The sequence below is a fragment of the Macrotis lagotis genome, chromosome 2 (assembly GCF_037893015.1).
Source record: "Macrotis lagotis isolate mMagLag1 chromosome 2, bilby.v1.9.chrom.fasta, whole genome shotgun sequence".
NCBI classification, from domain to species: domain Eukaryota; kingdom Metazoa; phylum Chordata; class Mammalia; order Peramelemorphia; family Peramelidae; genus Macrotis; species Macrotis lagotis.
Window position 1 is genome coordinate 75,637,513 of NC_133659.1, and position 56,185 is coordinate 75,693,697.

The following is a 56,185-nucleotide window of genomic DNA, read 5'->3' on the forward strand; positions in this document are numbered from 1 at the left end:
CCTATGGTGATAAGTAGCCCTGACTTGAGGGAAAGGGAAGCACTATGAATGGGGATCTCAAATCCATTGTATCAAATTGCCTGATCCTCCCCTTTACTCCAATACCCAAGATCTTCCATTGAGTTCTTTTTTCTATTGCTCAGATGAATCAGAAAAACAAGTCTGTGGAAACATACTGAGTGCTTTCTCTTCTAGAAATAATAATGTTTTCCCTCAATATTGTTCTAAAAACCCTTGTTCTCAATTGATTGAGAATTTAGTTTACCCTTGAATAAAAGATTTAATGTCAACTAAACAATATCTTGTTCTAAAGTTCCCTTGTGTCTGACTCTCAGTGACCTTGTTTGGGGTTTTCTTGGCAAAGATATTAGAGTGATTTGCTGTTTCCTTCTCCAACTAATATTACAGATGAGGAACTGAGGCAAACAGGATCAAGTGACTGGGGTCACAGAGTTAGTAAGGGTCTGAGGCCAGATGTGAACTTAGGAAGATGAGTCTTCCTGATTCTAGGCACAACACTCTATCTCCTGAACCACCTAGCTACCCCTAAAGTTCCCTAGTTTCATTCTTAACAAAGATTTAACCAGTTGCTAAAGGGAGAAACCTGTACAGCCTAAAAATGATTATAGTAGTAATCAGATTAAGACCATTACTAAGATCACTAAGGCTACCCTAACTTTGATTAATGCAAATTATGGAAGCATCTCTTGAATTCACTTTTGACCTTTTACACTTAGGTGTTTAGAGCTTTAATGGGGTTTGGGAAGAAAAGGGAGACACTTCATGGACTCGTGTGTACAGGATGCTAAAGGAATGGAATTTAAGCATCAGTCATAGTCCTCTAGCCAGAAGAAATCTCAAATCTCATCCACCAGTGAGGAAACTCAATGAGGGCATGACATAATGTCATTGCAAAATTGTGGATTAGGGGAGAGACTGATTTTTTATAAAAGATACTTTATAATTCTCTCTAGGATCAACCTTGTGTTCAAGAAAGGGGAACGGACTTTCCTCTTTTACCCTGAATGGACATGTACCTCTACCCCAAGACTAAAATTCAAACTATTGTTTTTTTCCATCCTGAATAAAATACATCTGAGTCAACAGTGATATTTGACAACTAAACCAAACCAAAAATAGGCTACATTGTAAAACTTTAAGGCCGATTTAGCTTCTAAGGAGAAGTCATCAGTCCCCAAAATCCCTTGTCTGAACAGACATCTGAAGAGTCTGAATACTATGATTCAAGAGGGATCTTGTTAATCTGGAGCATGTTCAGAGGCAGGCAACCTGGATAGTGAAGGGTCTTGATTTTGAATCATAGAAGGACTGGTTGAAGGAATTGAGGATAATTATCCTGGAGAAGATAAGATTGTAGAAATAGAGAGCTATAGCTGTCTTTAAGTATTAGAACGACCTTTCATATGGAATAAAAATAGATTGATATTCAGAGAGCAGATCAGGAACAATAGATAGGAGTTTTTAAAAGACAAATTTTAGGTTTGATATCAGGAAAAACTTCTACAATTAGAGCTGTGATTATGTGATACTTTAGTTCCTATTTGATCCAAGTGGGCAAGTGGGCAATGGATAGAGTGCTGGGCCTGAAGTCAGGAAGACTCATTTTTCTGAATTTGAATCCAGTCTCAGAGACCTACTAGTTGTGTGACTCCAGATAAGTCATTTGACCCTATTTGCCTTAGTTTCCTCATCTGTATAATGAGTTGGAGAAGGACATGGCAAACCACCCCAGTGTCTCTGCCAAAAAAAAAGTCAAATGATGTCACAAAGATTTGGACTTGATTGAAAATGACTGAACAAAAAAGTAAAAAAAAATTGATCAAGCAGTAGTTACATCTTGGAATCATTCCCTGCATTTTCTTTGACACTCATGCCTTAGGTTGTGAGTCTCTTGTGTTGTCTTTCTTAGTTCAGAATGTTGGGTGATTTGCAGGAGTTGGATCCTGTTGTTATGGGAAAAGAGAATGAGTACTATAACTCCTAGGCACAATTTAGGCAGGGCTCTCTAAAATATACTTTTAGATTCTAAGAATGATGAAAAAGGGGCTACATGTTGGAAAAAAACACATGGGATATAGAAAAAGGCAACTAAATAATGTTTAATTTGGCTTGGAACACAGAGGGTTTTCTTGGCTTCCTGTATATTCTAGTGGTAGCTACTACTTAGGTTTCATTTTTTATTTCTACAATCTACCAAGAAACAGATGACATTTGATATTTTTCTTCCTCCTTATTGGAGGAGTGTCATTTCTCAAGAGGTACAACCAGCTGAGAGTGGGTCGAGTGGATCTGGAGAGAGAAAGGGTCCCTTAAGCCCGTCAGATGATCTTCCTTCTTTATCTCCTCATGACATCAGCCACTCAAGAAAGTGATGCCAGTGAGTACCCCCAACCTGGCTCTCCTCCACCCTTACTCTTCTCTAGCTCAGAATGGGCAGTCCAGGAAGTACAAGTTTTCTTCTCAAAACACATGATGAAATTGTAGGCTGGCTAGCCAGCACCAAACAAGAATATTTTTGGTTTACCCAGTGTTTGAGGGAGGAATAGAACAGTTTTTCATTTCTTTTGGGGGAGGATTTAAATTTCATTTTGCTTCCGAGTGGGTGAAATCCACTCCAGAATGTCTTTCACAGCACCTTTCTCCCTCCCACTTTGCTTCCTTTTCTTCCCCTTAATTCTGCCTTTCCTTCCTGCCCTTGGCTCCTTCTCTTATCTTCCCTTCTGGCTTGCTTGGGGACCCTGGCATTTGGGGGAGGAAGGATTGTCACACTTCATGATTTTTCCCTCACCTCAAAGCAGAATTTGGCCAAAGGACAAAGGGAGAGCCTAGGAGCGTTGTGAGAGAAAGCAGAGAACATTTTAAGTGGATGAAGGACTGACTTCAGAGTTGAGAAACCCCAGGTCCAGCCCTGCCTCTGACCCAAATAGGCTAGGTGATCATGGGAAATGCATTTAGTCACTCCAAAACTCCAAGACTCCAAGATTCAGATGAATTAGGATATCAGAATGGGTGCAGGGAGTTTCTCAATTCCATATTGGAATGTCTTATGGAAATGAAATCACAGGTCTGTATCAAAGAAGGGAGAATATTTTGGAGACAGATTTGTTCTACTTTTTCTTTGGAAGAGATGAGGGGAAGGGAGCACATGCTAGGAAGCATAGATGTATTCATGATTTGCTCCAAAATATATGGGAGGTAGATTGATCTTGTCCCCCCAAAATTAAAACCCCACTTGGTCCTGTTTGACTAAAAATGAGTGTGTATAGCAATTGTTTCTGTTTTGATCAGAAAAGCTGATCTAGTTTAATTGATTTGGGGGAGAACCTAAGGTAATTCTTTGCCTCATTTCTGTCTTACCTAGCCTTAATCACAGAATGGGCATTGCTTCAGACAAACTGAGACCTTGAAAAGACACTAGCTTAAAAAGGTCAAGGTCTCCCTCTGCATCCAGGGCCATCTCTAGTCGACTTGATGCATATCTGGTCACTGGACCCAGATGCTCTGGAGGAGAAATTGAGGCTGGTGACTTAGCACAATGTCCCCCCACCCCCTCACTCAAATCCAACTCCTTGCATGTCATGGCACCACCTCCCTGATGACATGGTGCTCTTTGAAAAGAAGGTCAAAACAACAATAACTACTTCTCAAACTGGTTTTAGGGATCTCGGGAAGGAAGTCCTCCAAGTTTGCTGAGCCTTTCTGTTTTTAATGACCCAGGCCTGAGATTTCCAAGGGAAAGTCCCCTGCAGGGCATTCCAAGTTTGGAAACTGCCTCCATGGATATGGGTCTCAAATTACTCTGTGTAATCTTAGAGAGTTTTGAAGAAGTACCCGAGGAACTGTGACTTACCCAGGGTTACAGTTCCCTTGCTGGGATGTTTCAGGGGCTGGATTTGAACCCCTGATCTTCCTGACTCCAAGAACTTTGACTCCACTGTCATATTGCCTCTCATTTCTAAGATTCAGGATCATGAAATAGAATTTTAGAGAGTGAAGGAGGCTTAGAGGTCATTTGGTCTGTCCTGAATATTTTACAAATGAAGAAACTGAGGCCCGCAGGGAGTCAGTGGCTCTCTTAGATAGGTGAGTGGCAGAGTCATGCCTAGGAAGCCAGTCTCTTGAATTCATCTGTTGCCTTTTTCAATTGATTCTTTTAGCTTCAGAATTATGAAAAGCAGTTAGTGGTGAGGAAAGCTGACTCTGGCTGACTGGACAGGGATGGCCAAGGGCTCCTTCATCTCCTTGTATTTATTCATGTTTCTATAGCTCAAATATCCCAAGTGGGAAATTAGTTGTGGGCAGGGTAGGTAAAGGCAGGACTGAACTTGGAATCAGAAGTTTGAATCTCTATTCCCATGTTCCCTAACTGTGCAAATTGTTATTTATTCAGAGAAGTTGTGACTTGTCCATGTTCAAACCTATATCGAGTTTCCTCATGCCTTTAGGCAGCTCAGTGGTACAGTAGATACAGTGCTTGGCCTAGAGTCAGGAAGACCTGAGTTCAAATCCTGCCTTACTAGTCATGTGACCTTGGGCAAGTCACTTCATCCTGTTTGCCTCAGTTTCCTCAACTGTAAAAATGAGTTAGGGAAGGAAATGTCAAACTATTTCTGTATCTTGGTCAAGAAAACTCCAAATAGGAGTCAAACAAGACTGAAATGACCGACCAATAAGAGAAGGTAAAAGTTGCTTATCTTTGTTCCCTGTATTTGACCTCTTGTAGATTGCTCCCCCCTTAGTTTCTTGAATTATCTACTTTCTTTGGGAAGACCTGAGGAAAAAAACATTTATATGATGTCTAGTATGCGACAGCTTTGGGCTCATTTAATCCTCACAATCACCCTGAGAGGTTAGGGCTATTCCTATTCTCCTTTTACATTTGATGAAACTGAGGCAGAGTCTTGGGAGGCAAGGAGAGTCAACAAATATTTACTATTTGCCAGACTTTATCTTCCAAATACAAACAGAATAAAAAATATAGATACTATCCCTGCCCTCAAGGAGCTTAAGGACAGCACATAAAAAGCATTGGAAGGATAAAAAAGAAAAAAATCAGAAAGTAGGGGAGGGGGAATATAGGTTAGAGAAGGAAGGAGGAGTGAGCATGGATGGTGTAGCCCCTTCAGGAGAAATTGAACTAGTAGAGGAAGGGGCCTCAGGGGCAGAGGGCTCTTTGAAGGTTGGAGGCTTCCAGGAGGATAGTGAGGAAGCCAGGTGAAAGTGATACAGGTGGGAGCTCTCAAAAGGAACCTCATCTGCTTTAACAACTTTCTTTAGGGATGTTCTCATTGAGATATTTGGGTAACAGAAGTAATGGGGAAAAGAGGAATCACTGTGTGAACAAGCTTTGGGAGCAGAGGAATAAGCTATGGGAGAGCTAGGCAGCAAATTGGCACTTGCCTTTCCTTGTACCTGAAGAATTTCGTATGAAGAAAAGTGGGTCAAATTTTTCACAACTAACCTTGTTTCTTTATTTTAGACTGCATAGTTGGTACATATAGGTCAAGTTGAATGCACACATACAATTTTCTCCCATGGATATACAGCAGATTGGTGTCAAAGAAGCAGCCAGATGGTGTGGTGGATAAAGCTTCTGGCCTGGAGTCAGAAAGACCCAAATTCAAATCCAGCTTCAGACTCTTCCTAGTTGCATGGCCTTGGGCTAGTCACTCAATCTCCTAGGTGGCAGCTAGATGATTCAGTGGAGCGGATGCTGGATCTGGAGTCAGAAAGATTTGATTTCAAATCTAATCTTAGATGCTTAACTAGCTGTGTGATCTTGGGTAAATCTGCTTTCCTCAGTTTCCTCAAGTGTAAAATGAGGATAAAGTACCAACTTCCCAGTATTGTCAAGAGAATCAAATATCTGTAAAGCATTTAGCTCAGAGAAGGGGACTTATAATGCTAATTATTATGAAAACAATCTTTGGGGATGGAAAAATGAATTCACAATGGATCAATAAGCAATCAATTAACAAGCACCTATTATACACCTATTTTAAATTAGGGAGCATATCTGGGAATATAAATAGTGACATGTTTTCTACCTTAAAAGAGTTTACATTTCTCTTGGTGGGGTGGGGAGAGATGACATGAGCTGAATGATATTCTTCAATCATGGCTTCCACAGATGATGTCACAAACTACCTGCTAAAGGATGAGTTTTCCAACTGTCTATCTGTAATCATTCCTGAATTAGAAAGATTAACATTTTAAAAATGGGCCCTTGTTATGCTATTTATTATGTACTATATTATTGCATATATTATACATATTATATTATTTATTAGCCTTCATGACAGCCTTTATCTGTTTCCATGGAGCTAATCAGTGTTTGGAGGCCTATTTGGAAGAGAAATTCCCCCAGGATAGTATTTCTTACCCAGGTTCTTTCCTTAGACAGATGTGATTATGGTTTAGTATCTAAGGATCTGGCTTCAAAGCCAAGAAGGTCCCAGTTCAATGCATCCTGGACTAGGTTACCCTGGACAAAAGTCGCCTTTAGTGACTTTCCAAGACCAGACTACTGGATAGTTTGCTTATCTAAGAGTGATATCTCTTGGTGCAACATTATTCCATTTATTCAGATGCCATCACACACACACACACACACACACACACACACACACACACACACACACAGAGCCGGTAATCCCATGAATTTTTTTATCTATATGGGCTATTTTCTTCTATCTTTGCACTTATGGGGCCAATGTTCAGTAGAGGTAATAACACTGGGTCAAAGGATATGTACAATTTAACCCTCTTGTTTTAGGGCACAACTTTACTGAAGTATCCAAAAACCTGCATGGCAAGGTAGGGCTACAACTCAGGTCTCCTCTTTTCTGATCAGACCACTTTTTACTACATTTTTTAGTCTCTCAGAATCACAGAGGGAACACTTTTGGATAAAGGGCAGTGAACCCATCAGACACAAGAAGGGTTCCTCTAAGGTCCTAAGTTATCCTCTCACTCTTTCCTCTGAGAAATTTTAGAAGGCAAAGGGAGGTTAGACCAATAAAGGACTTCCAGGGACAGCTAGGTGGCACAATGGATAGAGTACTGGCCCTGGAGTCAAGAGGACCTGAGTTCAAAACCGACCTCAGACACTTAATAATTACCTATGGGTGATCTTGGACAAATCACTTAAATCCATTGCCTTGCAAAAACTAAAAAATAAAACAAAACAAAACCCAATAAGGACTCCTAGTCCACTTCTGAATATCTTTAGTAGAGAGCAAGAAGCAAAGTTTTGTTTTTAGATGAAAGATAAAGAAACAAGACTGTCATTTTTGGTTAGTACAATTAGCTACTCTAGAATATTGTGGCTATATATATATATATATATATATAGTTGCTGTATAGCAAAAACACTAGAGTTGGGGTTCTTTTTTTTAGTTTTTTTTTTTTTTTTTGGCAAGGCAATGGGGTTAAGTGGCTTGCCCAAGGCCACACAGCTAGGTAATTATTAAGTGTCTGAGGTCAGATTTGAACTCAGGTACTCCTGACTCCAGGACCAGTGCTCTATCCACTGCGTCACCTAGCCACCCTGTAGAATTGGAGTTCTTAATGTCAAAGACTTTCATTTTTTTACTTTTCATCTCTAACGCCTAGCATTATTGTCCAAGGCACTTAATAAATGCTTCATTGCTAAACCGATTGAACTGGTTGTGAGACCTGGAATTGATATCTTTAGATTAGATGGACTTGGAAGTGCCTTCTAGCAACAGAGCTATGATCTTTTTTAAAATTTAATTTTAATTTTTTTACCAATCACATGTAGACAAAAATTTATAATATTTGATTTTTAAAATTTTGAGTTCCAAATTCCCTCCTTCACTTCTCCCCACCTTGAGATGGCAATCAATTTGATATAGATTTTACATGTGTAGTTCTGCAAAGCATTTCCATATTGTGTGTTTAACATAGTTACACATATATAACTTATTTCAAGTTACTTGCCTTCAAGGGAAGGGGAGAGAGAGGAAGGAAGGAGAAAAATATGGAAATCCTACTAAATCAAAACCTTCTTCGTTTTTTTTTTTTTGCAAGGCAAATGGGGTTAAGTGGCTTGCCCAAGGCCACACAGCTAGGTAATTATTAAGTGTCTGAGACCGGATTTGAACCCAGGTACTCCTGACTCCAAGGCCAGTGCTTTATCCACTACTCCACCTAGCTGCCCACTTCATTTTTTTTTTAGGTTTTTGCAAGGCAGTGGGGTTAAGTGGCTTGCCCAAGGCCACATGGCTAGGTAATTATCAAGTGTCTGAGGCCAGATTTGAACTCAGGTATTCCTGACTCCAGGTCTGGTGCATTATTTACTGTGCCACCTAGCTGCCCCACTAAATCAAAATCTTACAAAGAATGAATGCTGAAAATTGTCTTTGCATATTGTTGGAATATTAAATAAATTTAATTTAATTAAAACAATTTCCATATTAGCTATGTTGCAAAAGAAAACATTAAAAAACCAAGAATAATAAAGTTTTTTAAAGTATACTTCAATATGCATTCATATGTCATTAGTTCTTTCTTTGGAGATAGCATTTTTCACCATAAATCCTTTGAGATTATCTTGGACCATTGTTTTGCTGAGAATACCTAACTCATTCCCAGTTGATAATCTTATAATAATGTTTTACTGTATACATCATTCTCCTGGTTCTGCTCATTTCACTTTGCATCTATTCATGTAAGCCTTCTCAGGTTTTTTTGAGAGCATCCTGGTCATCATTTCTTAAAGCACCACAATATTCCATCACATACATATACCATGATTTATTCAATTATTCCCCAATTGATGGTTATCTCCTCCACTTCTAGTTTTTTGTCACCACAAAAAAAAGCTGCCATCAATATTTTTGTACTCATAGACCTTTTTCCTTTTCCTTTAATCTCTTTGGGGTGGGTATAAGAACTAGTTGTGGTATTGCTGAACCAAAGTGTGTGTAGCCTTAATAAACCTATGGCCAGAGTTCCAAATTGTAGAGCTTTGTTTCATGGACCTTCCTCTTCTATTTTCTAGCTGAGTGACCTCAAGCAAGTCATTTTACTTTCTGTTTCCTATTTTATAAAATGGAGTTAATAAAACTTATTATAAATAAGAAACCAGATCTCAAAGGGCTATTGTGGGAATCAAATTCTGTAATCAGTAAAAGTGCTTTATAAAACGTATACAAATATAAGTCATTAGTCACCCTCCCTACCACCCACAACCCTTGCCTAACACTGCTGTCTTTGTTCTAGAATAAGGACTAAGTGAAGGTCATTGGATTTACATAACCTTTAAGAGAGCAGTGGAATATGTAATGCATTATAATAATTTTTCTTAAGAAAACAGGATCAATCTGAAACTTGTAAGATTTGGGGGTCAGAGGAAAAACCAATTACCTTCCAAAATAATTCCTTTCCAGGTCAGCAATAATATCTGAAATTCTCAGTTGTCTTTTGGAGTCAACTAGAATCATGGTGAACTTCACTAAATTAAAGCTTGCTTTTATGGGAAGGGATAACACATTCACTAGGATGCAATTTATTCTGATTAATGTCCATTATCTACTCTCAGAAAGCTGTAAGGGTGTGAAAAGAGACAGAGCACAGTCAGAGTACCTGAATAGTCAAAAGCTTTAGATACACCTTTGGTCCTCACCATGCTGATAATGATTACAGGTGAAATAATATTAGGATCAAAGGATTGGTCTGAAGGGTACCAAAGATCAAATCAACATACTTCATATTTCTGCCTAGGCCAGACTTGACTGTGTATAGTTTATTTAGGGGAACATGATTTGCTTCCCAGGATATCTAAATCAGTACAATAATGAATTGTGTAATCATGGACTTTTTCTGTTTGTCTGTGATGTGGAGGAGGAAGAAGCCTGGAGCGTTTGAGGGGAATACTAGCAGTCCTGGATCTGACTCTGGACAACAATAGCATACTTGATCTTCCTGTATTATATTATAATCCAATTTCCTCTCCAGTCTCCAGAAATTTTTAATACTACTTACTTCAGAGTCAGTAGGGGGTCAACCACATAGCCTACTGGATTCAACCAATATATTGTTTTTCCTCTACCATGCTCAGAGCTGAAGGGAATTCAAAGAAATTTGAGGAATTTACCAAGCCCTCCAAGAATGTACAGCTTACAAAGGAGGGTGAGACAAGCTCACAATTAGCCATAGTACAAAGTAGTATGATAATTACCATAGAATATGTATCTTAGAACTACTACAGAATAAGGGGTCCTATCTGGATAACCTTCATGAAAGAAGAGAAATTTGAACAAGACTTTGAAATATGAGTATAATTTTGATAGGCATCTTGAGATATATTTACATATGGTAGCAAGGTGGCAAAGTGGATAGAGTATCTGGGATACCTGGAATTGAAATCCAGCCTCAAACATTGACTAGCTATGTGACCCTAAGTAATTCACTTGATCTTTCTCAGACTCTATTTTCTCCTTTATAATTATAATAATAATAATAATAATAATAATAACAATAATAATGATGACATATGTTTCTTAGGGTTGTGAACAGGATAAAATGAGATAATATTTATAAAGCTCTTTGCAAACCTTAGAATACTATATAAAAGCTGGCTATTAAATATACAGGGAACAAAGATGAAAAAGAAATGAGAGCACACTGAGGAAAATCAGGATGATGATCTAATAAAAGCCAATGGAGGGATGACTGTCAAGAAAGAGTCCATGGTCAAGATGGTTGTGCTGCAGAGAGATTAAGGATAATGATGTTTGTCCTTCATTTTCCAAGAAGACCATGATATCAGGGAGGCGATGCCATGACAAGCACGTGAAATAATTGTATTTGAATGAGAGGTAGCTGTGCTAAGTCACCAGCCTCACTTTCTCCACCAGAATCATCTGGGTCTAGTGGTCAGATATAAATCAGGACGACTGGAGATGACCCTGGCTGGGAGGCAATCAGGGTTAAATGATTATTCCAAGGTCACACAGCTAGTAAGAGCCAAGTGTCTAAGGCTATATTTGAACTCCCTTCCTCCTGATTCCAAGACCAATGTCCTAGACAATGTGACATCTAGCTGCCCCAAAGAGATTGAAAAGAATGAGAGCTGATAATAGTCAGTTGATTTTTTTTTTGTTCTAAGAGAGAATTGGGGAAAGGGAGAAAATGGTGTGTGTCATTGGGAAATGATGGTAATTATTTTAAAAAAATAACATCAATGATACAGTTTGTTTCAGAAGGAAAAAAAGAAAAAGTTATCAGATTTACTAGCTGTGTGGCTTTGGGCAAGACACTTAACCCTCATTGCCTTGGAAAAAAACCTAAAAAAAAAGTTATCAGATTTAGTAATTAAGAAAGAAGTTACAAATAATTTTCAAAAAATTAGTTTCAATAGAGTGATAGAAAAAAAACCAGTTTGCAAATGTGGTGTGAGTGGGTACAAATGAAGTAGAAAGTACGATATTGCCAAATTACTAAATTACCAGTGTTGCCAAAATGATTTCATTTATTTTTGATGGAGTTATTAGTATGGTAGTTTATATAAATGATGTGGAATATCTATTCTGAGTACACATGGATAGGGTTTAAGGGTTTAAGAAATAGCAATGGCTTAACCCCTAACCATAGATTCATCTCCTGTATCATCTAAGTTTGGTTCATCTCTCTCTCTCTCTCTGTCTGTCTGTCTCTCCTTTCTCTGTCTCTCTATCTCTGTCTGTCTTTCTGTCTCTCTCTGTCTCTCTGTCTCTCTCTTGACTCTGCCTCCATGCTCCCCTACAATAATTGAAATCAACAAAATATTCAACAAGAACAGGTTTTTCATGGAAATATGTTTTGCATGACTGCACATGTATGATCTATATCAAATTGCCTGCTTTTTCAATGGAGGAAGGAGAAAATTGGGGACTCAAAACTTTTTAAAAATGAATGTTAAAAATTGTTTTTATGTAATTGGGGAAATAAAAATATTAGATTAAAAAAAGAACAGTTTTTTGAAGTTAGGAATAACAAACATTAGAATTAGCTCCATACTAAGAGGGAGCCTTCTTCCCCTAGAGTTCAGTATCATCCCCCCGCCCTGGAAATTCACAGTCAGCACTTAGTCCATAAATTTTAGGACTTTAGTGGAGAAGAAGCCTATTTCTCTTTTGGAGTCCATTTGCTTGTTTTCCTTTGTTGCTTGCTTCCCTCTTGTTAGGCACCTAACTTCCTGAGTTAGGAGGCTCTGAAACTTCATTTCTGAGGGTTGGCTCTCCTTTGCTTTGTTGATAGCTGGCAGCATTATTCTAATGCCAGGCGGGTTCCTTTGGGGTTTTGTGGGCCCCTAGCAAACTCATTCATTCAAAGCAAATAGGAATGAGCTTTTCAAAACAGGTGAGAAAAGGAAAAAACCTTTTTCCTCCACTCTCAAGAATACACATCTGGTGATGCTCAAGTAAGCTGTCCTGGCTCCTTTAGAGACATCCAAAGCATCTGCTCTGTACAACCAGATTGCAGCACATTTAGCGGTCTCTCTCATACATAATGTCCTTATGGAGAAGATGGAGAGCTGTGGTCCTGATGATGGATTCATGACAGGTGGAATGATATTCATTCGAAGGGGGGTTTCTAATGGCATGTGAGGATAATGCTCAGCTCTTGGCAGCACCCGCTAAAAGGGATAACAACAAATTGAGGCACATTTCCAAAGAAGTTTGTCAGGGTAGTGATAATCTGGAAAGCAAGCTGTATTAGGATCAAGGAAATGTGAGTATTAAAAAAGAAAAGCCTGGGTGTATGAGGGGGGAGACATGGTAGTTGTCTTGAAATATCTGAAAGGCTCTCATCATCATCACAGCTTTCAATGTTACAAATTGACATTCCTCATAACTGTCTGATGATTATTATCCTCACTTTAGAGATGAGGAAATGAGTCCCCAAAAGGGTGTGACTTACTCATAATCCTTTAGTATCAGGACCAGAATTCTAACCCAAGTCTCCAACTTCAAATCCAACATTCACCCTTTCTATGACCTCAACTGCTCTCATGTTGGAGAAGATATAGACTCAGTGGGTTTTCCCTACAGAAAACAGAATCGAGACCAATGTATGAAAGTTGCAGAGATAAATATTTGGGTTCAGTTTTACTCTTATGAATAATGAGAGTTCAACTGTCATGATTGTTACCATTGTCCAAGTAGGGGTTGAATGACAGTCTGTCAGGGATATTTCATATACTTCTAATATTTGTGTATATATTATATATGTGTCTATATATATACACACACACATAAATATATGTGTGTAGAAATGTGTTTCACCAGTCTTCCAAAAGGGTTCACAACACAAATAAATGCTAAGAACCCTGATCCATAGAGAAAAATTCTCAGTAGACCAAGTTTGATTAGACTGCTCTCAGACTCTAAAATTCCTTTCAACTGTAAGAATCCGACTCTTTTTAAGGGCATTTGACAGTGAAGAGAAGGAAAGGAACCCTAGCTTGAGTGGATGACCAAGTTCAAGGAAAGAATTTTGTGGTTGTTTTAAGAGAGGGGAGACCAGAGCTTATTTGTAGGGGAGGGGCCAGTGGAAAGGAAGAAACTGAAGATACAAGAGAAGGGAGATAATGAATAGGAAAAGGTCCTGGAAGAGGTAAAGAGACAGGATCAAAGCATAGATGGAAGAATTAGTTTTACCAAAGATGAATAACTTGTTCTGAACCTGGAGTGAAAAAGACGATTGAGAATAAAGGTTAAAGAGATTCTTATGTAGAAAGGGGAAAAGGAAAATACTTTGTTATTAGAGATGGTTCTCTAGGAGAGGAAAGAAAGGAGAGAAAAAGGGAAATTTAGATATAGAAAAAACCCCAAAATCAATAAAATAAAAAAAAAAGAAAGAAAGAAAGGAGTTTATAGTATAATGGAATTTAGTGCCAGAAGGAACCTTGGAGATATCTAATTCAACCACTTCATTTCATTTGATAGCTAACATGGCAGAGTAGGTAGAACTTTAGATTTAGAGTCAGGATTAGACCTGGGTTCAAGTCCAGGATCTTCTACTTGCTAGTAGTATGACTGTAGACAAACCATTTTTTCAAAGCCAGTTCAAAGTCTATGATCCTGTGTCTTGTCATCTATACTATAAAGAATTGGACTAGATGACCTTTAAGGTTCCTCCACATCTCTAATGTTCTATGATGCCTGTAGATGAGATTATCTGCTCAAAGTGAGAAGGCTGTTACTGGTACCTGGAGAATAGAAAACATTCAAAATAGTTCTGAACTAAATGAAATAAAGGTACCAGTCAAAGACAAGAAAAAGGATTACAAAGCAAGGGAAAGAACCCCACTAAAATTTACTTTGTAGTAGACAAAAGTCTCAAGAATTATCAAGGCAAAAATTGTCATTGTCCATTTTCAAAGAGTATCAGCATCATGAAATGATATCTTGACTCCTACATGAATCCCATTTAAATGAGGCAGAATTGCACAAAATTGTGAACCTCATTCTCTTTCTGAATCATTTAAGACCAGTGGTAAGACAAAAGTCAAGATGACTGATGATAGTGCCAGTGGATGTCCTTGGTGTCTTCAACATGTGACCAAGCTCTAAGTGTTCCACAGCTGCCATTGGAATAAATTACTCTCATCTGCCCATTCTGCCAGTGGAAGTCTTCAAATGCTTGGGAGAGACACCCCTCTAGTGGCATAAAGGCCAAGGGATAAGGGTCTCTGGTGACAAACACAACATTGAAGTGGCTGGATGGCTAAATAAGTAAATGGAGTCAGAGAGGAGAGAGAGTCTGAGAATAAGAAAGTATTAAAAGATGAATTTATGATGATAATAATAACTACTCATATAGAGTCATTACAAAAATACCTTTTAAATAATGACTCACATTTATACATAGAATCCCAAAAATCTTAGTGCAGCTTTAAGTGCTAATAACCCTGATTAGTAATTCTATAAATGTAAGTCTTTACTTAAAAGGACTTGGTTAAAAATTAGAAACTGAGAGGGTACCCATCAATTGGGGAATGGCTGAACAAGTTAGGGCATATTTATGTGATGGAATGCATTGTGCTTTAAGAAATGATGATGGGAATAGTTTTAGTAAAACCTGTATGAACTGATACAAAATGAGGTGAGCAGAATGAGGAGAACAATTTATACAATAACTGCCATTTTGTAAAGATAATCATCTTTGAATAACTTTAAGAACTCTGATCAACACAATGGACCAATCTAAAGAACTCATGTTGAAACATGATATCTACCTCCAAGATAGAAAACCAATGAACTCAAAGTGTAGATCGAATCATATTTTTGGAGGACATGGCTAATGCAAGAATTTTTCATACATATAATTTGTAACAGATTTTATTTTTCTCACTTTTTCTTGATGGGTGAAGGAGGGAGAGGAGGTGGGGGGATTTGGAATTGAAATAAAATAAAATTGAATTTTAAGAAAATCACAAAGTACTTTCTTATCAACAGCTTTGTGAGTTGATAATAAGAATTATCATAGTCATTTTCGAGATGAGGAAATACCTTCAAAAGGGTAAAATGACTTATCCAAAGTCACATGAGTAGAAAATGTCAGAGCCAGGATTCAAACCCAGATCTTAAGAAAAAGTCATACTTTGGAGCTCTGCCCTGGGGTATACTTGTCCTGATTAGTGAATGGGTGCTTTCATGAGTGAATGAAAATTCTATATCTAGGAAGGTTAAGGCCTCAAATCTAGCTCCTCCATCTACCCATCAGGAAACCAGGTCCTATCCAGATATCTTGTCACCTGTCCTGCTACAACCATATCTTTCTTCAACCTTTCTGTCTCTTTTTCTGGCTCTGGGATAGGAATCAAATCAATGCTGTCTAGAAAGGAGAGGATAATCAAATGCCCTGTGTGACAATTTAGGATAATCAACTGTTTCCTAATAATCTCTATGATTATTATTACTAAAACTTCTGACTCTAATCATCTCGTTGCTATAGGGAATTGCTATTAGGAAGGTAATTTGTTGTTACTGAGTCTTTTCAGTCATGTCTGACTCTTTTGTAACCCCATTAAAGATAATGGAGCAGTTTGTCAGTTCCTTCTCCAGATCACTTTATAGAAGAAGAAACTGAGGCAAACAGTTATTGACTTGCCCAAGGTCATATAGCTGGGAAGTGTCTGAGGCCAGATTTGAACTCAGAAAGATACGTCTTCCTGACTTCCCCAGCACTCTGTCTACTTACTCTAGCTGCCCACTGTAGCATAAGCCTCCTATTACAGTTCTTACATAATTAATAGTCTGAAGTATGCAAACATAACACACACACTGTATGATAAATGTATTTCATTATAACTGGTTTTCTTTATAATCCTACATATTTTATTTCATTCAATTAAAAATATTATTTAAAAAGGGATCCCTAGGTTTCACCAGACCACCAGAAAAATCCATATGATGCAAAAAGGTTCAGAACAGATTTAGATTCAGGTAAATATTCCTATTAGAATGAAAGCTCCTTGGGGGCAGGGATTGCCTACATTTTGTATTTGCATTTATAGTGCTAATCACCACTATTAGTGAGGGACACTTACCAGAAGGCAACCCTAAAGTTCTTTTTCAAACCTCTGTTCCTCTGTTCCATCCCCCCCCCCCCGTCCCCCCCACCCTGATTGCTCAGTGATGCTCCCTGAACATTCTTTTTCCCCTGGTAGGACCTAGCTCTTGCCCTTGTATCTGTGATCTTTCTTTTCTCTCTCAACAGACCTCAAGGCAAGGAGTTATGTGGTAAACTTTCCATTCACATCTCCTTTCAAGTCACCAATACTTTTACCCCTTTTCTTCTTCTCTGATATAAATTTCTCTATTTTCACATTATCACTAAAAATATTTATTGATGAAAGAATATTTTTTCTTGAAATATTAATTCCTTCCTTCCTCCAGATTCTTATCTATATTATTTTGCTTTTGATTCTTCTCCCCTTGAGGAGTCTCTCTCTCTCTCTCTCTCTCTCTCTCTCTCTCTCTCTCTCTCTCTCTCTCTCTCTCTCTCTCTCCTTTATCTGTCTTTCAGACAGTGTGGGAATTTCTTTTTTAAAAAATCCTCCCACATTCATAACTCTGTGTGGACATAAGAAAACATTCATTTCATGTCTTAGCTAATATCTGAACTTAACTTTCTTTTTTTGTTAAATTTGCATGTTGAATATCCTACTCACTTCTGGTTTTCTTTGAAGGCAACATGGTGCAGTGGAAAGAGTGATGGATTTTATCTTAGGGAAACCAGGTTCAAATCTGACTCTTTTACTACCTGTGTGACCTTTGGGTTCCCTGGATCTGTATCTGATACTAAGCACCCATCATGCCTTAATCCTTCTAAGTGGATTCCCCATCCTCAAAATGTTTTCCATTCATTCCTCAGGGATGTTCCAGAATATCACCTTGCTCTGACTATACTTTCTTACCTCCCTAATCTCAATCTCTTAACATACTAGTTAAATTTTAAACTGGCTCTCCCTTTGAATCCCTTTCTCCCTTGTCCTATTGCTGATTTGTGCCTTGCCAAATCCCACGCCTGGATTATTCTTACCACACACCTCCTCCTTTCCTTCTCACATGGAGCCGATCAAAATTGCATAAAAGTCATGCAAAGTTCTTCCTTACATAAATAAGGAACATAAATTTATGTTCCTTAATCTCATCTGAGTCCCCACTTTAGCAATTGTCTTTTTCTAATTGATAATCTAGCCCATTCACCACAGTGGCTATTCCAATTCTTCTCTTCTCACCTCAAATCTTTTACAACATCCTTTCCCCCATTGCCCTTCAGTAGAGAAACTCACCTCATAACTATGTCAAAAAAATAGATTCAATAAAAGCTCCTTCTTTTTCTCTTTGTTATATCACAACCCTTTCTCATCATCCTCCACTATCTCTTCTCTTACTCTATTTTCTGATAGAAAAGTGATGCTTTTCCTGTTCAAAGCCATTCCCTCTATATGGACTCTTAATCCTACTCCTCCTGCTTTATCCCCATCTACTGCTATCTTTTCTGCTGCCTGCAAATACCACTAAATCTCTCCCACCTTTAAAAAAAACCTCTTTTAGATCCTATTATTCCACTATCACTTTATATATTTCTTCTCTTTCTCAAACACATGGAAAAACTCCATTCTTATTGCCTCCTCTCCTCTCAATCTCTTTTAAACCCTCTATAATATGATTTCCAACTTCATCACCCAATCGTTGGAAGTGCTCTCTGAACAAGCAGGCTTTCACAAACAATATCAACAATGGTTCAAGCTCAACCATTTCATAAGTGGAAGATACAGAAACTCTAAGATCTCATTTGTAGTTGCTGTTGATTAAGAAAAGGACATTTGGGGATAGAGCTGATGTAAAAGAGAGATGTAAAAGACAAAGACATTTAAGTTGGTAGAACAAAATGCCACCTCACAGACTATTTAGTTGTCTCCTATCTGTACTTTGAGATATTTCAAGATTCCTTGGAACATGTAGCAATGCTATTCGGTGACCCTCAGGAACATATATGTTCACCAAAATCATTCATCATTATGATGGAGAAGATCTAGAACAGAGTTCAGGTTCCCTATGAATGATGAAATTCGCTTTCTGCTCCTGTTTGCATCCATCCATAGAACTTTGAATCCTTAGAATCAATCCAGAACTCCTTGAAGAGATCTGTGATATGTAAAATTCTATTTGATTGAGTTCCTCAGAGGACCTTCCATCCATACAGGGAAAATCAGTTGGATAAAGATCTACTATTTCCCAGATTTCAACATGTTGGACACCAAAAGAGCTTGTCCAAGGGTCTGTATAACTGGGATAAATTATACAAATGAACAATGAGCTGGGTCCAAAATTGAACTGGAGGAAAAAGTGCTTTCAGGAAACAGCAACCCAGCTTTATATGGACCCAACGTACCCCTGAAAGCAAAGTTCCTTCTTTTTCAGTACTAATAACTGGGGTTGCTGTACAGCAGAGAAGCAATATAGCCTAGTAGATGATGATAATAATAATAATAATAATAATAACTAATATTTGTATAATGCTTTAAGGTTTGCAGAGCATTTTCCAGATGTTATTTCATCCTCACAACAATTCTTTGAGGTAGATTCTATTATTATCCCCATTTTACAAATAAAGAAAGATACACAGTGGTTGCTTAATAAATGTTGATTGACCAACTGAGGGAGGACCTGAATTCAAGTCTCATCTTGACATATGCAAGCTTTGTCACTGTTCCTTTCAATACTACAAAAAGGTCTCTAAGATTGAACATTTCTGGGAAGGAACCAACCTACATTGCCTCACTGGGGAGTTCCCTTAACCAATAAAGTCACAGGTCTATCTTCATGTTATATGATAGGGAACACCATTATCTCCAAAGTACTAAATACAGTTATCGGCTACAGGGCAATGGAGAGGGCCATGGTGGTTGTGGATGGGTTATCACATACAGCCAGTGAGGAACCTGACAGGAGTAAAGGAATTGAGTCAATAAGAAGAGAAGATAGGTAAGAGCAGGAAGATGACAGGTGGACAGGCCAAGTGCTCCTCTGGTACCCTGGTGATGGTAATGGGAGAAAGGGAGCAAGGTCCCTTGAACATTGGATGAACTTTCTATGGTGCACTTTTGGGAGAAAGTGGACAAAAAGATCACAGTATTTGCAAGCATGATTAGGTTGGGATCTGCATCTTGGATAAAACTTCTGAATCAAGATGATAAATCCATTTGAGTATTGAATACATGGATTTTGTTATCCTTCCCCCTTCCTTAAATTAGAATTTAAGATCTTCAAGGGCAGAAACCATTTTGCTTTTTGTCTTTGAATACCCAGTACCTAGCAGTGGCTGGCATAGAGTTGATTGGTTGGTTGGTTAGTTCTTGTCCTTCTTTATCGAAGAAGGCCAAAATGCATCACTATATTAGAGACAAGTTATATAGTTATAGTGTGTCTGTTTGTGGCTGATAAGACCAATGTGAGTAGATGCTTATTCAGTGTTTGTTGATTGAGTGAAAGGCTTAAAGAAAAATTATTAAAGCTATTTTTAAACACTTAAAAATCTTTTAAAACTTAAAATCACATTAGAACTTTTGGGACCCCAGGTATAAAATAAAGCTTAAAGGGGCAGCTAGGTGGCACAGTGGATAGAGCACCGGCCCTGGAGTCAGGAGGACCTGAGTTCAAAATCTGGCCTCAGACACTTAATAATGACCTAGCCGTGTGGCCTTGGGCAAGCCACTTAACCCCATTGCCTTGCAAAAACCTAAAAAAAAAAATAAAGCTTAGACACTACTTTTACAGTAGGTCTCAATCACTGACTAATGGGATCATTTGATCCCATCCCTTCCCAGTTTTGGATAAAACTAGCACCCCTGAGTCTTTCTTTATTTACTTAGAATTTTTCAGTGACCCCAGTCTGATTATACCTATATTAAAAACTCTGCAGTCTTCTTTATGTTTCAGGTTTCCATCTACTCTAACCTTCATTCTAGCAAAATATCTTCTTGCTTACAATAGTAATGCTTGTCCTTCATATTTTTTTAGGTTTTTTAGCAAGGCAATGGGGTTAAGTGGCTTGCCCAAGGCCACACGGCTAGGTCATTATTAAGTGTCTGAGGCCTGATTTTGAACTCAGGTCCTCCTGACTCCAGGGCCAGTGCTCTATCCACTGTACCACCTAGCCGCCCCTGCCCTTCATTTTCAAAGAAGATCCCAACATCAGAGAGGTGATGCCAAACATGTGAATAGGATTTGAGTGAGGGGGAGCTGTACCTAGTCACCAGCCTCTTTCTCTTTCAGAGCTATCTGGGTCCTTTGGCCATATCTGAATCAGGATAACTGGAGATGGTCTTGGATGTAGGGCAATCAAGATTAAGTGATGTACCCAAGATCACACAGCTAGTAAGAATTAAGTGTCTGAGACTAGATTCAAACTCACATCCTCTTGATTCCAAGGCCAGTGTTCTATCCACTGCACTACCTAGCTGCTTATATCTTCTCAGAACAAAAACGTTGTTTTTTCTTTTAAATTCCATATATCCCCCTTCCTCTCAGGGTTCAGGATTTAAAAAAAAAGAAAAAAAGAAAAGCAAACAAACAAACCAGGGCTGCATAATATACTTGCCTTCCAGAAAGCTCCCAAGAGGGTCTTTTTTCAATCAGAAAGAAATTTCACAATTTTATTAATTTTCTGTAAGCCTCCCCTTGGCTATCAACCACATAGAAATTTACATAAAATTAGTCCCTTTGCCAGAGGCATCAACAGACTTTCAATAAACATGGGACTGACCTGTTCTAGATAGCCTATCATACTGGAAAAGGAGTGATTCATTTTTAACAGAACTTAACTTTTACCAAATTAAAAATCACATAAAGGGTTGTGTATGACCATGACACTTGGAACACAATGGTCTTGGAAAAATTGGCAATGAGTTTCAGAGGACAGTGGAGAGGTTTATGGTAGCTTCAAGCAGGTTTACAAGAGAAGGACTTCTGAGGAGAAACTGAGGAAAAGATGCCACTGAGGAAACGTGAGAGAAAAACAAGATGAACCAGTTCTGGCACCTAGGATAAGAGATGGTCCATTGGCAGTCTTTGGGCAACAGAGATATCTTCGGCTATCAGTAGGAAGCCAAGAAGATGGATTTCAATTCGTATTCTTTGAAAGAATATCTAAATTGGAGAGATTACACTTTCACATAAGTATAAAATAACATCTTTGCAAACATAAATAAATTTGTTTCTTTTAAGAAAAATTTGGATGCTTTTCATTTTTTATAATTTGCACTTTGGAAAATTATTCAATCAACAAGCATTTCAGGATCTATTATGCTAGGGTGCTGGGTTAGGGGCAAATCTGTGGACTTCCATTGGAAACCCTTCCTAACCCTTCTTAATTCTAGTGTCTTTTCTCTTTTAATCATTTTTTATTGGGGCGGCTAGGTGGCGTAGTGGATAAAGCACTGGCCTTGGAGTCAGGAGTACCTGAGTTCAAATCTGGTCTCAGACACTTAATAATTACCTAGCTGTGTGGCCTTGGGCAAGCTACTTTAACCCCATTTGCCTTGCAAAAACCTAAAAAAAATCATTTTTTATTTATCCTGCATATAGCTTATTTGTATAAATTTATTTGTCTTTGTCTCTCCTAGGAGTTTGTGAGCTTCTTGAGGGCAAGGACTACCTTCTGCCTCTCTTTGTATCTCTAGATCTTAGCATAGTACCTGTCTGGTACATGAAGGCTTTTAAGAAATACTTACTGATTGACTGCCAGTTTCTCCTTTCACTTCTCACTACCCCACAAAAACCCCAAAATGAACCAGTCCCTGCCCATATGGGAGAGAGACAACATGCGCTCATATGCATTTATAGAATAAATACCAGAGAATAGGATCAGAGAGGAAAGCATGGGACAAGGAAGGGGAGATCAGAAATGAATTCATGGAGTTGGTTATTGTTTGAAGGAAAATGAAGATTCTAAGGGGCAGGGATGAGAAAGGGGGTGTATTCCAGACCTGGAGAACCTGTATTATAGTGATATCATTGGCATCTATATGAAGGAGGTGCTGGAGGCTGAAAGACCAATTTATTTAAATACTTCAGATGAAAGGTAATGAAGACCTGATTTAGGATAAAACTGTGATGGGAGTGGAGATAAGGAAAGGGCATAAGGGAAAGAAGAGGAAAAGAGGAAAGGACATAAGGGGAAAGATGAGCTGCCAGTATGTGTCTAAGAAATGGAAAAGGGAAGAAGGTGAGAAAGTGGGATAGGTAAAAGGAAAGATGATTGGAAGAATAAAGGGAATGGAAAAAGCCTATCAGTTAAAAACCTATGTTAAGTGCTGAATTGAGCTAAATCCCAAATAATTTTTTTCATAGTTAGAGATGGCAAAGACCTGGAAACCAGGGGCTGCCCATCAATTAGGAAACAAATAAATTATGGTACATTAATGAAATATATTACTATTGTGTTATAAAAAATGATGAAAGAAGTTTCAGAGAAATCTAAGAATATTTTTATGAATTGATGCAGTATGAAGTGAGTAGAACTAGAACAATATGCAATATTATTGCCTTCCAGAAAGCTCCTAAGAGGATCTTTTTTCAATCAGAAAGAAATTTCACAGATACCTTATTAATTTTCTGTAAGCCTCCCCTTGGCTATCAGCCACTTGGAAATTGGCTGTGTAAAGAGTCGCAACTTTGAAAAAATTTAAGAATTTAAGATAAATACAGTAATCAACCATGATAGATAATAAATGCCACCCACTTCCTACAGAGAAGTGACCCATTAAATATGCAGGATAAGACACCCCTTGTTGACATGGCCAATATGGAAATTTATGTTGTTGGACTATATATATATTTGTTTCAAGAATTTGTTTTTTCTTTTTTTCCAGTGAAGAGGGAAAAGTGGGGGAGAGAGAGAAAATAAATGCCTGATTATTTGAAAAATATAAATAAAAACATATTTTTTGCTCCTTCAGGGAGTCATTCTCTGCGATATTTTCGCCTGGGAGTTTCTGATGCCAACCAAGGGATCCCTGAATTTATTTCAGTTGGCTATGTGGATTCTCATCCTATTACTTCATATGACAGTGAGAAAAGACAAAAGCTGCCCCAGGCCTCTTGGATGGAGGAGAATTTGGAATCTGATCACTGGGAAAAATATACTCAGCTTTTGAGGGGCTGGCAGCAGGCATTTAAAGTAGAACTGAAGACACTGCAGAATTACTATAATCATACTGGAGGTGAGTGGAATGAAAATGATGCCTTAGCCCTGAAAAAGCAGATTCTAAAGGCAGAGAGAGCATAGGAGGGATTACTGATGGGGACGTGGTAGTTACAGATTAGATATACAAGGTGGGGAAGACCTCAACCCAGCATCAAAATTTCAAAAAGAGGAGACTGAATGAATGAAGAGACCATGGAGAGAAAAAGTAAAGTCAGAAGAAGAATGTTTGGGGAGAAGGATAAACTCATTTGAGTACCTGTTGAGTTTGAGGTGCTGATAGACAAGTCAGGAGAAGCTTCCTCATGGGCAATCAGGTATGGGTCTGAAGTTTAGGAAAGAAATAGGTGCTGAAGATAGAGGATTAAGAATCATCTGTGTCAGGGCAACTAGGTGGTGTAGTGGATAAAGCACTGGCCTTGGAGTCAGGAGTACCTGGGTTCAAATCCAATCTCAGACACTTAATAATTACCTAGCTGTGTGGCCTTGGGCAAATCACTTAACCCCATTTGCCTTGCAAAAACTTAAAAACAAAAAAGAATCATCTGTGTCGAGGTGATCATTAAAGATATGGGAGAAGGGGGAAGAGTGTCAATGTAGAGAACAAAACTTTGGGATGGTGCATACCAGAAGGCCTTATAGAGATGATAAAGAACAAATGAAGAACACAAAAGAATACTTAGAAGCAAGAGGAAAATCCAGAGAATGTGGTGATTTGAGAAAAAAAAGATGATTCAGAAGGAGGCAATCAACATTGTCAAATACTATAGAGAAGTAAAGATGGATAGATTTTTTAAAAGGCCAACAAATCTAGTGATTAGAGTCCCCAGTGATTTTTTAGAACATTTTCAGATGTGAAGTGTGGTGGATAAAAACTAGAGGAGTAAGATGTTGAGGACTGCATCTTACTTAGAGAATATTTTCAACATTTTTTTTCTGGATACAAGTTTACATGCATACTGAGGAAAAAATGTGATATAGGCAAAAGTTGCCTTTGATGTCATCCCACACATCCTTTCTGAGCCTCTCTCTTCCCCCTTCCCCATACTTTATTTCCTTTAGGTATTCTCCTTCCACAACCATTACCCTCCCCACTTCCAACTCCAAAACAATCCAAGTCTTCCATATTGAGATAACCCAAATTGGCTTGTCCTCCTCTGGACTCTGTGCTTAAGATCCAAATCACTCAACACCCTGAAGGGATTCTTGACCCTGACTTATCCCCAATAAAAACTTCTTGTTCTGTGTTTCCCTAGGGCTTTTCTAGTTGATTGGCCTAGTATATGGAATAAACAAACTCAACTAAAGTGTTAAGAACTAACAGTAGTTTCTAGAATTTCTAGCCTGTACTTTTTCAAAGTCATAGTAAGACTCACTAAATTCTTACTGTAGAAATTCTTAGAGTCTAGATTATTTAATTTATATTTGGATTTCTTTTCTTTTTGTTCCCCCTGAACTAAGTTATAAACCTCTAAGGATGGGAACAACTCTTATGATTTCTTTCTGTTCCCTACTGTTCTTCACAATAGGATGAGAGGCAGCAATGATATAGTGACTAGGTGGTTGAGATTTGTATCAGAAAGTCCTGCCTCTGATCTTTGGGAGCTGTGTGATAACTGGCAAGTCATCAACCTCTCTAAGCCTCAATTTCTTCATCTATAAAATGAGTTTATTGGACTTTTGGGGTTTTTATATGTGTGTTTGTTGCTGTTGTTTTTTGGAGGCAATCAGGGTTAAGTAACTTGCCCAGGGCTACGTAACTAGGAAGTTGTCTAAGACAGGATTTAAACTTTAGGACCTCTTGATTCTGGGGGTCAGTGCTCTATCCAATGTATATAGGTATGTATTTCATTGATGTGAGATAGACCTGATGTAAAAACTCCCACACCTAATAATCCTAAAGCTCCTTGGGGTACAAAGCTACCAAAAGTATTGGTAAGAGGACTTGAGCCCAAGTCTTTCTGCCTTCATGGCTGGACTTCTATCCAGAGACCAACTTGCCTTTCACAAGGTTAACAGGGGCTTGGTTGATAATTTTTATGAAATTTTAAAGTGAAAGATACTTTGGGATATTAGTTGCTTTTTATCTCAGTTGATAATATATAAATTTTTTTTACTGCTTGGTTTAAATGAGGATTACTTATCAAAAAAATACCTTAACCCAAAGGAATAAGTTAACATTTCCATTGATATGAGTTGGAGATCCCTTAAGTCTATCAATGGGTCAGGAAAGTCCTGGCCTCATGAACCTCTGACCATAGTCATTAGCTAACTTTCTCATGTTCTACCAGCCTTTACTGCACTTTTGAATTTCAGGATTTCACATTTACCAGAGGATGATTGGCTGTGAGTTGTTAGAGGATGGCAGTGCCACAGGATTTCTCCAATATGCATATGATGGAAAGGATTTCATCATTTTCAATAAGGATTCTCTGTCTTGGATTGCTTTGGATAATGTGGCTAGACTCACCAAGCAGGCCTGGGAGACCAATTGGAATGAGTTACGCTATCAGAAGAATTGGTTGGAAACGGAATGCATTGCATGGTTAAAGAAATTCCTGAACTTTGGAAATGATACCCTCCAAAGGACAGGTAAAGAAAAGAAATTAGTCTGGTTTTCCTTTACCTTCCCTTGGTTTTGTAACTTGCATATTTACAGTGCTTTGAAAAAAATAATGGTTCTATAAGGAAGATAGTATAAGTGATAATAATTTCTTCTTTACAGATGATGAAACTTGGAATCAGAGAGGTCACTTGTCTAGGATAACCAAGCAATGGCAAGTCTGGAACTCAAACCTAGGGCCCCTCTGTCACTTCCTCTAGCTTACTTCACACTCACTCCTACCGCCCTTCACTTCCGCCAGACTTTCGTTATTATCTGTCATTTTGTATACTTAGTTTTGTTCTGAATCAGAGACCCCTCATCTTGATTGAGTCATGCTTCAGGTAATTTCCTTCTCTCTAGAGAAAGAGTACATGAAATTCTTCCCTCTTCTCCAAATCATGTGAGGAGAGCCTTGAAAGTCAATTTTTTTCTGACCACTGGAGTATCATTTAGTGACCAAGGAAATCATTCTGGAGTTTTTCATCAGTGTGTAGATTTCACTTTTGATAATGGGGAAACTATGGATTTGTGATTTTATTCATGTGGGGAACTCCACTGTAGAAACTTCCTCCAGGGACATGGATCAATAGTTTCCCATAACTTATAATAGGGATGTGAATAGAGCACTGGCCTTGGAATCAGGAAAGCGCATCTTCACGAGTTAAAATCTGATGTCAGACACTTACTGGCAGTGTGACACAATCATAGGGCTATCCCTCTCTTAGTTATTGCTGGCAAGATTCCTCCTGGTGTAGGGAGATAAATGAGAGAGAAGACAGGAAGAATGAGTTGGTCTTCTTGAAGTAAAAAATAATCCTTTATGTTATAAGAAAGTATGGGGGTAGCTAGGTGGTACAATGGATTAGAGTGCCAACCCTGGAGCCGGGAGGGCTTGAGTTCAGATCTGCTCTCAGACACTTAATAATTGCCTAGCTGTGGGACCTTGAGCAAGTCACTCTTAACCCCATTGCCTTAAATAAATAAAAAAAAATTTAAAAAAGAAGGTATAAAAAATTCAAGAGAAGGAGGGAGAGAGACAAAGAGAAGGAGAAATCGGAGCCTAACAGGACCTAAGCCAAATTGTGGAAAGATGGATGTCCAACATTTTAGCTCCTCTAGACTGCATTGTCCAACAAACTTGTCAAGAGAATTTAATATTGTCAAAAGAATTTAATATTTATTTAATTTATTTAATATTTATGATTACATATTACCAATGAGTATTATAATAATAAAATGTAATAATGCCACATGAATGGACTTTAAGGACTAAAAGAGGTCCATAGGCCATGGTTGGATACACCTGTTTTGAACCTTTCCTTGCTTTGAATCTCTCCCACTTGCAGGATATTAGGGTATGTTCTTCCTCCAGCCCTTTACCTAGACCTACTTTAGGGAAAATTGCTACTAAGAACCATTTGCAAGGTCTGAAAAATCAGTGTCAATGGGTCTTCAGAGTACAGATCATGGTTTCTGTCAACTGGAGTTCAATGAGTAAAAGGGAGCAAGAAAAAGGATAGTTCCTTTCTTAAAGGGATTCTCATTTTTAAGCCTTATCTTTAATTGTAAATGAAAAGCCTTGTCCCTTGTGAAGGAGGGTTGAGGCATCAGGAGACAGATAGAGAAGAAATTTTTGTGGTTGAGGTGCCCTTTGTTGCTGCCCCAAATCATACAATGTAAGAATCTTGCAATTTGTTCAATCTCCTGGAGACCAGGGCTCTGCCACTTAGTCTGAGCAATCAGCCATAAGCTTTTCTGCCAAACTAATCACATGAAGTTCTGCATATTTGACATCTGGATGTTCCCTACTTTCAAGGAAAGTATTTAGAGATAGAACATATGTAAAATAGGTACTAGCCATGTAGAATGTGGATGATCAAATGGGATAGCCAAAGATAAAGATAGGTATCATGAGGAGGAGACACTGATACTCTAGAAGCTTGCCTACCCTGACTACAGGGAAACGGGAGAGAAGGTTACCAGGGTAGTTATTCTGTTCTCTGAAAGATGGGGTATGAGACTGGAAATACTCTTTGAATACTACTGGTCTAGAGGCATGATTAGTTCAAAACAAAAAGTCACTAACTTCTCTTGCGACTTAACCCCCCTTGCTGTGTCCCCTTTCTGGTTGTATAAAACTCTGATTGTATAAAAGACTATAATAAATAAAGAAGCAGATAGCAAACAGAAATTAGAGACTACTAGAAAATATACAAAATGAATGCATTCTCCTGTGGTTGAGAACTCAACTAAGAGAGAGGATCCTGGGGCTGGAAACCCCATGTTATACTTACTCTGTGGGAAACTAGTTTAGCAGCAAAAGAGGGCACTTTCTATGAGTTGCTAGAGACTATCCATGTGATGTGAATTTCCAATAAAATATAATTTGTTACAGAAGCTCATTGAGGGTAGGACTGGTCTTATCTTTATCTTAGTATCTCTTGAATCTCCCACAATGATTGACACATGGGGCTGCTAGGTGGTGCAGTGGATAAAGCACGGGCCCTGGAGTCAGGAGTACTTGGGTTCAAATCCAGCGTCAGACGCTTAATAATTACCTAGCTGTGTGGCCTTGGGCAAGCCACTTAACCCCATTGCCTTGCAAAAACCTAAAAAAAAAAAATGACTGACACATAATAGACACTCTAAAAGTTGTATCTGATATGATTTCTCTTTCATCACATTCAACTTAAATCAGTGAATACCATGGAAACAATGTAAAGACTAACAGACTGCCTTCTGGGGGGGGGGGAGAGGGAAGCGAGATTTAGGGGGGGAAGTTGTAAAATTCAAAGTAAATAAATATAAATAAATAATTTTTTAAAAGATGCATCTGAGTTACAAGGCAGTGGGTACTTTAGGCTTAGAACTGAATGAAAATATCTTTAATGTCATTGGGCTAAGCATTGAATTGAGAATCATGACTTGAGTTCTAATCTGGTTTTGTTAACAGGCAATTCTAATAAAATCTTAACTTTATCTGGTGCTTGATATTTACAGAATTATTCTTCACATTTTTTTGCCCACATAGGAGGCAATTAAGGAGGTATTGGCACCCTTTTTACAGGTAAAGAAATTGAGGCTTAGGGGTAGAGTGGTTTGCCTAAAGTAAGATAAATGGACAGTATCACTGAGACCTCCAAGGCCAATGATCTTTTCATTTTATTATGATGCCTCAGTAACAGCCCCTTAATACATATTTCATGGGAGATATAATGAAGATTTGTAATAATTATCAAATGTTCCCAGTCACATTGGACCAGTCTTGTGTTAAAGAACAATACTGATTCCAATCCACTTAGGGAATCTAGCAAAAAGCCTCCAGAGAAGGCCCAGGGTTGGTGGGAAGGACATTCTTTGTAAGCCTTAAAACATCATATTATTATCATTAATTATTCTCATCAGTAAGCAATTGAATATTTGATGTGATTTTACCTTGGTTTGGGGTGCTTGCTGATGTTGTGTTTCCTTTGATATAATTGTCTAAAAGCTGATGGAGAATGAATTGGGGATATTTGAATGCTGTAGAATCAAAAAGGGAAGAAAGCCTTCTCCTTTTTCAGTTTGTTTCTTTTTTCTTTTCAGAATCCCCATTACTCAGAGGAAATTGCAAAAAGTCATCTACTGGGATTACAATCCTCACCTGCAGAGCCTATGGTTTTTATCCCCCAGAGATTACCATGACCTGGATTAAAAATGGAGAACTGATAACTCAAGAAAGTGAATATGGAGACATTCTTCCCAATGGGGATGGAACCTATCAGACCTGGATATCAATAGAGATCGATTCTCAAAGTAAAGATCACTATTCCTGCCAAGTGGAGCATAATGACTTCCTCAAGGTCCTCCATGTGCCAGTTGGTAAGGATATAGTAAATGGCTTTTAGAGAGAATTTACAGAGATGCTAAGGAAAAATGGAATATTGTTTTCAGGTCAATGCTCTGTAGAATGTCTTCTAGTTTTATTGGCCTACAAGGGAACATGATGATGAGAGAGTAATATTAGAAGAATAGCCTTGGGGGCAGCTAGGTGGCACAGTGGGTAGAACACGGGCCCTGGAGTTAGGAGTACCTGAGTTCAAATCTGACCTCAGACACTTAATAATTACCTAGCTGTGTGGCCTTGGGCAAGCCACTTAACCCCATTACCTAGCAAAAAAAAAACCAACCCAAAAAACTAAAAGAAAATAGTCTTGATTTTTCCTTTAGGTCATAAGAAAAAAATCCAAATCTGTAAGGGAAAAGAGGGGATTAGGGCTTTTCTGCTTTTGTTTTTTTGTTTCATTTCAGAGTCAAAGAGCACTCCTTTTGTGGAAATTGTTTCTGGGTTGACTATCACTGCATTGTTCCTGATTGGTTTGGGAATATTTTTTTATAGAAGAAAACAATCAGGTAAGTAGAGTGTGATTTGTTGCTGTTCAAGTCCGTCTGACTCTTCATGACCCCATTTAGAGTTTTATTGGCAAAGATACTGGAATGGTTTGCTATTTCCTTCTCCAGCTCATTTTACTGAGGAAACTGAAGAAATAGGGTTAAGAGACTTGTCTAGAGTCATATAGCAAGTGTCTGAGACCAGATTTCAGCTCACAAAGGTCCAGCAACCTATCTACTGACCCAACACTGTCTCTCTCTCTCTCTCTCTCTCTCTCTCTCTCTCTCTCTCTCTCTTTCTAACAACCACCATATTGCAGCCCTACCTTTGGGTATAACTATTAAAGTCTGGCTGAATGAACCCAATGGCTTAAAGCCTTTGTTTGTTTTTTTTTAATTAATGGCTGTGCCTTTCACTCATAACTTTACTAAGAATCATATAATTTCAGAACTGGAGGGGACTTTAGAGATCATTTAGGCCAACTCCCTCATTTTATAGATGAGCAAATTGTGGTGCAGAGATTTTAAGTAACTTACAATTTAGAGTGAGTTAGTGGTGGGACTGGGAGTAGAACTGAACCGCTTCACTCTTAGCCTAATATTCTGATAAATGAAATTTCAGAGCATTAAAATTTCCTGGGGGTTTCTACTAGCACTTATAGGAAATTCCTTCTTTTTCCATAAATTAATCTTACCAATGCAATTGCTTGGTGACTCAGTATTGCCCAGAGCTGTATCATTCTTATCCTTCTATACAGCAAATTGTCCCTCTTTTGGAATGTCGGAATAATTTTGTCCCTCCTTTTCCCAAACTCTCATCCCTGCTATTATCACCCATTGATTGATTGTAATGGATAAATTATAAATCTCTGCTTCTTTAGACCAATAACCATTTATTAAGACCTGCTCCCTCTCCCTTTCTCTTGACCCAATGAGATTATACGTTTTCTTTTTGAATGTAATGGCCATAGAAAATTTTCTGTACTTTTGTCAAGTTTGGTTTTTTTTGCTTTCAATTCTAATATTTGTTTGACTAGTTTGAGAATAGTACTAATAATACCAGGATCATGGGATATGTTCCTAAACTAGCATGGGTCAATGAGTCAGGTTCTCTATGACGGCAGACTGTGGACTCATCCTGCAAATGTTGCTCTCAAGGGATACTGGATGAGAGAGTTAGAAAAACATCTCCAAGAACTGGTCTCCACTGTAGGTAGTAGGCCAGAGATGTGTCACTGATTCTAGTTCTTGGGCTATATGATGACTGACAGAACTGATTGAAAAATGGCCAAGGCCTTCTGAAGGTCTTCATTCATCTTTGCTTATTTGTCCTTGAGGTATGGTAAGTACTGAGCCTGGAGTCAGGAAGATTTGGGTTCAAATGTGAGCCTAAACACGTAAGTGTTAGCTGTGTGACTTAAGAAAGTCATTTAACTGGGAACAGGATAAAAATTAAGTTATTTGGGGCAACTAGGTGGTGCAGTGGATAGAGCACTGGCCTTGGACTCAGGGGGACCTGAGTTCAAACGTGACCTCAGATACTTAATTACCTAGCTGTGACCTTGGGCAAGTCATTTAACCCATTGCCTTGCAAAAAAAAAAGTTATTTTCTTCTTTGAGGAATGAGCTACCCAACAGATGAAAAATGCTCTTGTTTCTGTACAGCAAGAAATGTTAATGACATGATGCCTACCTAGCTAAAACATTTTCTCTTTTCAGGTCTCAAAGAAGCCAGTTATGTTCCTACACCAGTTAAATAATTTAGATGCTACCTTCATATTCCTCCAATGGTCAAAGAAACTTCTATATATGGACTGAAATACAAAAATCTCTAAATTCCCCAAAGAATATTGGAAAGCAGTGGTACACTGGATACGAGATCAAACTTGGAGTCAGGAAGACTTGGGTTCAAATCTCACCTCAAATACTTGTTATATGATTCTGGGCAAGTCACTGTAACCTTTTGATGCCTCAATTTCCCTACCTGAAAACTGAGAGTATTAGACTAAAGTTGTGTCTAAGGTACCTACTTTGAGCTCTAAATCTATGAACTCTGACCTAATAGAAATTTTAGGGTTACTGGAATTGGAGCTCCATTAATTATCAGGTTATTTTCAAAGCTTAGGTCTCTAAAATATTGCCAGTTTAGTTTCCTTCACAACACATGATAGTTGGGATGAGTCAAACTCTGCTTAATGGATATAAAACATCACTTTAAGTCTTATCAGTGGATCTTGAATACTGTCTTGAGAGTCAAGACTTGGAATTGACTTTATAAGCAGTGTTCAAACACTTAGGATTTTCAATAGGTTTATAGACTAAATCCGGGTTTTTAAGTTGTTCTCTGACTGAGAAGAAGCTCCAGTAGCTGGATTTTCCTGGTAATGTTGGTCTGTAGCCAAGCATTGGTGAGACTGACTTTATCAGTGGGCATCCCAGACTGATTTAAAGAAAAGTTGGATAACACTCAAAAATGCCATTATGACTTCCAATAGCAACATGGTTGCCTTGTTTCAGGAATAGCATTTTGATGCCAAGACTATAACTAACTGCATACATATGCCTTTATATTATAGAATCTCAAAAGAATCCAGGTTCAACTGGGGGAGTTTTCACATCTCTGACACATGGCCTCCAGTCAGAAAATTCACTATCTGTTACCATCCAGGATATTTTCTCCTCACAAATAGAGTCCACAGAATGAAATAAAGGTTTTATTGAAGGATCAAAGAGAACATAAAATAAAATCCTTGGAAATCACACTGCAAATTTCAAGAAGTGATCATTTAGGTGCAGCTAGGTGGTGCAGTGGATAGAGCCCTGGAGTCAGGAGTACCCGAGTTCAAATCCGACCTCAGACACTTAATAAATACCTAGCTGTGTGGCCTTGGGCAAGCCACTTAACCCTACTGCCTTGCAAAAAAAAGTGATCATCTCTAAAAGGTCTTCATAGATTCTCCCCTATTTTTACACAGAGCTAGATGGGCAGGTTCCATTACTGCATAATCAGAGCAGGTAAAACAAAGCTTGATTCTTTTTGTTTTTCAGTTAGTGCCAAGCATTGTCCTAAAATAAAATCAAAATCCTCTGCTGAAATAATTTTTTTCTGTCACTGAATGCAGTCCTTACCAGCCCTAAGAAGAAACCTTTCAGTATGGACCTGTCTGGCAGCTTTCCTTCTATAGTAGGATTATGATGCAGTGTTCCATTTGGACCTTCCTCTCATTATGATGGTTCATTCCTCTTTGACACCCACTACTCCTTCCAGCCTCTACCCTTACAAGAGCTTGCCCAGGGAGAAGGTTTTGTTCTCTAAACTGAACAAAATCCCAGTCACCAACTCTAGATACAATATGGTGAATATCTATCTTGAGTCACCACTTCCAGGTTTATACTGGCTCTAAAGTCAAGAAGACGAGTTCAAATCCAGCATATAACACTTATTAACTATATAACTGGACAAATCACTTAACCTCTGTCTGTCTCAATGCCCTTAACTGTAAAATGGGCTTAATAGTAGCACCTACTTCTCGGGTTGTTGTGAGGATCAAATGAAATATTTATAAAGTCTTTTTTTTTTTAGTTTTTGCTAGGCAATGGGGTTAAGTGGCTTGCCCAAGGCCACACAGCTAGGTAATTATTAAGTGTCTGAGGCCGGATTTGAACTTGGGTACTCCTGACTTCAGGGCTGGTGCTCTGTCCACTGCGCCACCTAGCCACCTTATAAAGTCTTTAGCATAGTGCCTTAAATTGTTATTGTTCAGTCATTCAATCATGCCCAATTCTTCCTAGGTTTTCTTGTCAAGATACTAGAATGGTTCCCTTTTGCCCCTTTAATATACTATACCTGAAGCTGTATTACTGTCTTTAACTCAACATTTTTGAGTGTCCACTGTTTAAGTTGCTAAGGATGCAAAGACAATGAAATACTCCAACTTCTTCCTTATCTCAAGTACTGAAGCACTTCTTATGCTATCAGGTAAGATTATCCAACCTACTCTGGATTGTCAACCAACCCTCCTATTTGTCAGCCACAGCTAAGGTGGATGGTAGGTAGGAGGAAATTGAGTTCTCCAAATCCTACAACCTCCATTTTTCTTAGGGAAAGCACCTGATTGAGAGTAGGGCAGAAAGTGAGCTCCTAGCATTCACCTTACTCCACTGACCTCGAGTCCACAGCTGGTGAATTCCTATTTCACTTCTTTCCGGCTCCAGCAAAATGGCAAAGTCCAAAAGCACAAATTTATTGTTGGGATGGCCATGGGTCTATTTTTCTCCTTTGCTTCAAATTGTCCCTCATCAATTGATCCAAAAATCAGAGAAGTATAAACATTCACTGCTGGACTACAAGTCCAGATACTGTAGGAAGATGTATGACCAACATTCCTCCAACTATCAATCATTTCATTAGCAAGATGGGCATTCTCTCTGGTTGGATGGATTACAGAAGCCTTTTTGCTCTGTGTGAATCTGCTTCATGTTCCTGTTAGTTCTTCACAGGAAATCCACCCAAAATTCTGACAACTTTACCCAAGATCAGTGATTCACAACTGTTTTTTAATGTCTTGGACCTCTGTGGCAACCTAGTGGAACCTATGGATCCCTTCTCAAAATAATGATTTGTTGTCTATATTTATATTTGGGGAAAATGCTAAACTTTGGTTAGAAGTTAATGAAAATGAAGATATCATTCTTTTCCTGTCCAAGTTCATGAACCCCCTTAAAACTATCCACAGATATCTTGGGGGTGCATGAATCTCAACTCTAGATTTTATGATGTAGAAAACAGTGGAGCACATGAGCTCTTGAGATAGATTACTACTTACCTTCTTTTCTAGTCCTAATTTTCTTTGACAAAATCATTTATACTTCTTCTCCCTGAATGGTTCTTTGTGGGTAAGTGGCTACATCCTAATGAAAAGGGTCTGGGGAGAAGAATGTCATTGTGAGTCTGTGGATCAATTACTCTATCCCAGGAAAGTGATAAGATGTCACGCTCTGATACCTTAACCAAGTGAGAGCAGGTATCAATTCATCAAGACTTTTAGACTAAGGGTAAAAAGTCCTTGAAAACTAATTGTAAAGAACTCAGTGAATTGACTCATACATATGAATACTAAGTATTAGTTGTTTATTATTATTATTATTATAAATAGATGTTGTATAGGAATGTATGTTAGGATTGGTCAAGAAAACTTGGTCTTCTCTTGTGGGTTATCTATAAACATATGGAGCCAATTCCAGAACAGAGAACTGAACAAGGGACAAGCTGGCAAGATAAGCATCTGAAGAGTCAACTGGGGGGAGGGAGGAGAGCACAAATTTGGCAAAAGGAGTTTCACAAGGTCCACAGGATTTGGGGTTTGCCATCATCCCACTGGTTTCCTAGCATCTTCCCTTGGCATGGCATCATCCCTGGATCCAGACCCGGCCATTTGGACCCGAACTATGTGTGTCACATCTGCTCTCTCCAAGTTTGAGCTCACTTTCTTGGCTCTTAGTGTACTGGTGGGAAAGTATGGCATGGACTTTTGGGAGGACATTATGTACCTATGGTCCTTACTACACCACCTTAGTAAAATGTCACTTTCTAAAAGCTGGTTTAGCTTGTCTGTCTTAATTGATAGCAACTGATAATCATGGAGGTAGGGCAATTGGTAGTGGGTTCATGAGCCACCAACTTTTTTTTAAAGATTTTATTTATTTTGAGTTTTACAATTTCCCCTCATCTTACTTCCCCTCCCCCACTCCCCCACAGAAAGCAATTTGTCAGTCTTTACATTGTTTCCATGTTGTACATTGATCCAAATTGAGTGTGTTGAGAGAAGGAAGAAACAAAGTATAAGAGATAACAAGATCAGACAATAAGATATCAGGTTTTTTCCCTAAATTAAAGGGAATAGCCCTTGAACTTTGTTCATACTCCACAGGTCTTTCTCTGGATACAGATGGTATTCTCCATCACAGAAAGCCCCAAATTGTCCCTGATTGTTGCACTGATGGAATGAGCAAGTCCATCAAGGTTGAACATCACCACCGTGTTAGGGTGTACAGTATTTTTCTGGTTCTGCTTATTTCACTCAGCATCAGTTCATGACAATCCCTCCAGGCTTCCCTGAATTCCCATCCCTCCTGGTTTCTAATAGAACAATAGTGTTCCATCACATACATATGCCACAGTTTGCTAAGCCATTCCCCAATTGAAGAACATTTACTTGATTTCCAATTCTTTGCCACCACAAACAGGGCTGCTATGAAAATTTTTGCACAAGTGATATTTTTACCCTTTTTCATCATCTCTTCAGGGTATAGACCAGTCAGTGGTCTTGCTGGATCAAAGGGTATGCACATTTTTGTTGCCCTTTGGGCAAAGTTCCAAATTTCTCTCCAGAAAGCTTGGATGAGTTCACAGCTCCACTAACAATATAATAGTGTCCCAGATTTCCCACAACCCTTCCAACAATGATCATTGTCCTTTATGATCATATTGGCCAGTCTGAGAGGTGTGAGGCGGTACCTCAGAGATGCTTTAATTTGCATTTCGCTAGTAAGTAATGTTTTAGAGCAATTTTTCATATGACTATGGATTGCTTTGATCTCCTAATCTGTAAATTGTCTTTGCATATCCTTTGACCATTTATCAACTGGGGAATGGATGAGCCACCAACTTCTCAGGGTTTATGTTAGAGACCTTTAAAATGGAATCAATGTCATAGTACACTGGGAATTGACTCCTCTGTAGGTGTGGGAGTTGGCTTAGGATAGCCTGTGGAGCATGGGAGGATCCTATGTACTTTTCAGTGGTCCCTCTTTTGATTTGAGTCTGACTCCAGTGGGTTCAGACCCCATGTGACTTTTTATTAACCTTCAAAGGAACTATAGCAAATATAATCCTTTGGGGACTGTGATATTCAGAACTTCACAGACAAATTCTTTGTGTGTGTATATATATATATATATATATATATTCTGTAATATATATATATATATATTCATCTCCTATAGTGGTGTTTAAACTGATTTATCTTAGCATTCCCAGGACCCAGCAGAATACCTTAAACAAAGTAGCTTCTGATACTTACTAAACTGAATTTTATAGAGTATTGCCAATAAATTAGTGGTTTTTAAGATGAGTCTTTAGTACAGGGAGGAAATTGAGGTCATTTTTTTAAAATTTATTTTTTGGAAAAATGCAAGTTAGTATGGAAGAAACTTGGATTAGACCAACAACTCACACCCTACACCAAGATGAGATCAAAATGGATACAAGATTTATTCATAAAAACAATATTATGAACAAACTAGAAGATCTGATATACCTGTCAGATTATGGCAAGGGAAGCAGTTTAGATGGAGAACTTATCATTAAAAACAAACTAGATAATTTTGATTACATTAAATGAAAAAGCTTTTGCACAGACAAAACCACTGTAAACAAGAGCAAAAGAAATGTAGTAAATTGGGAAACACTTTTTTACAACTAATATTTCTGACAAAGGACTCATTTCTAAAATATACAGAGAACTGAGTCAAATTTAAAAAAAAACCCAAGACATTCCCCAATTGACAAATGGTCAAAGGATATGCAAAGTCAATTTACAGGGGAGAAAATCAAAGCAATCCATAGTCATATGAAAAATTGCTCTAAATCACTACTTATTAGAGAAATGGAAATTAAAGCATCTCTGAGGTACCACCTCATAACTTTCAGACTGACCAATATGACCAGAAAGGACAATGATCAATGTTGGAAGGGATGTGCTAAATCTGGGACACTAATACATTGTTGGTGGATCTGTGAACTCATCCAACCTTTCTGGAGAGAAATTTGGAATTGCACCCAAAGGGCACCAAAAATGTTCATACCCTTTGATCCAGCAATACCACTACTGGGTCAATACCCTGAAGAGATTATGAAAAGGGTAATAACATCACTTATACAAAAATATTCATAGCAGCTCTGTTTATGGTTAGAAAAGAATTGGAAATTAAATGAATGCCCTTCAACTGGGGAATGGCTTAACAAACTGTGGTATATCTATGTCATGGAACATTATTGTTCTATTAGAAACCAGGAGGGATGGGAATTCAGGGAAGCCTGGAAGAATTTGCATGAATTAATGCTGAGCAAGATGAGCAGAACCAGAAAACCATTTTACATCCTAGCAGCAACATGGGGATGATGATCAACCTTAATGGATTTGCTCATTCCATCAGTACAACATTGGCATATCTATGATGGAGAATACCATCTGTATCCAGATAAAGAATTATGGATAGGGGCAGCTAAGTGGTACAGTGGATAGAACACTGACCCTGGAGTCAGGAGTACCTGAGTTCAAATCCAGTCTCAGACACTTAATAACTATCTAACCGTGTGGGTCTTGGGCAAGCTACTTAACCCCACTGTCTTGCAAAACCTAAAAAAAAATTGAGTTCTAAGTTATTTCCCTTCTTCTCTTCCACCCTCATTGAGAAGTCAACCAAATTGATATAGGTTATACTTGTAGAGTCATACAAAACATTTCCATATTAGTCATATTGTGGAAGAAAATAAAAGTTCAAAAAAGAAAATAACCCAAGCAAAATCTTTTTAAAGTATGTTTTGAGGGGTGGCTAGGTGGCACAGTGGATAAAGTACCTGGAGTCAGGAGTACCTGGGTTCAAATCCGATCTCAAACACTTAATAATTACCTAGCTGTGTGGCCTTGGGCAAGCCACTTAACCCCATTTGCCTTGCAAAAAACCTAAAAAAAAATAAAGTATGTTTTGATGGAACAAATGTAAACACTAACAGAATGCCTTCTGTGTGGGGTGTAGAGAGGGAAGCAAGAATGGGGGGAAAATTGTGAAACTCAAAATAAATAAAATCTTTCTTTAAAAAATAGATAAACAGATAGATAGATAGATGGATAGATAGATAGATAGATAGATAGATAAAGTATGTTTTGATCTGCATTCAGATTCCATCAGTTTTTTTCCCTGTGGGGAAGGATAGCATTTTTTATCATAAAGCCTTCAGAGTTACCTTGGATCATTGTATTGCTAAGAATAGCTAAGTCTTTTCACAGTTGGTCATCCTTACAGTATTCTTATTCTTGTGGGCAATGTTGTCCTGGTTCTTCACTTTTCATCAGTTCATGTAAGTCTCCAGATTTTTCTGAGAGCATCTTGCTTGTCATTTGTTATATATTCCATCACAATCATATATCCCAATTTGTTCAGCCAATCCCCAGTTAATGGGACATCCCCTCAATTTCTAATTCTTTGCCATGAGAAAAGAGCTGTTATATTTTCATACATTCTGGTTTTTTTCCTTTGTTTTTCATGTCTTTTGGGATACAGATCTAGTAGTGGCATTGCTAGGTTAAAGGGTATGCATTGTTTCATAGCCTTTTGGGAATAATTCCAAAATGTTCTCCAGAGAAGCTTGGGTTCATTAAAAGTGAGTACAATTTCCCATCCCTCTCTCTTCCTCCTATTTTAATTATCTATCTGTGGTATATAAGATAGACCTACTAATGGGCCAGCTCTTTGAGCTGATCTTGCAATTCCATCCCTGGACAATAAATATTCTTCCCCTGCTAGGAACGTTTTTCCTAAGGGGATAGTTAGGTTGAATGAGAGTGGTTATGGATCTTAGGAAGCTTTGAAATGTATAGGGCCTTAATGCAATTAATGTATTATCATCTATAAACAGGAGCATCAGGAGAACTTTACTATCCATAGGGGGGTATCAATATGTTTAGATTTAGATTCTCTATCTCAAATGCTAGGTGGTGCCAGAGAACATTGAACACTCAAATCCAGCCTCAGGTTTTTACTAACTAGGAGATTTGGGGCACTTAAACTCTGTTTACCTCAGTTTCTTTATGTATAAAATGGGGATGATGGTGATAACAACACCTACCTTCCCAGGTCATTGGGAGGATCAAATAAAATAATACATGTACCCTTAAAGTACTATTTAAATTCTATGAATACATATGGATATATATATAGATATGAGACATGTGTGCCACTAAGTTATAAGCTCTTTGAGGATTTTTTCTGTCAAATCTTTCTATCCTTAGGGCCTAGAAAAATACTTTCCACCTAATTGATAATTATGACTAGAAGACTAAGTAATTCTGTAATTCACTTCCTGGGGTTAACTTTTCCTACTAGGAAATTTTTCCCTACTTTTATACTCTCAAGGAAGTTCTAGATTCCTTTTGGGGGGAGCAAGGATTGGCTAGCATTGCAAAGTGCCTAAAAATGTCTCATTAGATCCTCTTGACAACCCTGCTTGCTGTTACCCCCTATTTTTTACAGAGGAGGAAACTGAGGCAGATAGAGGTTAATTCAATCATTCAACAAACATTATTAAGTGCCCACTATGTGCTAAGTGTTAGAAGCACAAAATGAAACAAAAGAGAGAACCTTCCCTCAAGGTGTTTACAATCTAAGTGACTATACAATTAGTAACTATTGGAGGCAAGGTTTGAGCTTAGGTCACATTGACTCCACTATATCCTCTATGTCTCCAACTGCCTCTAAATTTTCCTAGCTTCCAAATTTCAAGACATATTAAGCATTCAAGTAATTACCATTCAGCTTGTCTTAATTTTTGTTGCTTGATCATCTTAGTCCTATCACAGACAAATTCATTCTGGTCAAAATGGGAGGCCTCCTGACATTACCATTGGTACAGGGTGGATGGGGGAGGCCAAGGGTTGGAATATTTTGGAACAAAAGATTCTGAGACAGTTGGAACTTGGTGGACAGAATATGAAAAAGGTGAATCTTTTATCTAATTTAAGTGAAAACTCCCCCAATCTTTTCTCAGTGATTTTTCAGCACAAATTTCTGTGAGTTCATTACCACACTGACTTGGTGCATGGAGCCCAAAGTCACACCACCATTACTGAGATTTGAAGGATATGAACAATAAGTATTACAAAGATTTAGTGTCACAACTGCCATCTCTAGAGTCAGTTATCTTGGACTCTTGTCCAGTTCCTGTACTAAATCCTCCAAAAGTGGTTCCCACAAAGGCTTGAAGTGGGGAGGGGTGGAGGCATTGAGGGCTCCCTCTAGGTGTCTTGACACGCAGTACTCTTCCAGTTAATTATTTCTGTCTTAGGTGACTCCCTTCAGACAATTCCTGGTTAATAATGCATCTCCATTCCTACTTGTCATTTGCTTCTCCATCACCTTTTAGGTAACCATAGCTTAATCTCTCTGAAAGGTGGTATTACATGTCTCACACCTATAAAGGATCCCCAGAAGAATACTATTTTGTTTATTTGGTTTTTGCAAGGTAATGGGGTTAAGTGACTTGTCCAAGATCACACAGCTAAGTAACTATTAAGAGTCTGAGGTTGAATTTGAACCCAGGTCCTCCTGACTCCAGAGCCGATGCTCTATCCACCTAACTGCCCCCAAGAATACTTTTGTTAAAACAGTGCTTTGGTTTGAGAAGAAGCTTAGGGTTATTAAAATAAATGTGTAAATTTTTCAAAAATAATCTGGCTCATTCTCTTCCTCCTACCCATTTTGCCATTTTCAAATGGCAGAATCCAAATGGCAAAGAGATCTAGATGGCAGGGATATTTTTATTTGTAATTTTGTCATAATTCTATCAAACCTGACAACATGTAATGGCCTCCTGAATTATATCTATAACCACTCAGAAGGGGTTTGACCTAGCAAAAGTAGGGAGACCAATACCTAGCACAGTCAGGAAAGGTCTCTGGAAGGAGGTGATCCTGGAGCTGCATCTTTCAGGGGCTCTGATTTCCATTTCCACAGCATGGAAGCAGGATTGGAAGTGAGCACAACCAGGAGCGATATTGTATGATGACCAACTGGGAATGACCTCTCAGCTATACAAGGATCTAATATAATCCATAAGAACTGGTGACAAAAAATTCTCTGCCTCCGGAGGAAAAAACTGATGGAATCTGAATACAGACTGAAACATGCTATTTTTCACTTTCTTTTTTTTTGTTTGACTTTCCTTGCACAAAATGACTAATACTTAAATGTTTTAGAAGATGCACATATATGGCCTATATCAGATTACTTACCATCTCAGGGAAGGGGAAAAGAGGAAGGAAGGAATAGAATTTGGAATTCACAACTTAAAAAAAATAAAACAAATGTTAAAATTATTTTTACATGTAATTTGGGGTGAAAATATGGTTAGAAGGAAGGAAGGATCTGTAAGTATCAGAAAAGCCTGGAAAGACTTTAATGAACTGATGCTAAGTGAAGGGAGCAGAGGCAAGAATAATTGTAGAAGAACATTGTACACATTAACAGCAATATTATGTGATGATCAACCAAGATGGACTTGCTCATCTCAGCAGCACAATAATCAAAGAAAATTTTAAAGGACTAGTGGTTAAAAATACCATCAACATCCAGAGAAGGAACTATGGAATCTAAATGAAGACAAGAGATTACCATTTTCAATTTTTTAAAATTTGTTTTATGCTTTATGCCTTTTTCCTCTCTCATGGTTTTTTCCCTTCTCTGATTTTTCTTTCATAACATGATTAATATGGAAATATGTTTAACATAGTATAATATATATTATATTGCTCTCTTTCAGAGAAAGGAGGGGAGAAAATGTGAAATTCAAAACCTTGCAAAAAATGATTGTTGGAGGGGCGGAGCCAAGATGGCGACATGAAGGGATCCAGTCTTAGGAGCTCTCTGATAAAAACTCATAAACTAAGAACTCTAACTAAACTTTCGAGAGACAGAACCCACAAAGGGACCCAGTGAGTCAGTTCTCCTACTCAAGGTAACCAGGAAAAGAGCAGAGAGGCTCTGCTCCCCGGGGTCAGAGGGGTGGCCCACCAGAGCCAAAGAACTTCAGCTTCCTGGAGGCAGCCCCAGGGTGCTGTGAGCCTCAGCTCACAGCAGCGGGGGAGTCTCCTGAGCTGCACCCCGGGGAGCACAGCAACAAAGTGGGGGAACAGCGGGGGACCTCTGCTAGAGCAAGCAGTGGAGCCCAGCCCTCAGGGCACACAGAGCAGGGGAGTCTTTCCCCAGCCCTGATCCAGGAAACAGAAGCAGGTGGAGCTGGTAAGCAGGAGCCCCCAGGGCATGAGCCCATTGAGCTGAGGGAGGGGAGTGAAGAGAGACTGCAGAGCTCAGTCCTCTGCCCCTGGAACAGGACTCTGGAGCTCTGACCACATTCAGATCCTGATCGCAGTCTAGGCCCCCCCATAGAACAGCAGCCCCCCCCCCACCTCAGCCCCGTGGCAGAGTGGGGCGCTTATGGTCATTCACAGACCAGGAGGGAGGACAGAGCCTCACACACTGAGACCCTTGTGGGAGTGTCCCAAAAGCTCAGGAAGCACCCCAAAAAAACAGGCTTAGGCTGGGAAAATGAACCAAGAAACAAGAGGAAGATCATTGAGAAATATTTTGCAAATGAGCCCAAGAAGGATCAAAATACTCAGTCTGAAGATGAGGAAGCACAAGCTCCTGCATCTAAAGACTCCAAGAAAAAACAGAAATTGGGCTCAGGCTATGATAGAGCTCAAAAAAGACTTTGAAAATCAAATGAGGGAGTTAGAAGAAAAACTGGGAAAAGAAAGGAGAGAGATGCAGGAAAAACATGAAAATGAAGTCAGCAGCTTAGTCAAGGAAATCCAAAAAAATGCTGAAGAAAATAGCATGCTAAAAACCAGCTTAGGTCAAATGGATAAAACAGTTCAAAAAGTAATTGAGGAGAAGAATGTTTTAAAAAGCAAAATTGGCCAGATGGAAAAAGAGATAAGAAAACTCTCTGAGGAGAATAAATCCTTCAGACAAAGAATAGAATTCAGGGAGATTGATGAATTTACCAAAAATCAGGAATCAATACTTCAAAACCAAAAAAATGAAAAATTAGAAGAAAATGTGAAATTTCTCATTGAAAAGACAACTGATATGGAAAACAGACTTAGGAAAGATAATTTGAAAATTATTGGAATACCTGAAAGTCATGATCAGGAAAAGAGCCTTGACATCATTTTCAAAGAATTACTACAGGAAAATTGCCCTGATATTCTAGAAGCAGAGGGCAAAATAGAAATGGAGAGAATCCACTGATCCCCTAGAGAAAGAGATCCCAAAAAACCAACCCCCAGGAATATTATAGCCAAGTTCCAGAACTCCCAAGTCAAAGAGAAAATATTACAAGCAGCCAGAAGGACACAGTTCAAATATCGTGGAGCTGCAGTCAGGATCACACAGGACTTAGCAGCAGCTACATTGGAAGCTCATAGGGCTTGGAATACAATATACCGGAAGGCAAGAGAGCTTAGAATGCAGCCAGGAATGAACTACCCAGCAAGGCTGAATGTCCTCTTCCAGGGAAAAAGATGGACTTTCAATGAACCAGGGGAATTTCAAAGGTTCCTTTTGGAATGGCCAGAGCTGAACAGAAGGTTTGATCTTCAGATACAGGACTCAGGTGAAGCATGGAGATTGGAGGAGAGGGGGGAAATATGAGGGACTTAAAGAGGATGAACTGAATGTATAGAAAAATGATACTGATAATATTCATATGAACCATCTCAGTTAATAGAGCAGGTAGAGGGAGCTTTTATAGTTGAAGCACAGGAGAAAGCTGAAGTCGAAGATAAAATATGGTGTAAAAATGGAGTAAATAAGAAAAAAAGGGAAATGGAATGGGAGAAAGAAAAAGGAGAGGGGGAATAGTCCAAGCTATTTCCCATAATAAGATTTTTTTATTACAATGAGCTATTGCAATGATATGGAAGGGGGGAGGCAAGGGGCAATGAGGGAACTTTTGCTCTCATCAGAGATGGCTAGGAGAGGAAACAGCAAATATACTCAATGGGGTATAGACAACTGGAATAAGAAGGAGGGGGGGAGCAGGGGGAAGGGGTGGGGATGTGAATAAAGGAGGAGAGGATGGACCATCGGGGGACAGTGGTCAGATATGACACATTTTCTTTTTTTACTTCTTGCAAGGGGCTGGGATTGGAAGGCCTGCCCAGGACCATAGGGCCAAGTGGATGCTGGGCCTCAGGGGTGGTATGGGGGCTCAGGGCTTCTTGGCCCCAGGACCAGGGATCTGTCTGCTGCGCCACCCAGCGACCCTACAGCAGAGTCAGAGTGAAAGGAGAGAGAAAATATAGTACATGGTAGTGGAGAAATAAGAAAGGAGGGAGTTGCCATCAGCAATGGCAACGTTGGAAAAATATGGAAGTAACTTTTGTGATGGACTTATCATAAAGAATGTGATCCACTCATGACAGAGTTGATGGTGTTGGAACAAAGACTGAAACACATTTTTTATTATTTGGGGGAGGGTGCAGGGCAAGTGGGGCTGGGTGGCCTGCCTGGGGCCACATAGCAGGGTGATCATTGGGTGTCTGGGGCCGGATTCGGACCCGGGTGCTCCTGGCTCAAGGGCCAATGCTCTGTCTGCCACCCAGCTACCCCTACTATTATTACTATTTTATTTTATTTTGGGTCTTTTTTTTTCTTCTTTTTGGTTTTTGCAGGGCAGTGGGGATCGGGTGGCTTGCATGTCACATGTCTGGGTGATTGTTGGGTTTACGAGGCTGGATGTGGACTCGGGTGCTCGTGGCTTCAGGGCTGGTGCTTCATCCATTGCACCACCTGGCCATACCTACAATTATTACAACTTTTTTTTTAATTTTAATTTTTTTTCTGCCCCCTTTACTTTTTTGCCCAAGCAAGTCTATCTATATTCATGGGGGGAGGGGTATTTTGTTTACTTGTAAGCAAGTATATTTTATTAATGTAAAGAAAAACATTTGTACAAAATGAGAATAAAAAATAAATTAAAAAAATAAAAATAAAAAAGAAAGTAGGCAGCAAAAAAAATGATTGTTGAAAATGATCTTTGCATGTAGTTGAAAAAATAAATTGATTAAAAAAAAGAAAGGGCATAGACTAAAGAGGCAGTGGGACCTGAGAATCAGAAAGTCCTGAATTCAAGTTCTGACATGGGATAAGTCACCTACCTTCTCAGTATCCCAGGCAATTCTCTCAAACTTCAAATGGTAGAATAAGTGTTGATCTGCTTTGGGAGAAAGTTTTCCTCATCTACACTTCCCTAAAGAAATGAAATCCCAAATCTGGGACACTAATACATTGTTAGTGGAGCTGTGAACTCATCCAACCTTTCGGGAGAGCAGTTTGGAACTACGCCCAAAGTGCAACAAAAATGTGCATACCCTTTGATCCAGCAATACCACTACTGGGTCTATACCCTGAAGAGATCATGAAAAAGGGTAAAACATCACTTGTACAAAATATTCATAGCAGCCCTGATTGTGGTGGCAAAGAATTGGAAATCAAGTAAATGTCCTTCAATTGGGGAAACTGTGGTATATGTATGTCATGGAACACTATTGTTCTCTTAGCAACCAGGAGGGATGGGAATTCAGGGAAGGCTGGAGGGATTTGCATGAACTGATGCTGAGTGAGATAAGCAGAACCAGAAAAACACTGTATACCCTAACAGCAACATGGGGTGATGCTCAACCTTGATGGACTTGCTCATTCCATCAGTGCAACAATCCAAGACGATTTGGGGATGTCTGTGATGGAGAATACCAGCTGTATCCAGAGAAAGCATTGTGGAGTTTGAACAAAGTTCAAGGACTATTCCCTTTAATTTAGGAAAAAAAACCCAGCTATCTTATTGTCGGATCTTGTTATCTCTTAGCCTTTATTTCTCTTCCCTAAGGATATGATTTCTCTCTCATCACATTCAATTTGGATCAATGTATACCATGGAAACAATGTAAAGACTGGAAAATTGCCTTCTCTCGGGGGTGGGGGGAGGAAGTAAGATTGAGGAAAAATTGTAAAACTCAAAATAAATAAAATCTTTAAAATGGAAAAAAAAGAAATAAAATCCCAGATCCAAAAAAAAAAAATAATCATCTACAGGAATGGAATGTTATATGTACTACAAGTAACAATCACTATATGATTCATTTTTCCTTTATATTTTAAAGGGAAGATACCATGAGGGAGAGAAGGCTAGTTATTGAAAAGATTATTTTGTGAAAATTATATGAATGTGATTACTTGCTGTTTTGAGAAGGGAGTGAAGAAAGGAGGGAGGGAGAAAAATTTGGAACTCAAAATCTTACAAAAATAAATGTTGAAAACTATATGTGTAATGGGGGGGGGGGGGAGAAAGTACCAAAAAAACTATATGTTTCAATCATAAAGAAAGTGTTATAGTTAAAGTCAAGCACTCACACTTTGCAAACTCTCCCCTCCTTTCTCTTTTGAAAATTGGGACAATTGTCCTTTTTTAGTCCTTATATAGCATATTTCCCTTTCTCCAAAAATACTGACAAATGATGGATTTGTGAATTGGCAAATGATTCTAAAGTGCAATTTGAATTTTATGTTTTAAGAGATTGATAAAAATGTCATACCCTTTGACTCAAAATTTCCATAGCTAAATATATTCTACAAGAAAGTTAAAAACCCTACAAACTAGAAGGGTCCCATATATATGTTTGTAGCAATCCATTTAGAAATAGCAAAGAATTGAAAATAGCGAGGTGTCCATCAAGGCTAAATAAGTTGTGATATGTGAATATAATGGCACAATACTGTACCATAAAGAATAATGAATATGGCGGGGGGGGGGGGCAGATAAGTGTTACAATGGATAGAACACTGGCCCTGGAGTCAAGAGGACCTAAGCTCAAATACAGCCTCAGATACTTAATAATTACCCAGCTGTGTGACCTTGGACAAGTCACTTAATCCCATTGTTTTTTAAAAAAGAGAAAGAAAAAAAGAATAATGAATAATGTAGAATTCAGAGAAATAGGGAAAGAGTTATAGGGACTAAGGCATATAATAAAGCAAGCAGGAAAACCATATAAAAGGAAAGAACAACAATAAGAAGTTGAAAGTTCTATAATAATGATGCCCTGGAGAAGAATTTAGAAAATATACTCTCTCCCTTCATTTGGATGTGGGAAGAAATGGGGTGGGGAACTATGAGTGTGAAATATCTGGGTGTCAGATATGGTCAATATTTTTGTTAATTTTGCTCAACTGCCTTTTTCTTCCTTTTTAAAGTCTCTGTTACAAGGGATGGCTCATTAAATCAGGGAGGAAAGTAGCATTTTTTAGAAATAAATATAAGATTAAAAGCAAAAGGTTATCCCTAAAATAAGTTAAAAAAAACAAAACCATTGACAACAATTTAACCATAACATCTGCCAATTGTTACATTCCCAAGGCTTGTGTTTTTCATGTATGATGAATTGGATTTATATAGAGCAGGTAGATGCTTTCTTCCCAGCCCTTCACATAGCTCAAGTTTCAATTCCTATCCTTTCCAAACCCTAAAATCACTATCGTTGGCAAGAAAAACAGAAGTATAACAAGAGAGTTCAGTAATTCCTCTTTCTTGCTTTTAGTTTATCACCTCCTCCATCATTCTTCCTTCTTTGAGTTTTGGTTTTAAAATCCTTTTTGTTGGAAGCACTCATCACCAGCCTCAGCTGATTCATATTCTTAAATAAATGCATTCTTTCCTATTCATTCTTGTACCTGCCCTTCCATTTTTAACACAAGACTTTAAAAAATATGAATTCATCAATATAGAGTCATATAAGTTTATTTCAGCAGGATCTCCTTTTCTTCTTCATAACAATTATTTCTTTTTGAGTTTATAGAATTTCTTTCCCAAGAGCCTCCTAACTCGATTTGGATAAATGTCCTACTTAGAACATTGGATCCCATCTCTCCTTTCTTTGAATTCTCTGAAATTTGCTTTTCCAAAATCTAGATGTATGTCAGACAAAACACACTCCTCTTCACCATTATTTCCATCATCTCAACACCAGGATCCAAGCTTTGCCAAATTTGTAATACACAGTGTGTTCTGGGAAATTATAACTGCACATGGCTTAGAGTATGTGGCGGCTACTGCCACCATTTTGCCAAAACTCAATTCAGTTGTGCCTCACATCACCACTGACCTGCTGAAAGGCTTCTATCTCTTGGACCCTTGGTGACTCCATTTCCAAACTACAACTGCCATATGGTTGAGGTCTATGGCTCTCATAGTCCTAGTTTGAGCGGCTCCTGATAGCTGCCTCTTTTAAACGGTAAAGTAGTCTGTTAACTCCCTTTCATCATCAGAAAAAGGTCTCACAAGAATCTGAGCCAACTTTTCTTGGAGATGGTTCCAGTCACTGAGACTTAAAGAAAAGTTCCTAGGCAGCACTAGGTGCTTATAGACAAGTCCACACTCTCTATGGCAAGATGCTCTCAAAGGTTTCCCCCAAAGGATCCTTAGCTTATAAATTCAACAAGCTATTCAGAAACTCCCTACATACATCCCTTCCATCACACAGCTGCCAGATCACCTCTAATCTCACTACCATGTGGCTAACTCAAATCATGACCGAAATAGCCCAACTCAACTTCCTTTTCCCTCTGATTGGAGAGTTGGAGGCTGGAATACCAAACTTCTCCCCATGTCTTTATTGAGGGCAAAAACAACTTTTTGGCTAACTCCACATGCTGTTTCCATCTTTCCCTTTTTTTCTGACTCCTTTTGTACATTTGCTCTCCCCAACAGATTGTAAGTTCCTTGAGGCTGGGGCTATCTTTCTTTTTATTAATTGTATCTACAATGCTTACTTAGCCCGGTGCCTAGTACATTTTAGGCATTCATTGGATTGGATTAGATGAGATGGAACTAGCAGAAACTCAAATACATAGTGCAGTCTCTATAGGGCCTTGCCACCCTCCCCCCTATGCCATCTGTCCTTCCTTCATGTGAGGTCTTCAGTCTGCTTTCATTCTTGCTGGCAGCCTTCATGGCTAACTTTTGTGACTAATTTGAATGGCTAAATGCTGTAGCAAGCTTCCAGGTTGTCATACTCGTACTCTGTTCTGTGGGCTCTTGAGTAGAACTGACTTGATTTGTCACACTCTTTTTTACTTTTCTAACTATATGTGGGTGCTATTCCATTCAACTCTCTTTGACAGTTGTCACATTCCTGCCAAGCCCTCACATAAACAGAAGCTGTTGTTGCTATCTTCAAGGACAAGGCTCTACCCAAGTAAATCTTATTAAAATTTCTTTTCTCCTTTCCTAACTGAGTCTCAGGTGACTCCTTGGACATCTCTGGTCCCTTCACTTCCCAACTCTAATCTTTATATTTTTAATGATGATATGTTATGCTATATTGCACATCATTCCTTTGTCTCTTATCATATCAAATCATATAATATCAAAGAAAAAACTGCCTAGAGAAGTAATAGACAGAGAAAAACACGTATCTTTCCAGTTCACTAGAAGATTGAATGTATTCCCAATCACTGTTTAGGGACTGTAATCTATATATAGTTAACGTATATGCAATCTATTGTGATGCATGTAACTTGAATAATGTAACTTAAATCTGAAAAAGCTTGGTGTTTCATCAATTTTCTCATGAAAAAATAAATGCAAAAAAGTAACTTTTTAATGTTTCAACAAATTCCCTAAGATTTACAATTTTGTGGATGTTGGTGATATTAGTTACAGCATGTTACAATGGTCACCTCATACAAACTTACATAATAGTAGAACTGGAAAGAACCTTGGAGATCATCTTGTATCCTCCTTATTTTATAGATAAAAAAACTGAGGTCAAGAGTTTAATTCAATTGTCTGAGGACACTCATGGAACAGGTTAAAATGTTTATTTGATTTTCAAACTCCAATTCTGTCCTTAACTAGCAGTATGACCTTGGGCAGATCATTGGATTTCCTGCTCTGTAGAATAAGGGACCTGGAATCTAGTCTCTAAGGCAGGGGCAGGGAACTTCTGTGTGGCGTTGCCAAGGCAGCTGCAGACTCAAAATTCAATAAATCTAGCAGCTTTTTAGGGGTGAATTAATTACATGTTTGACCAAATATAGCCTAGCAAATGATGTTATAAATATCCAAATGGCCCTTCAGCAGAATAAAAGGTTCTAATCCCTGCTCTAAACCCTCTTCCTGAAGTCACTTGATCCTCATTGAGATGAAGAGCATGGTTCAGTAACACATCCTGAGAACACCAGACCTGGACCCAATCCAACATGCTAATGTACTTTTACACATCTATATCAGTCATAAAAAAAGAAATGTTAAAGGATTCCAATTTATTAAAGTAGTCAGTAGTCTGTCTCTCCATCCTTCATTTAGAGCACAGGGTCTGGAGTCTGGAGGACTCATCTTGAGTTCAAAGCTGGTCTTGGACACTTACTAGCTGTGTGACCCTCAGCAAGTGTCTTGACTTTATTTTCCTCAATTTCCTCATTTGTAAAATGACATAGAGAAGGAAATGGCAAACCACTGGTTATCTTAGCCAAGAAAACCCTAAATGAGGTCACAAAGAGCTGGACACAACTGAACAACAAATTTCCTTCCTTAATCCTTCTTCACTTGCTACTCTTTTGGTATCTCATTTTTAGAGGAAAGAAGCAAGTTTTAAAGTGTAATTACTTAAAAGAATCTATGAAAAGTATAAAATAACAATGGCTTAAATTTACAATCCCAGTTACTTTACTCTGATCAATGTTGTTTCTCAATACAATAAAACCAAATCCCCACCGTGAATCTGTGAAGCCCTGCTCCAGCTCTGACAGACCCATCTGGTTCCCTCTGCCAAAGCCCAGGGTGATGGGGCCAGCTGGCTTCTGAAAGGCATGTTCACTCACTGTGAATATGAGCACCACAAACATTCATCTCCCAATGTCCTGCCAGCTGCTCCAGTACAGTTGTTCTGATATTGGCTACCAGACTTGTTCAGTTCTCCCACGATTGCTCGATTGCTCAGGATGTCTCTCCCAGAATAAAATTCCTCTCCAGAGTTTCTCCTCTATTCTTTCCTACTATGCATCTTGACTTCCAAAGTATTTGGCAAACTCAGGACCTTCTCTTGTCACTGCCCAAAGCCAACTTCATCCTTTATATTTCATTTCCTAGGAGTCGTTTCTATTTAGCCACCATCTTTATATTAACTGCCTCCATCTCTGGATCCTGCTCCCCCTGATTCCTTTGAGAGTGGGAATCTCCCTAATTGCCATTGCTGTAACTATGATGGCTCCTGAATCTATGCCCCTGGTTAGGACCATTTGGCTGATCCTTCAATTAGAATAATTAGTCTTGGTCAACTAAGTTGCATAATGGTTAGAGCACTGGTCCTGAAGTTCAAATTCAGCCTCAGACATGTAATAATTACCTAGCTGTGTGATCTTGGGCAAGTCACTTAACCCCATTGCCTTGGAAAACCAAAAAAAAAATGATAACAAGTCTTTATATGGTACTTTAAGATTTGCAAAGTATTTTGTGAATTATTTCATTTGATCTTTACAACTATTTGAGGTAGGGCTATTATTATCCCCCTTCCATAGTTGAGGAAACTGAGTCTTAGAGAAGTTAAATAACTTATCCAGACCACCCAAGCTGGTAAGTCATGAACTCAGATCTTTCTGATTATATACCCAGTGCTATCCATCACCAGCCTAGCAGACAGATAGAATTTTGTCTGGTTGAAACCCAATCTTCTGCTATGTTTCTATCTGACATGCAGAATGTTTTTGTCGTCTCTCAGCCCTTTGGGCATCACAAAAACTTTTCCTATCATATATTCGCATCTGCTTAATTATCTACATATTCTCTTCCCCATGGGGATGTAAGCTTTTTGAGACCCAATAAGAGCTTTGTTTTTTTGACTTTTCTTTGTAATAGCTCAAAAGAAATCTGAAATGTGCGAATTTAAAGACATCTCCACCCCATATGTTCATGTGGACTATTTGTGCTTGACCTGTGATAGAGCCTTCTGAGTTCTCATTGGTCTGATCAGCCATAACCAAACTCCCATACCCTGACCCCAACAAGGTGATTTTGTGTCAGGTCTTGGCCTTGGTTTTGACATTGATTCAAGTCTATGACTTCAAAGTTGTTTATTTTTAAGACAAAGTTTGTCCTTCATTCTTGAAGAAGACCTCAACATCAGGGAGAGGTCTCTAAATTCACACATCTCAGATTCTTTTGAGCTACTACAATTATGCTTTATTCAAAAAGCAGAGCCCTTTCTTTGATGGGGGCATGTCATGCTGGGCAGTTCAGTGCCGGATCTCCCATGTCTCATAATTGATGCTAGAGTTTTTCAGAGAGACTTTGAGAGTGTCCTTGTATTACTTCTTCTGTCCTCCAAATGAGCACTTGCCTGGTGTGTTCTCCATAAAACAGTCTTTTGGACAAACATACTTTTGGCATTTGAACCACCTGGCCAGCCCATTGAGTTCTCTGCAGTAGAATTTGGCAGTTATTTCTGAGAGAGGACCTCAGTTTTCAGTGCCTTATCTTACTAGGTGATCTTCAGAATCTTCCAAATGCAATTCAGGTGGAAGTGGTTCAGTTTTCTAGTATGGTACTGGTAGACTGTCCGGCTTTACCACAGGAATACAACAATGAGGTCAACACAATGGCTCTGTAGACCTTAGTTTGGTAGGTCTTCTCTCACTCTTTCCTTTTGAAAGGAGCTAGCTCTGGCAATGAGTGTGTTAACCTTCTCATCAATGGAAATTATACTGCCAAGGTAATGAACTTATCCACATCATACAAAATCTCTCCATTTACTGTGACTGGTTCCATATATATATATATATATATATATATATATATATATATATATATATATATATATATTGAGATGCTGGCTAGTGGAGAACCTATATTTTCTTGGTATTAACTATCAGAGCAAAATTAGCACAAGAGGCATACTCTTTTGCATCTTGAACTCAGAGGCTACATGGATTACACAATCGTCTGTGAAGAGAAAGTTCTCTCTCCCTCTTTGTTGGTCTGTAGGACAATAAGAATCCAATATAAAGACAATTCATTTATTGACCAGGAAACCATCAGTAGATGGCGTGGAGGGATGACTTAGCAGATTCCTCTTGTTGCATGCTCAGACATGGCTACTATATCCTGGTAATTCAAGGTTCTCTGATTCCATCAGGTTAAGCATGTAACATTTAACAGTAAATACTTTTCCCTTTTTATATTTAGTATTAAATTTCCATTGCCTAGAGTCCAAGGAAGAAAAAAAACTAATTCTTTTTTTGCCTGTGTCCTTTGTAGTTTGAAGATATTGCTACATATGGTGATTCCTCTCCACGGCTGAAGAGAGGGCTGTGTGGTGAGCAGTCCTTTCTACAGCCCACACGTGTAAAGATTGTTCTTTTATCTGTGATGAGCTTCTATTTCCAAGTCTGGCAGCCTGAAACCACTTTATTTCTGACTTTGGCCACAGGCTAGTTTCTCTGAGGCCATCCACAGTTGTGACATATCTGCAGGCAGACTATAATATCTAAATCATGATGTCTCAAGACTAAGCACTGATAGTAATGTTTTCAACTTCTTTACTTTGACACTCAATCATATAGTACATAGAAATAACAGATTATTTTTTCAGGTTTAATTCAGCCTGGATTGTGCTAGGCAATAAATCACAGAGTTTCAAAGTTGGAAGGAGCCCTTCAAGGTTATCTGGGCCAAGTTTAACTGACCAAATTATTTCCACATCATGCCAAATAAATAGCTTTCCCTTAACTATGAGACTAGATAAAGCAATTAACATTTTCCTACATTATTGGGCTAAAAATCTCTGCCCTTTTGGTACTTGCTTGCCCTTGGTAACTTGGGGGATACTCACTTCCTGCAAATGTTTTTGTTTCCTTTAAATTAGCAACTAGATGGCCAGTTACTGACTGAAAGTCTTTCCAATTCCCCCTTTATATAGAATTGTAGAGTTAGAGAAGAGTCTAGTCCCAACCTCATCATAACTAAATGGAGATTCACAGAGGTTAAATGAGTAGCCACAGTTGCATTGAGGGCAGAGCCAGACCAAGAACCAGAGTGGTTTTCCCCACTGAGTCAGTGGACTTGCCATCATACTGTGTTTCCTTTCACAAAAGACGCTAGTCACCCTTTCATTCCTCCCCCACCCCTGACGAACCAAATTTTTTTCTTTTGGGGGGGAAGGGCAGAGTAGGGTAGGAAATTGCATCCTTTGTTGATTCAAAGTGAATGTTTTCAGAACAGCTGCTATGGTTGAAATACTGGTTGTTGTGATTGTGTGCTTACCAGGGAAGCCAAGAACTGCGAAGATTCTCACATAAACCACAGGGCATCTAAGGGAGGAAGAAATATCCTGGACAACAAGCTCATCTTTATTCCATTTTTATATCAATTGAAGATCTTGCTGGACTTTCAATCCAGAATTCTTACTTGGAAATTTTAGCCAATATAATTTTTTTAATAGAACAACTTTCTAGGTCTTACAGATAGTAGGGGCTTTATAAATACTGGCTGAATTGAATTGAATTAAAAACTTGATAACAAAAAAAATTTAGTTTGTTGGGAAACCCTAGTCAGTTGATGGTAGACAA

General features: G+C 38.5%; 1 protein-coding gene across 1 annotated transcript; it reads left to right on the top strand.

The window, feature by feature from the left end:
* Nucleotides 1-2,262: 2,262 nt before the first annotated feature.
* LOC141512858 (major histocompatibility complex class I-related gene protein) lies at nucleotides 2,263-37,681 on the top strand. Its single transcript, XM_074222180.1, has 6 exons — nucleotides 2,263-2,398; nucleotides 23,504-23,767; nucleotides 26,065-26,340; nucleotides 29,939-30,214; nucleotides 30,644-30,745; nucleotides 32,444-37,681. Exons 1-6 carry the CDS (start codon nucleotides 2,344-2,346, stop codon nucleotides 32,482-32,484), a joined length of 1,014 nt encoding a protein of 337 aa, XP_074078281.1. The 5' UTR covers nucleotides 2,263-2,343; the 3' UTR covers nucleotides 32,485-37,681.
* Nucleotides 37,682-56,185: the final 18,504 nt, after the last annotated feature.

Coding starts and splice junctions, on each gene's coding strand:
- LOC141512858 (XM_074222180.1), top strand. CDS start 2,344: ATGATCTTCCTTCTTTATCTCCTCATGACATCAGCCACTCAAGAAAGT. Junction 26,341..29,938: donor TGATACCCTCCAAAGGACAG/GTAAAGAAAAGA, acceptor TTTTCTTTTCAG/AATCCCCATTACTCAGAGGA. Junction 30,746..32,443: donor TTATAGAAGAAAACAATCAG/GTAAGTAGAGTG, acceptor TTCTCTTTTCAG/GTCTCAAAGAAGCCAGTTAT.